Source organism: Gorilla gorilla, chromosome 14, assembly GCF_029281585.2.
Source record: "Gorilla gorilla gorilla isolate KB3781 chromosome 14, NHGRI_mGorGor1-v2.1_pri, whole genome shotgun sequence".
NCBI classification, from domain to species: domain Eukaryota; kingdom Metazoa; phylum Chordata; class Mammalia; order Primates; family Hominidae; genus Gorilla; species Gorilla gorilla.
The window spans coordinates 82969368-83041456 of record NC_073238.2 but is presented as its reverse complement, the minus strand read 5'-3'; the positions used below and the strand labels follow the sequence as shown (position 1 = coordinate 83041456).

The window sequence follows — 72089 nt, the reverse complement described above, 5'->3', positions numbered from 1 at the left end:
TAGGACAAAAATGTAGTTCTGTGGGCTGGGCCCAGGGTCCCTGTGCTATGTGCAGTCTAGGTACTTGGTGCACTGTGTCTCAGCTGCTCCAGCTGTGACTAAAAGGGGCCAAGGTACAGTTTGGGCTGTTGCTTCAGAGGGCAGAAGCCCCAAACCTTGGCAGCTTCCACATGTTGTTGAGCCTGAGGGTGGACAGAAGTAAAGAATTGAGGTTTGGGAACCTCCGCCTAGATTTGAAATGATGTAAGGAAATTCCTGAATGCCCAGGAAGAAGTTTCCTGCAGGGGCAGGGTGCTCATGGAAAACCTCTGCTAGGGAAGTACACATGGGAAATGTGGGGTCGGAGCAGCCACACAGAGTCCCTTCTGGGGCACTGCCTAGTAGAGTTGTGAGAAGAGGACCACCGTTCCCCAGACTCCAGAATGGTAGATCCACTGACAGCTTGCACTGCACACCCAAAAAAGCCACAAACACTCAATGCCAGTCCTTGAAAGCAGCCAGGAGAAAGGCTGTATCCTGCAAAGCCACAGGGGCGGAGCTGCCCAAGACTATGGGAACCTACCTCTTGCATCAGTGTGACTGGATGTGAGGCATGGAGTCAAAGGAGATCATTTTGGAGCTTTAAGATTTGACTGTCGTGCTGGATTTTGGATTTGCATGGGGCCTGTAGATCCTTTGTTTTGGCCAATTTCTCCCTTTTGGAATGGCTGTATTACCCAATACCTGTACCCCCATTATATCTAGAAGTAACTAACCTGTTTTTGATTTTACAGGCTTATAGATGGAGGGGACTTGCCTCCATTCAGATGAGGCTTTGGCCTGTGGACTTTTGAGTTAATGCTGAAATGAGTTAAGATGTTGAGGGACTGCTGGGAAGGCATGATTTGGCTTCGAAAATGTGAGGACATGAGACCTGGGAGGGGATGGGGCAGAATGATATGGTTTGGCTCTGTCCTCACCGAAATCTCACCTTGAATTCTCTCGTGTTGTGGGAGGGACCTTGTGGGAAGTGACTGAATTATGGGGGCAGGTCTTTCCTACATTGTTTTTGTTATTGTGAATGAGTCTCATGAGATCTGATGGTTTTAAAAAAAATGGGAGTTTCCCTGTACAAACTGTCTTTTTGCCTGCCACCAAACATGTAAGATGTGACTCGCTTCTCCTTGCCTTCTGCCATGACTGTGAAGCCTCCTTAGCCATATGGAAGTGTAAGTCAAATTAAACCTCTTTCTTTTGTAAATTGTCCAGTCTCGGGTATGTCTTTATCAGCAGCATGAAAACGGACTAATACACCATCTTTATTACTAACTGGAGACATGCTAATTTAAACGAGACATCATTTAGTTTCTACCAAAAATACAAAATTTAAAGGAAATGGGAAAAGATAAACCATTAAATACTAATATGATTATTTCAGTGGTATCAATTTGAGAGGTAAAGTGATACTATCTACCAAAATAAAGTGTGCCCGTAGTCCAGTAATTACAAAATCCCAGCAAAACCTGGATATATTAAAATTTAGAATAACTTTTATAAGTGAACACAAAGATGTATAAATGAGTTTGTCTATAGCAATATTATCTGGTATAACTTCAATGTACATAAATGTAGAAATAGGTATATGAATGTTTTCTATGTATCTAATGAAAATATATACACAGAATATTTAAAAAGGATGAGTGAGGTTTTCATTTTTTTTATATTAGTGGATGTAGATTTATCTCATTCTTCTTTTTAAATTATTATTATACTTTAAGTTTTAGGGTACATGTGCACAATGTGCAGGTTAGTTACATATGTATACAAGTGCCATTCTGGTGTGCTGCACCCATTAACTTGTCATTTAGCATTAGGTATATCTCCTAATGCTATCCCTCCCCCCTCCCCCCAACCCACAACAGTCCCCAGAGTGTGATGTTCCCCTTCCTGTGTCCATGTGTTCTCATTGTTCAATTCCCACCTATGAGTGACAACATGCGGTGTTTGGTTTTTTGTCCTTGCGATAGTTTACTGAGAATGATGATTTCCAATTTCATCCATGTCCCTACAAAGGACATGAACTCATCATTTTTTATGGCTGCATAGTATTCCATGGTGTATATGTGCCACATTTTCTTAATCCAGTCTATCACTGATGGACATTTGGCTTGGTTCCAAGTCTTTGCTATTGTGAATAGTGCCGCAATAAACATACGTGTGCATGGGTCTTTATAGCAGCGTGATTTATAGTCCTTTGGGTATATACCCAGTAATGGGATGGCTGGGTCAAATGGTATTTCTAGTTCTAGATCCCTGAGGAATTGCCACACTAACTTCCACAATGGTTGAACTAGTTTACAGTCCCACCAACTGTGTAAAAGTGTTCCTATTTCTCCATGTCCTCTCCAGCACCTGTTGTTTCCTGACTTTTTAATGATTGCCATTCCAACTGGTGTGAGATGGTATCTCATTGTGGTTTTGATTTGCATTTCTCTGATGGCCAGTGATGGTGAGCATTTTTTCATGTGTTTTTTGGCTGCATAAATGTCTTCTTTTCAGAAGTGTCTGTTCATGTCCTTCACACACTTTTTTATGGGGTTGTTTGTTTTTTTCTTGTAAATTTGTTTGAGTTCATTGTAGATTCTGGATATTAGTCCTTTGTCAGATGAGTAGGTTGCAAAAATTTTCTCCCATTCTGTAGGTTGCCTGTTCACTCTGATGGTAGTTTCTTTTGCTGTGCAGAAGTTCTTTAGTTTAATTAGATCCCATTTGTCAATTTTGGCTTTTGTTGCCATTGCTTTTGGTGTTTTAGACATGAAGTCCTTGCCCACGCCTATGTCCTGAATGGTATTGCCTAGGTTTTCTTCTAGGGTTTCTATGGTTTTAGGTCTAACGTTTAAGTCTTTAATCCTTCTTGAATTCATTTTTGTATAAGGTGTAAGGAAGGGATCCAGTTTCAGCTTTCTACATATGGCTAGCCAGTTTTCCCACCACCATTTATTAAATAGGGAATCCTTTCCCCATTGCTCGTTTTTCTCAGGTTTGTCAAAGATCAGATAGCTGTAGATATGCAGCATTATTTCTGAGGGCTCTGTTCTGTTCCATTGATCTATATCTCTGTTTTGGTACCAGTACCATGCTGTTTTGGTTACTGTAGCCTTGTAGTATAGTTTGAAGTCAGGTAGCGTGATGCCTCCAGCTTTGTTCTTTTGGCTTAGGATTGACTTGGTGATGCGGGCTCTTTTTTCATTCCATATGAACTTTAAAGTAGTTTTTCCAATTCTGTGAAGAAAGTCACTGGTAGCTTGATGGGGATGGCATTGAATCTATAAATTACCTTGGGCAGTATGGCCATTTTCATGATATTGATTCTTCCTACCCATGAGCATGGAATATTATTCCATTTGTTTGTATCCTCTTTTATTTCATTGAGCAGTGGTTTGTAGTTCTCCCTGCAGAGGTCCTTCACATCCCTTGTAAGTTGGATTCCTAGGTATTTTATTCTCTTTGAAGCAATTGTGAATGGGAGTTCACTCATGATTTGGCTCTCTGTCTGTTATTGGTGTATAAGAATGCTTGTGATTTTTGTACATTGATTTTGTATCCTGAGACTTTGCTGAAGTTGCTTATCAGCTTAAGGAGATTTTGGGCTGAGACAATGGGGTTTTCTAGATATACTATCACATCATCTGCAAACAGGGATAATTTGACTTCCTCTTTTCCTAATTGAATACCGTTTATTTCCTTCTGCTGCCTAATTGCCCTGGCCAGAACTTCCAACACTATGTTGAATACGAGTGGTGAGAGAGGGCATCCCTGTCTTGTGCCAGTTTTCAAAGAGAATGCTTCCAGCTTTTGCCCATTCAGTGTGGTATTGGCTGTGGGTTTGTCATAGATAGCTTTTATTATTTTGAGATACGTCCCATTGATACCTAATTTATTGAGAGTTTTTAGCGTGAAGCATTGTTGAATTTTGTCAAAGGCCTTTTCTGCATCTATTGAGATAATCATGTGGTTTTTGTCTTTGGTTCTGTTTATATGCTAGATTACATTTATTGATATGCATATATTGAACCAGCCTTGCATCCCAGGGATGAAGCCCACTTGATCATGGTGGATAAGCTTTTTGATGTGCTGCTGGATTCGGTTTGCCAGTATTTTATTGAGGATTTTTGCATCAATGTTCATCAAGGATATTGGTCTAAAATTCTCTTTTTTGGTTGTGTCTCTGGCAGGCTTTGGTATCAGGATGAGGTTTTCATATTTATCTCTGGACAGATCACAAAACTTAACGTTGAGTGAAAAAAGTAAGAAGAAAGATACATAACACAAAATTGTTCATGAGCATTTAAAGATACGCAAAGCAATAGTTTATCTTTCCTATGGATATGTATCTCAATAAAGATATAAAACATTAGTTGCACAAACCCAAGTCAAAGTTATCAGAGTATTTCATTGTTGCTCTTGTTGTTTTTTATCCATCCAAGGGATGAATAAAATTACATTTAAAAAATAGTTTTTGGTGGGGCGCGGTGGTTCATGCCTGTAATCCCAGTACTTTGGGAGGCCAAGGCGGGTGGATCATGAAGTCAGATCGAGACCACCCTGGCTAACATGGAGAAACCCTGTCTCTACTAAAAAAAAAAAAAATTACAAAAAAAGAATTAGCTGGGCGTAGTGGCGGGCACCTGTAGTCCCACCTACTCGGGAGGCTGAGGCAGGAGAATGGCGTGAACTCGGGAGGTGGAGCTTGCAGTGAGCTGAGATCGCACCACTGCACTCCAGCCTGGGCAACGGAGCAAGACTCCGTCTCTATTATTATTATACTTTAAGTTTTAGGGTACATGTGCACAACGTGCAGGTTTGTTACATATGTAAACATGTGCCATGTTGGTGTGCTGCACCCATTAACTCGTCATTTAGCATTAGATATATCTCCTAATGCTATCCCTCCCTGCTCCCCCCATCCCACAACAGTCTCTGGTGTGTGATGTTCCCCTTCCTGTGTCCATGTGTTCTCATTGTTCAATTCCCACCTATGAGTGAGAACATGCGGTGTTTCGTTTTTTGTCCTTGCGATAACAGAACCAAAGACAAAAACCACATGATTATCTCATTAGATGCAGAAAAGGCCTTTGACAAAATGCAACAACGCTTCATGCTAAAAACTCTCAATAAATTAGGTATTGATGGGACGTATCTCAAAATAATAAAAGCTATCTATGACAAACCCACAGCCAATATCATACTGAATGGGCAAAAAGTGGAAGCATTCCCTTTGAAAACTGGCATAAGACAGGGATGCCCTCTCTCACCACTCCTATTCAACATAGTGTTGGAAGTTCTGGCCAGGGCAATCAGGCAGGAGAAGGAAATAAAGAGTATTCAATTAGGAAAAGAGGAAGTCAAATTGTCCCTGTTTGCAGACGACATGATTGTTTATCTAGAAAATCCCATCGTCTCAGCCCAAAATCTCCTTAAGCTGATAAGCAACTTCAGCAAAGTCTCAGGATATAAAATCAATATACAAAAATCACAACCATTCTTATACACCAATAACAGACAAACAGAGAGCCAAATCATGAGTGAACTCCCATTCATAATTGCTTCAAAGAGAATAAAATACCTAGGAATCCAACTTACAAGGGATGTGAAGGACCTCTGCAGGGAGAACTACAAACCACTGCTCAATGAAATAAAAGAGGATACAAACAAATGGAAGAACATTCCATGCTCATGGGTAGGAAGAATCAATATCATGAAAATGGCCATACTGCCCAAGGTAATTTATAGATTCAATGCCATCCCCATCAAGCTACCAGTGACTTTCTTCACAGAATTGGAAAAAACTACTTTAAAGTTCATATGGAACGAAAAAAGAGCCCGCATCGCCAAGTCAATCCTAAGCCAAAAGAACAAAGCTGGAGGCATCACGCTACCTGACTTCAAACTATACTACAAGGCTACAGTAACCAAAACAGCATGGTACTGGTACCAAAACAGAGATATAGATCAATGGAACAGAACAGAGCCCTCAGAAATAATGCTGCATATCTACAACTATCTGATCTTTGACAAACCTGAGAAAAACGAGCAATGGGGAAAGAATTCCCTATTTAATAAATGGTGGTGGGAAAACTGGCTAGCCATATGTAGAAAGCTGAAACTGGATCCCTTCCTTACACCTTATACAAAAATGAATTCAAGAAGGATTAAAGACTTAAACGTTAGACCTAAAACCATAGAAACCCTAGAAGAAAACCTAGGCAATACCATTCAGGACATAGGCGTGGGCAAGGACTTCATGTCTAAAACACCAAAAGCAATGGCAACAAAAGCCAAAATTGACAAATGGGATCTAATTAAACTAAAGAACTTCTGCACAGCAAAAGAAATTACCATCAGAGTGAACAGGCAACCTACAGAATGGGAGAAAATTTTTGCAACCTACTCATCTGACAAAGGGCTAATATCCAGAATCTACAATGAACTCAAACAAAAAAAAGTTTTTAAATGTTCAGTTGTGGTAAAATACACATCCATTTGTAAATGTACATTCAGTGGTGTTAAGTACATTCACATTGTTGTGCAACTATCATCATCATCCATCCACGAAATCTTTAACTTGCAAAATTGAAATCCTGTTACCCGTTAAAAATTCTGTACTCAAACCCCTGGCAAACACCACTCTACTTCTGCCTCTATGGATTTGACTTCCCCAGGGACCTTATATAAGTAGAATAATCAATTTTTATCCTTTTGTGACAACTTAGTTCACTTAGCATAATATTCACATGGTTCATATATGTAGCATGTAAAAGAATATCCTTCATTTTTAAGACTGAATATTCCATTGTATGTATATGCCACATTTTGTTCATCTATTCATCTATCAATGGACACCTGGGTTGCTTCCATGTTTTGTCTATTATAAATAGTGCTTCTATTATCATATTTTCTTATTTTTTCCCATCTTTATTTTTTCTCTTATATTTGGGAAATTCAAAACTGTCTTTGGCATCAGTTTTTTTAATGTTCCTTAGTGTCATTTCCATTTTTAATACCATATATCCAAGTAAGTTCTTTATTTCTAATTCACTTTTAATTCTAGCTCTTATCTTTTTTTTGTATCTTAACTGTGAGTCTCTTTATTTCAACTTATTTTTTATTAGCTGGGTCTGTTTTACTGGATCTTATTTCTGATTCATAAATACCATGTTTTATAGACTATGTAAGTCAATAAATATTTAATCTAGAACTGCTAGCAACCATAGTTATCACTATGTTAAGAGAGCCAGTCTAAGTATGAAGCCAAAAGGTGGGAGATAAGAAGAAAAGAAATGCCAGAAAAAGAAAACAAAGATTCCCTTCTGGTTCAGTAGTAAACACTTTTCAAATAATACACTTTTTAAAAAACATTCAAGATATGTTTTGATTCCATGTTAAAATATATATATACAGATATATAATATATATACATATATGTGTATATATACATATATAGCATTAACTGAAATTTATGAAAATCTTTGTTTTAGGAATAAAGCATGCTAATAATTTTCCCTAATCCATATTTGTGCATTGTCCAGCCATTGGTACATATTTTAGCACAATTTATTTTGTAATAGATATTCATCTGGTTTATGCTCTTCTGCTATTAAAAGGAATCTTTTACTTTTACTACCAGGCTCTACGGTAATCTGAGCAGATAGGATATATGAGCAGAAATCCTAAATACACACACACATATCATGACCAGATATTATCTCATCCCCTTCACTAAACACAGAAAATTTTCATTATTCATGGATTTTATATTTGAGGTTCTATTAGCTAAAATTCATTGTAATCCCCAAATTAATAATTATGGTGATTTCACAGTCATTTGTGGATATACGTGGAGTGGCGAAAATTTGAGTCAGCAACCTGAACATTCCCAGCTGTGGTCAAATGACAATACTCTGCCTTCTTGTTTCAGCTCTCTCACTGTAAATAAATGCCATTATTTTCCAATTATTGAGTACATTGTTTTATGATTTTTTTGTTTTGCTTTTTCTTGGTGATTTTACTGTTTAAAGTGGCCCCAAGTATAGTACTCAATGTTGTCTAGTGTTCCTAGGCACAAAAAAACTGTTGTGCCTTATGGATAAAATATATGTATTAGATAAGATTCTTTCAAGCATGAGTTATAGCGCTGTTGGCCATAAGTTCAATGTCAATGAATCAAAAAATATATATTACAAGGTATCTTCTAACAGAAACACACATAAAACAAGGTTATATGTTGATTGGTTGACAGAAATGTTGAACCAGATGCTCGCAGAAATTTAACTCTGTATTTCTCCTGGGGGTAATGATTCGGTCTATACAGGCCCTGAATTATGGTGGTTGTACTTACAATTTTTTGATTTTACAATTGTTTGAAAGCCATAAGCTCTGAATAATAACTATACTTCAAGTACTCATACAATCACTGTTTTTCACTTTCAGTACAGTATGCAATAAATTACATGTCATATTCAATAATTTATTATAAAATAGGCTTTGTTTTAGATATTGCTCACTTCTACACTAATGTGTGTTATGAACACATTTAAGGTAGGTTAGGCTAAGCTACAATGTTTGGTAGATTAGATATTTTAAATGCATTTTCAACATAGGACATTTTCAATTTATGATACGTTTATCAACACGAAACCCCATTATAAGCCAAGGATCATCTACTTTCGAATTCAGTGTTCACAACAATTTTGTAGAACTTACCCACGTCAAATAAATAGATTCACTTGTATTTTGCTTTATTTGTAAATGCTGTATCCCCTGAGATATAACAGAACACCACTTTTGACTAGTTATTATTATTATTATTATTGTTGTTGTTGTTATTTTTATTTATTTTTTTTGAGATGGAGTCTCGCTCTGTCACCCAGGCTGGAGTGCAGTGGCGCAATCTCGGCTCGCTGCAAGCTCCGCCTCCCGGGATCGGGCCATTCTCCTGCCTCAGCCTCCCGAATAGCTGGGACTACAGGCGCCCGCCACCACGCCCGGCTAGTTTTTCATATTTTCTTTTAGTAGAGACGGGGTTTCACCGTGTTAGCCAGGATGGTCTCGATCTCCTGACCTTGTGATCCTCCCGCCTTGGCCTCCCAAAATTCCGGGAATGACTAGTTATTTTTCTTGCATGGAGGGACGTTGAAGGTAAGTTGCTTTCTTCAGCTAAAGATAGAAAGATAGAAATATCTTCAGCTAAAGATAGAATGGTCAGATGACAGAAGTAAAATGATGTTTTCATGCTCTCTTTGAAAAAAAAAAAAAACACCAAAATAAGGGTAAGTATGCAGTCTTCTGGCCATTAAAAATTTTCTGTGAAGCAATGGTAAACAAATAAATTTTTTTGATGTGAGGTGAATAGCCTGGATAAACTTCTGACAGTATTCTAAGAGTGAGCTACCACATGTGTGTTTCAAGTCAATTTAATTGCCTTTGTTCTTAGATGGTGTTACTTATAGATTGTCCACTGCATATTTTATTATTATTGTCACATTTCATTATCTTTTTATGAATATTCATTATATTTACTGAAAATGTGACAACTTATTTCAAAAGTAATATGTTAGAAAGGTAAAATTTTATGCCAAATTCCTATTTTATGCATTAAAAGCTGGTATCTTCTGAAGATCAGAAGCAGTACACATAATTTATTAGAAAAAATAATTTTGTATTTTGAGATGTGGCATACCATATTCTGGCTCTGAAATATAAATTTTAAAAAATCTTAAATAAAAACACATTGCTTCATCACAGCTTAAAGATATAGAGTACAGATACAGATATACTGTATCTGAATGTATTAATATACTATTTTGTGTGTTTTCTTTATGATATTGACTGGGGATATAACAGTCAATATTATAACACTGACTTATAACATAATATTGACGAATAACATAATGTTATAATGTGATGTCTCTGAAGGGCAGTGTGAAAAGATATTTCACTCAACAGGTAAAGGATTACTGGAATACTGGAAGAAAAACTGCTTATTTCAGGTTTTTTTTTTTAATTGGCAAGCAAGCGATTTATGCAAGCTAGAAAAATAAGACATAAAGTAAGTAAAAAAAAAAAGTTACCATTATTAAGTTGGTATTTAAATAACCATCAAAAGGAATGGCCTATTTTAAGCACAGGCAAAATGACTCAAAGCAATTGAAATTGCCAAATCTGTTCGAATAGACCCATAATAGATTTTTCAAGACTTCAAGATTTTGATGTTCAAAAGAAGATGATGTTTCAAATAAAGATTTTCAATAATATAGAAAGATTATGGCATACATATTTTTATCGCTAAAATAAATAAATAAATAAATACCAGATGGCTTTCAAGAGGAACTGTTTAAAACATGAAAAAAAGCAATTCAACTAAGGAAAACAAATGGAGATATTAGTGCAATACTATAAGAGAAAGTCCTACCTTTCACTTTATTTCAATTTTACCTCACAGTTTGCCTCTGAAAATTTTAAATTCTTCCTACCTTATGATGAAAATTATTATTTCTTGGTACACTACCACAGTGTATTTCTTTTGATAAAGAAAAAGAATCTTATAATTTTCACAGACAATTTTGGTAATCAAAACATATTTCTATAAAATAAGCCAATCATCTAGGGAAGAATAAATCCAAAATCCAGAAAACTAGAAGATGCAGTTAGTTTTATTATTACTACTATTATTATTGCAGGAACACTTAACATCAGATCTACCAGCTCTTAAAAAGTTTTAAGTGTACAATACCATATTGTTAACTCTAGGCAAGATGATGTACAAATCTCTAGAAAACTTGAGCTTTGTTCCAGTCGAATGGCAACTTCCTATTTTCCCCTCTCCCAAGCCCTTAGTCACAATCATTCCAGTCTCTGAATTTTGTTTGACTATTTTATATACCACATATAAATGTACTACATATAAATTATTATTTTAAAAGATATATTTTTCATCCTCATTAGTTTTCTTTCACCTGTTTTCCTAAACAAAACTTACTATACTAATATACTCAGGGATATTAAACATATCCTATTTTAGTAAATGACTAAATTACAATGTCCTTGAGCTATTTTGGTGCTACAAGGCAAATGTTTTCTACCCAGTCTTTCAAGAATAACTCAAATTCAGAAGTAAGTCCATTTGGAATATTCTAAATTTCAAATATCACTCTGTGGCTCATTCAGCACATAATTTAAAAAGAAAAATGTATATATATATCATTAAAACATTGTTGTATTAATTATTTTTATCTGAAGATGGCAGTTACAGAAAAATATAACCATTATATAATCCACATAGATGTCCATGCTTGTAACAAAAATATTTTAAAAAGAAAAAAACCTAGTTTTTTGGCCTGGGCTATGAGATGAGATGACAAAGGGAACATCAATATTTAGAATGTGTCGCAAGAAAACAGGCATGTTGTGTTGCCATTATGGTTTTAATGGTTTCCACCTGTTAAAATGAGGTTAACCTGCTAACCACAAACAAAAGTATTAATGTAACTGCAATTTGAAGGCTAAACAACAAAATGCTATAGGTACTGGCTGAATAAAGCACCTAAAATTTGTGTATCGCAGATTCAGGCACAGGTGCTCTGCAGGAACAACATAATGCCAAGAGGCAGCTGTTGCAGCACCCAGTTCATATTAAATATTTCAGAGATTAAGTAAAATTGACAGTTAAAAAATATTTTTTAAATGTGTGTGTGTGTGTGTGTGTATCTTCAAAGTACTCTGAAATGATTTCTACCTTCCACTTATATACGACATATTAACTTAGAGCATCAGACTCATATTGGAATAAAAATACATTAAAATTTGATGTCTAAATCCTGTTAAAATTTATCTGCCATTTTTATTTAAATTCAAAGACCTAAGTGATCATAAACAATTATCATTATCATTAAACAGATTTTTATTTGTTTAGTATTCTTCACGGTCAGAATAATATTGTATATATTTATTCTGAGATGTGAGTACAGTTTTAAAGTTCTCTTTAGAAAATTGTAAATAACACACTATTTTCCCTTAAACTTCTTTAACATATTTAAGATACTGTCAGTTAAATTGCTCAGAGAACATCATCCCATGTTAGTATCAGTTTAAGATAAGACAATTAAACAAGTAAATCTCAACAGATATCAATTAATGCATTCCAAAGCACATATTGATGATTCTATGACCATATTGCTCGAGCACGTTTTCTTTGTTTGTTCATTTCTCAGTTCTATTATAACATCACTTATAATGTTATTTCATAATTTCATTGGTTATGTGTCACCTGATGAAGCTTCATAGTCTTCTTCCTTTGGAGAGGCATACAAGTAATAGAATAAGTGTGGGGCAGCTAGTTATTATATAGATCTTAGAACAAGTGATCCATAAACTGAACAACATGTCAACCACTTATTAGTTTAAAATTCCTCAAGAGTGTCCTATCATCTCATTTTAAACTTTTCTCACTTCCATTTATTAGAGTTCTTTAGGTTGTGATAATGGAAAATTCTTTCATACAAATTTTAGGCATAAAAACTGAAAAAAGAAAAATAATCCACTAGGTTCACCGACTCTTTGGAAGCTCATTAGGAAATGCTTTCATTCTTATTATTTCTTATTATTTTGTTCTCAAGTCAAAATCTACAAAGCATTTAATATAAGTGATACATATTAATATGTCAATATACTGTCTGTGGTATTTGAGACCTACTTAGCATTTTTATTGAACTTCTGTGTTAACATTTTCAGAAACTGTTATTAATTACCAATTTAAATCCATATTTTGATACCATGGTCACTATTAAATGGGTAATTTCAGCGGTAATAGCCATTCCTAAGAGCAATACTTAAATTTCAGCAGATTTCAGTGTTAATAATTAAAGTGTGCATGTACCACAACCTATTTGTCATGGTAACTAGACAGCCTAAGACATTAACATGATTCTGCTCTGATGAAAGACACCCTTCCATTCCATTGCTATTTTCAAAGCAATTCACTTTTCTTAATCTAGTCTAATTAAAGGATACTGGTTATTTACCTGGCATATAAAAGTAATAATTCCATATCTTAACAGTAATCTGGGGAGGTATGATTGCTAAATGTGCTTGTTCACTCTGTAGGAAATATCACATCTAATTTATTGTAGTTGTTTTGTTAGTTCTGCAAAATCTACTATCACTGGCATCATTAAAGGACTAACAGCATTCCTCTGTGCATATTCATCTTCAAGGACTTTGAAACGTAAAATGTGCAAATTTCTTCTCTCCATCTCTTAATTTCTTACAGTTTACATTGTATCTCAAAGAGATAACTAACACACTTGAGCAGCATGTTATGAGTTAGCAGCTTTGAGATCATAGTTCTGTCTTGATTATTCTGGCTATGGGATCTAAAAAAACTTACTTATCCTCCCTGAACGATAATTTTCTCTCAAGTATTATATAAACTGTTCTCCTTCTGGCTTTGAAATTCTGAAAGGCTACTCCTATAATAAAAGATAGAATTAAATAAAAAGTGTCTAACTCTAGAAAATGTACTTTGAAGTCATATGATACACATCATTATATTAATATATTAATAGAATATGTTTTCTTTGTCTGAGATATGTTACTATTGAGGCACTGACATATAAAATAGGCACTATGGCATTATTGAGGGCAGACATTGTGAAATTTTTAATCAGATCCCTGAAAGTAGAAAGCCATATCTCTACTGAAAAGAACATCTTGGATTGTAAAATTGTGCCTGTTACTACTAGTGAGTGAAGGGAATGGCATTGTTGTCTATCTGGCTTCATGACCCTGACCTCCTCCTGACGGAATTAAAATTTTGTTAATGTATAAATTCCTCACTCATCCATATGCTTCATTAGAAGCTGATGTCAACCCTACCATAAGGGGTGGTCTTGAATGGGTTAAGATACAGTTTGAGACATGGTTTGAGACCTTGGCACTATAGATATTTTCCATCTGGGTATTTATTCGTTGTGGGCAGGAGCTGATCCTTTTATAGGATTTTTAGTGCCATCCCTGGCCTCTGTCCACTAGATGCCAGTACTGGTGTCATAATTGTGATAACCAAAAAAAAAAAAAAGTCTCCAGATATCGTCAAATGTCCCTTCCATGGCAAAATCATTCCCAATGGAGAACCAGTTTAAGGATATGGAACCAAAAAAGAGACCGCATTGCCAAGAAAATCCTAAGCCAAAAGAACAAAGCTGGAGGCATCACACTACCTGACTTCAAACTATATTACAAGTCTACAGTAACAAAAACAGCATGGTACTGGTACCAAAACAGAGATATAGACCAATGGAACAGAACAGAACCCTCAGAAATAATACCACACATCTACAACCATCTGATCTTTGACAAACCTGACAAAAACAAGAAATGGGGAAAGAATTCCCTATTTAACAAATGGTGCTGGGAAAACTGGCTAGCCATATGTAGAAAGCTGAAACTGGATCCCTTCCTTACACCTTATGCAAAAATTAATTCAAGATGGATTAAAGACTTACATGTTAGACCTAAAACCATAAAAACCCTAGAAGAAAACCTAGGCAATACCATTCAGGACATAGGCATGGGCAAGGACTTCATGTCTAAAACACCAAAAGCAATGGCAACAAAAGCCAAAATTGACAAATGGGATCTAATTAAACTAAAGAGCTTCTGCACAGCAAAAGAAACTACCATCAGGGTGAAGAGGCAACCTACAAAATGAGAGAAAATTTTCACAACCTACTCATCTGACAAAGGGCTAATATCCAGAATCTACAAAGAACTCAAACAAATTTACAAGAAAAAAACAACCCCATCAAAAAGTGGGCAAAGGATATGAACAGACACTTCTCAAAAGAAGACATTTATGCAGCCAACAGACACATGAAAGAATGTTCATCATCACTGGCCATCAGAGAAATGCAAATCAAAACCTCAATGAGATACCATCTCACACCAGTTAGAATGGTGATCATTAAAAAGTCAGGAAACAGCAGGTGCTGGAGAGGATGTGGAGAAATAGGAACACTTTGACACTGTTGGTGGGACTGTAAACTAGTTCAACCATTGTGGAAGACAGTGTGGCAATTCCTCAAGGATCTAGAACTAGAAATACCATTTGACCCAGCCATCCCATTACTGGGTATATACCCAAAGGACTATAAATCACACTGCTATAAAGACACATGCACATGTATGTTTATTGCGGCACTATTCACAATAGCAAAGACTTGGAACCAAGCCAAATGTCCATCAATGATAGACTGGATTAAGAAAATGTGGCACATATACACCATGGAATACTATGCAGCCATAAAAAAGCATGAGTTGATGTCCTTTGTAGGGACATAGATGAAGCTGGAAAACATCATTCTCAGAAAACTATAGCAGGGACAAAAAACCAAACATCACATGTTCTCACTCATAGGTGGGAGCTGAACAATGAGAACACTTGGACACAGGAAGGGGAACATGGCACACCGGGGCCTGTTGTGGGGTAGGGGGAGGGGGGAGGGATGGCATTGGGAGATATACCTTATGTAAATGATGAGTTGGTGGGTGCAGCACACCAACATGGCACATGTATACATATGTAACAAACCTGCATGTTGTGCACATGTACCCTAGAACTTAAAGTATTAAAAAAAAAAAAAGTGGTGTCAGAGATAGGCTGCTGGGGACACACAACTAAGGAAATCAGAGAATTAGAAACATTAAATCTTGACTGGGCATGATGGCTCACCCCTGTAATCCCAGCACTTTGGGAGGCCGAGGTGGGCAGATCACCTTAGGTCAGGAGTTCAAGACCAGCCTGGCCAACAAGGCGAAACCCTGTCTCTACTAAGAATATAAAGATTAGTTGGGCATGGTGTTGGGCACCTGTAATCCCAGTTACTCGGGAGGCTGAGGCAGGAGAATTGCTTGAACCCTGGAGGCGGAAGTTGCAGTGAGCCAAGATTGCACCACTGCACTCCAGCCTGGGTGACAAGAGCAAGACTCTGTCTCAAAAAAAATAAATAAATAAAATAAGAAAAACATTAAATCTTATTATTGTCACAAATATTTTCTATTTCTTTCTCTCAGTTGGACAAGTCTATGCTAATGATGCTGTGATTGTGGATGAAATCTTCATGTGCACCAGTAGGTTTTCGCATTTTAAGCCAAGGATAAATGCTGTCTATGCAGATCACAGACTGATAGCTGTTGCTAGATCAGCACTAAATAGTCTCTCCTACAATTAAAATAATATCTCAAAGCACATGTCTTATTGATAGTACATGAGTAGTGGTGCCTTCATCTATGAAAGACTGTTTTGCATACTAAGGTTGTTTTCAATTAAAAAAAAAAAAGGATATTCTAACTCTCTTTGTCAATGTTTGACTCCAAATGGTCAAAGAATCATATTAATATAAGAAGTCCTTGGGAAAGATTCTAGGGAGAATTTCAGCACTTCCAAGAAAGGGTAATGGGGAAAAGCTACTTCTCTTCTTCCTCTGACACTTGTAATATCTGGATATGATATCCAGAACTGCTGCAGCCAGTATTCTGTAAATCTTAGGATAAAGCCAATGTGATGGATGCTGAGGTAAAAGCCAGAAAGACTATACCAAAACTACTTATTTTATTTTTATTTAATTTATTTTTTTTGGACTTTGCAAAATAAAAGAAATACTATTTAGTTACCAAAAGTCAAGTGAATTAACATTAACTTGAAAATCCATGACTTGTATATATGACTAATTTTGAAACATATTTTATCTCTATAAAGTCTGAGAACTAGCAAATGCTATAGGTTCGTGCAAAGTAATTGCGGTTTTCACAATTCCTTTTAATGGCAAAAAATAGTTTGAGCTAAGTCTAATTAAGCTTTCAGTATTAACTTATGATGTAGAGATGATTTTTTTCCCACAGCTTTGATAGTTGATTTTTTTCCCTCAGCTGTTTTCAATCTGACTTCACGGTTTGTAACTTACTTTTCTGTATTAGTTCTAACACGTATTGTTGAAATTCAGATATATCACAAGTCAGTCTACCATAACAACATGAATCATAATTTTTCATGGTCTCTAGGCTTAAAAAATGAATTTTAAGGAAGAAGAAATTCCCTTGTCTATTGAGTAAATTGTGACCTTTAACTTAAAAGAAGTACTCCCCAGAAGATGATATTTTTCATCTTTTTTATTCCAAGTGAATGAAGAATATAAAAATTTACTTTTCCTGTTCCTAAAAAGATTATCCTTTTTGTTTTTAAATAATACAATTTATTTCATTGTCTCATAAAATTATCCCTTGTTAAGAAATTTCTGGCTTATCATCTAGTTGATGCAGAAGTCTAACATGAAATCTCAGGAATGTGCAAATTCAGATGCACAATCCCTTCTTCCTCAAACCTTACCTTCATCCAATATGTGTGACAACTCAGACATGTTCATGAATTTGTTGCAGAAGACCTCAAAATTATATTTTTAACTTCATTATTACCATTTTGCTTGAAAACCTCTTACATAGGATAATCATTTTCAAAAACTAGCATGGATGTTCGATTTGAAATTCCAGTCGTATTAAATGTTTACATCTGTTCTGATCCCATCTTATTCTTCCCTTTAGTGCCCCAACACCAACAATTTTTTTGTCACGCAGGACTTCTGTGCAATGATGCTACTTTTCATATCTTTTCCTTCTTTGATAACCTCTCTTCTTTCCTATATACAATAAATATTATGATCACCGATTATAATAACTCCTTACTAAATACTATTAGATTCCTTGCTCCATCTCACTTTGCCATACCTTCTTGACAAAATCAGCGTTTTAGTTAAATCTAAATGTAGGCTACTCTGACTCTGCACTAATGCAGCAAAATGTGAATACCACCCATAAATAATTTCATTTGGTTTCACTTCATTGTATTTCATAAATATTGTTGTTTTATAAGTTGAAAGTTTGTAACACACCTCTGCTAAGCAAATAACTCAGTGACATTTTTCAAATAGCATGTGCTTGCTTTGTATCTCTGTGTCACATTTTGGCAATTTTTACAATATTCAAACTTTTCTTTCTTGTAATATATGTTATGTTGATCTGTAATGGTGATCTTTGATGATACCATTATAATTATATTGGGCCACCATGAACTGTGCACCAATAAGACTGCAAACCTAGTTCATAAATATTGCATGTGTTCTGACTGCTCCACCGACCTGCTTTTCACCTCTCTCCCTCTCCTCAGGCCTCCATATTTCCTGAAACACACAACAGTATTGAGATTAGGCCAATTAATCACACTGCAATGTCATCTAAGTGTTCAAGTGAAAGGAAAAATCACACATCTCTCACTTTAAGTCAAAAGCTAGAAAGGTCACCGACATCTAACCTGGTTATAGGTTATTGGTGAAGAAGGGAGTTAGGGCCCTGCCTGAAGGCAGAAACCCAGTTGAGTGGCAGAGCACCAAGGTCCTACTGCTCGATCTGTTGAGTGATGACCCCATAAAGGTCACTTCTCTGATAGCTTCAGTTTTTTCACAAGTGAATTGTACAGATTAAAAGTTGGTCTTTCAGCTCTGACATCCTATGGCTGATATGGTTTGGCTCTGTGTCTCCACCCAAATCTCACCTTGAATTGTAACAATCCCTACATGTTGTAAGAGGGACCTGGTGGGAGGTAATTGAAGCATGGGTGTGGATTTTTCCCATGCTGTTCTTGTGATGTGAATAAATCTCACTAGATCTAATGGTTTTATAAAGGGGAGTTCCCCTGCACATGCCCTCTTGCCTGCCACCTTGTAAGATGTCTTTTTGCTCCTCCTTTGACTTCTGCCATGATTGTGAGGCCTCCCCAGCCATGTGGAACTGTGAGTCAGTTAAAACCCTTTCCTTTACAAATTACCCAGTCTCAGGTATGTCTTTACTAGCAGCATGAGAACAGACCAATACAGTAAATTGGTACCAGGTAGTGAGGCGCTGATGTAAAGATATCCAAAAACATGGAAACAACTTTGGAACTGGGTAACACGCAGAGGTTGGAACAGTTTGGAGGCCTCAGAAGAAAACAGGAAGATGTGGGAAAGTTTGGAACTTCCTAGAGACTTGTTGAATGGCTTTGACAAAGTGCTGATAGTGATATGAGCAAGAAGTTCCAGGCTCAGGTGGTCTCAGAAAAAGATGAGGAATTTGTTGGGAACCGGAGCAAAGGTGACACTTGTTATACTCTAGTAAAGAGACTGATGACATTTTTTCCCTGTCCTAGAGATGTGTGGAACTTCGAACTTGACAGAGATGATTTAGGGCATCTGGCAGAATAAATTTCTAAGCAGCAAAGTGTTCAAGAGATGACTTGTGTGCTATTAAAAGCATTCAGTTTTATTTATTCACAATGATAAGGTTGAAATTGGAACTTATGTTTAAAATGGAAGGAGAGCGTAAAAGTTCAGAAAATATGCAGCCTGAGGATGCAATAGAAAAGAAAAACCCATTTTATGATTAGAAATAAAAGCTGGCTGCAGAAATTTGCATAAGTAACAAGGAGCCAAATGTTAATCCCCATGACAATAGGGAAAATGTCTTCAGGGCATGTCAGGGACCTTCCCAGCAGCCCCTCCCATCACAGGACTAGAGGCCTAGGAGGAAAACACGGTTTTGTGGGCTGGGCCCAGGCCCCCCTCGTGCAGCCTAGGGACCTGGTGCTGTACATCCCAGTCACTCCAGTTATGGCTAAAAGGGGCCAAGGTACAGCTGGAGCTGTGGCTTCAGAGAGCCCCAAGCCTTGGCAGTTTCCTTGTGATGTTGAGCCTGTGGGTGCACAGATGTCAAGAACTGAGGTTTGGAAACCTCTGCTTAGATTTCAGAGGATATATGGAAACAGCTGGATGTCCAGGAATACGTTTGCTATAGGGATGGGGCCCTCATGGGGAACCTCTGCAAGGGCAGTGTAAAAGGAAACTGTGGGGTCAGAGCCCCCACACAGAGTCTCCACTGGGGCACTGCATAGTGGAACTGTGAGAAGAGGGCCACCGTCCTCCAGACACCAGAATGGTAGATCCACTGACAGCTTGCATTGTGCACCTGTCAGAAAAGCTGTAGATACTCAATGCCAGCCCATGAAGGCAGGCAGAAGAGGGGCTGTACCCTGCAAAGCCACAGAGGCAGAGGTGCCTGAGGTCATGGGAGCCCAAATCTTGCACCAGCATAACCTGGATGTAAGACATGGAGTCAAAGAAGGTCATTTCAGAGTTTTAAGATTTGGCTGCCCCATTGAATTTTGGACTTGCATGGGGCCTGCAACCTCTTTGCTTTGGACAATTTATCTCATTTGGAACAAATGGATTTACCCAATGCCTATACCCTCATTATATCTAGGAAGTAACCAACTTGCTTTTGATTTTACAGGCTTGTAGCCAGAAGGTACTTGTGCTGTCTCAGATGAGGCTTTGGACTTTTTGGTTAATGCTGGAATGAGTTAGTTAAGACTTTGTGGGACTGTTGGAAGGCATGATTGGTTTTGAAATCTAAGGACATGATATCTGGGAGGAGCTACGGGCAGAATGATATAGTTTGGCTCTATGTCCTGACCCAAATCTCACCTTGAATTGTAATAATCCCCATGTAGTGGGAGGGACCCAGGGGGAGGTAATTGGCTCATGGGGGCAGGTTTTTCCCCTGCTGTCCCCATGATGTGAATAAGTCTCATGAGATCTGATGGTTTTATAAACGGGAGTTCCCCTACACATGCCCTCTTGCTTGGCACCTTGTAAGACATGACTTTGCTTTTCCTTTGCATTCCATCATGATTGTGAGGCTTTTCTAGCCATGCAGAACTGTGGTCAATTAAACCGCCTTCCTTTATAAATTACCCCATCTCAGGTATGTCTTTATTAGCAGTGTGAGAACAGACAAATACAGTGGCTGACTATAGACATCAGATTTCAGTTCTTCTCTAAAAAAATGATCAAAGTTACTGGTGAATGGGAAAGTTCTGGGAAAAAAAAAAAAAACTGAAGGAAGACAGCCAGAAACTGTAGGACTGCCCATGGGAAAAAGCTGGGGCAAAGAAGAGAAAACCCAAAACAGTCTGCCAGAGATCAAAACCAGAGAAACTCAGATCCTCATGGAAAGGATAGGTAGGAATGCTTTTCTGCTGCCTTCACCACTGTGAAAATCTGATGACCATTAAACTGGTCGGACCCCCTGTGTCCTTTTGACCCAGGGCATTAACACTGATGGTGCAACTTGAGAAATTCCCGAGAACAAACCAGGTAGCCAGTTGTGTGCCCACACTCCTCTCAGACCCAAACTGAGATAGTTGGTGCTATACTGGTTATGCCCTCATAGTAGGGTACTGCTCTGCCCAGGGTTTATCTGCCTTTGAGTCATCACACCACCAGATCTCCCACAAATATACCCCACAACTCACTCTCACCTTGGAAAGCACAGAGGACCAGTGGGTATCTGAGAAACTCCCTCTGTGTAAGCTGCCCCTAAGGGAGGGGAAAACAAAGCCTGCCAAAGCCCCCTTAGGGACAAAGAAAATGTGTGCATACCACCAATCTACAAAGGAGAAAGCACCAACTCCTAGGAATAAACATGGAGAGAGTAGCCATCTTGCACCTCCTCCCTATACCCTGATACAGATACAACAGTGGTTTTTCTTGCTGGGTACATTTACACTTCGAGAAAGCATTTTTCATACTTTTTGTGGTGGTTTCACCCCTGCTGAAAGTGAGTCCATGCTGCTTGGGCTTATATGAAGGTTGTGGCCCAATTCCCCTTCTCTACACAAAGCAGCAGCATCCCTGCAATGGAGGATGGATACCTCACAGAGTTGCCTGCTCTGGACTGGAGGAAGAGGCTCTGTCCCATGCACATTTTAGTGGTAGCCATAAGAGAAGAATATCTATAACCCTCACCTGCACTGTGGCTGAGAAATAAAGGAATAATTTTTTATAAACTGGTTGTCACAAGCCCTGTGATGGGACACAATAGGGAAGCAGATTTCATTTCTGCTGGCTCAGGAAAAGAAGCCAGCTCCTGGCTTCTTCCCTTGAGAGCTCAGAGCAACCCAAAATTATCTTTTTCTGCCACCCTCCCAATGGTGCTTCCATTTATCATCAGCCTAAGGGTGAGCCAGCTCTTAGTCCAAAGCACCATCAACTGTACTGCAGCCTGAACTGTACCCCCAAATAAAAACCCTACTGCCAGAAAAACTTAGTGCTACTCCATGAATAAGCTTCTTGAGACTTCTATACATTCAGCCCTATAGGAGATTGTATATCCGTGCGTATGTCCAATATGTTGCTGCAATAAGCAACATCTGAGAAAACACTGTACAAAAGCTACCCACAACCCACAGAACATGTACAGATCCTTCACCAACTAAACATATCCAAACATGAAGACAAATAATCATATGCAACATATATCACAGTTACAACCTCAAAGGAAGAAAGAATTTTAAAATATATAAAAGTCACATCCAAATGATAGCAAATTCAAAAATAAGAAGCAACATTTTCCTCAGATGAGAAGGAATAGCATAAGAACTCTGGCAGTACAAAGAGCCAGAGTATGTTGACACCCCCAGATGATCACACTAGTTTTATAGCAATGTATCCTAACTAACCTGAAAAGTCTGAAATGACAGATAGGAAATTCAAAATGTGGATTGTGAAGAAACTCAATGAGATCCAAGATAAAGTTGAAATCTAACACAAAGAAACAAGAAAAGTTATTCAGAATGTGAAGGACAAGATAGCTATATTTGATCAAAAAAATAGAAATTCTGGTATTGAACACTTCCTTAATTTTTTTTTCAAAATAGAGCTGGAAGCTTTAACAATAGGCTGGACCAAAAAGAATGAATTTCAGAGCTTGAAGACCACTCTTACAAATTAACTCCATCAGAAAAATTAAAAAAATAAAAAACAAAAAATGAACAAGACTTGGAGGAATATGGGATTGTATAAAATGACCAAATCTATGGTTTATTGGCATTCCTGAATGAGAAGAAAAAATAGTAAGCAATTTGGAAAACATATTTGAGGAAATAAGTCAGTAAAACATCCCTAACCTTGCTAGACAGGTTAACATCCCAACAGAAGAAATTCAGAGAACATCTGCAAGATACTATACAAAATGACCATCCTCAAGGCATATAATCATCAGACTATCCAAGATGTGTGTGAGACAAACATCTCTTAAAGGCTAGAGAAAAGAGCCAAATTGCCTTTAAAGGAAATACCATCAGACAAACAGCATATTTCTCAGCAGAAACTTTGCAAGCCAAAACAGATTGTGGATCTAGTTTTAGCCCTTTTAAGGAAAAAAACTTGCCAGCAAAAAATGTCATATGCTGCCAAACTAAATTTCAAAAGCAAAGGAGAAATAAAATCTTTCCCAGACAAGCAAATGCTAAAAGAATTTGTCACCATCGGACCAGCCTTACAAGAAGGGCTCAAAGCAGTTCTAAACATGGAAACAATAGAATAATAACACCACATAAGAACATAAGAGCACATAAATACAAAGCTTACAAATCCTATATAGCAATTACACAATTCAGACCAAAAAGCAACTAACAACACTCTGAAAGGTACAAGATCTCACATATAAATATTAATATTGAATGTAAATGGGCTAAATATTCTACTTAAAGCCATAGAGTGGTGAATTAGTTTTTTTTGTTGTTTGTTTTGTTTGTTTGTTTGATTTTAAATGGCCCGACCTTCTGCTGCATTTGAAAGACCCATCTCATGTGTAATGATAGCCACAAGCTCAAAGGAAAGGGATGGATAAAGATCTGTTATACAAATGGAAAACAAAAAAGAGCAGCTGTAGCTATTTGCTGTATTAGATAAAACAGACTTTAAAACAACAACAGTAAAAAGAAAAAACAAAGACAAAGAAGTGCATTTACAATGATAAAGGTTTGAATTGAACAAGATTTAATCAACTTAAAAATATACATGACCAACATTGGAGTACAAAGATTTCTAAAACAAATACTATTAGAACTAAGAAAAGAGATACACATCCATACAATAATAGTGAGGAACTTCAACACTCTGCTGATGTCTCTAGACACATCATCAAGGCAGAAAACTAACAAACTCTGGATTTAATTGGACTCTTGACCAGTTGGATCTAATAGGCATCTACAGAATACTCCACCCAATTACCACAGAACATACCTTTTTCTCATCTGCACAAGAAACACTCTAAAATAGATCACATGCTTGGTCATAGAGCAAGACTCAATAAATTTTTAAAAATCACAAACATAGCAAGCATATTCTTGGACCACAGCAGAATAAAATTAGAAATCAATACCTAGAAGAACTCTCAAAACCTCAACTATATGGAAACTAAATAACTTGCTACTGAATGATTTTTGAGTAAACAACAAAATTAAGATAGAAATAAAAAACGCTTTTGAAACAAATAAAAATAGAAATATCAAAACTACTGAAACACAGCAAAAGCAGTGTTAATGTAGCATTAATGCCTACATTAAAAATATAGAAATATCTCAAATTAACAACCTAACATTGCACCTAAAGGAACTAGGAAAACAAGAACAAACGAAACCCAAAGGTAGCAGAAGAAAAGAAATACAAATTCAGAGCTGAACAAAGTAAAATTGAGACCAAAAATAAAACTTCCAAAAAATCAACAGAATGAAAAGTTTGTTCATTGAAAGAATAAACAAAATTGATATACTGCTAGTTAGATTAACCAAGAAAATACTGAGAAGATTTAAATAAGCAGAATTAGGAATGACAAAGTTAAAATTATAACTGATAGCACAGAAACACACAAAAAATCCTCAAAGACTACTATGAATATTTCTAGGCATAAAAGCTAGAAAACCCAAAGAAATGACGACATTTCAGGGAACATGCCACTCTTAACATTGAACCAAGAAGAAACGGAAATCCTGAGAAGACCAATAATGAGTTACTAAATTGAAACAATAATAACCATTTACCAACCCCCAAAAAAAGCCCTGGACTAGACAAATTCAGAGCAAAATTCTACCAGATGCATAAAGAGCTGGTATCAATCTTGCTGAAACTATTCCAAAAAATCAAGGGATTGCTCCTTAAATCATTCAACAAAACCAGTATCATCCTGATACTAACATCTGCCAAGGAGGAAACAAAAGAGGAATGCTACAGGCTAATATCCCTGATTAACATAGACACAAAAATTCTCAACAAAATACTACCAAGCCAAATCCAGCAGCACATGAAAAAAGATAATTTATCATGAGCAAGTGGGATGCAAGCGTGATTCAAAATACACAAATCAGTAAATGTGATTCACCACATAAACATAATTCAAAACAAAAACCATGTGATGATCAAACTATCCACAACATCCCCTTTACCTAAAGCCTAATATAGAGACAGTACCTAGCTCTCTTCCATTTCATGAAGGCCAAGAGAGGTGAAGAAACTACAGAACACAAGTTTGAAGCTAGAAGAGGTTATTTCATGAGGTTTAAAGAAAGAAGCCATCTCCATAACATAAAATGCAATGTTAAGCAGCAAGTGCTTATGGAAAAACTACAGCAAATTATTCAGAAGAATTAGTTAAGATAATTGATGAAGGTGGCTAAACTAAACAACAAGTTTTCAATACAGACAAAACAGCCTTCTATTGGAAGCAAACAGCATCTAGGACATTCATGGCTAAAAGAAAGTCACTGCCTCATTTCAAATCTCCAAAGACAGGCGAATTATCTTGTTTGGAGCTAATGAAACTGGTGACATTACCAATGCTCCTTTACCATTCTGAAAATCTTCAGGCCCTTAAACATGCTAAATCTACTCTGCCTGTGCTCTGTAAATAGTACAACAAAACATAGATGAAAACATACCTGTTTACAGCATGGTTTACTGAAATTTTAAGCCCAGTGTTGAGCTCTACCACTCAGACAGAAATATTTCTTTCAAAATATTACTGTTCATTGACAATGCACCTGGTTACCAGGAGCTCTGATGCAGATGTACAAGGAGATTAATGTCGTTTTCATGCCTGCCAGCACAACATCCATTCTGTAGGCCATGGGTCAAGAAGTAATTTTGACTTTTGCATCTTAATATTTAAGAAATAGAGTTTGTAAGTCTATACCTTCCATAGACAGTGATTCCTCTGACAGATCTCAGCAAAGTGAATTGAAAAACTTTTGGAAATAGTTCACCATTCTATATAACATTAGGAATATTTGTGATTCATAGAAATGTTAACAGGAGTTTGGAAGAAGTTGATTACAATCCTCATGGATGACTTTAGGGGTTCAAAATTAAAGTGAAGAAAATAACTGCAGAGGTAGTGGAAATAGTGAGAAAACTAGAATTAGAATTGAAACCTGAAGATGTGACTGAATTGCTGTAATCTCATGATCAAACTTGAATGGATAAAAGTTACTTCTAATCAATGAGCAAAGAAAGTAGTTTCTTGAATTGAAATCTACTCCTGGTGAAGATGCTGTGAACATTGTTGAAGTGACAAGAAATAATTCAAAATATTATATACATTTTATTGATAAAGCATTTGCACAGTATGAAATGATTGACTCCAATTTTGAAAAAGTGCTACTGTGCATAATATGTTATCCAACAGCATTGCATCCTACAGAGAAATCTTTCAGGGAAGGAAGAATCAATTCAAGTGACAAACTTCATTATTTTCTTATTTTAGGAAATTGTCACAGGCATTCCAAACTTAAGCAACTATGACCCTAATCAGTCTGCAGCTATTAACACTGAGGCAAGATCTTCCAACAGCAATATTACTACTCACTGAAGGCTCAGATAATTGTTATCACTTTCTAGATACAAAGTATATTTTAATTAAGTTATATACATTGATTTTTTAGACATAATGTTATTGCACTTAACAGATGAGGTTATAGTGTAAACATATTTTTCTATGCACTGGGAAACCAAAATGTTCATGTAAACTTGCTTTATTGTGATATTAACTTCATCACAGTGGTCTGGAACCAAACCCACAATATCTCCAAGGTATGCCTGTGTATAAAACACTCAACCACCTTATCTGTTCTTTCTTTAATTGTATTATTGTGAACGTCAAGTGAACACTGAATGCTGCACACTTGCCACACTGCATTTGTTTATTCCATTCTCTTCTCTACCATATTTGAAAAAGATTTTATATTATTTCCCCAAACATTAATCACCTCCTCCTCTATCCTGCTCTCAGGTGGCAACTTTGTTTCCTACTTTCCCAAGATAATGAAATAGAAGATTTCAAAAAAAATGTCCACTACCACTTTTGTCCACCATCTAACATCATCAATTCTCCATCCCCTTCAAAATTGTTCATTTGGCATTCTTGTACATCTAAAGTAATGGGTGCTATGGCTTTTATTTGTTCCCCAAAGTTCATGTATTGGAAACTTAATCTCCAGTGCAACTGTGTTGAGAGGTGATGCCTAATAAGAGATTACTGGTCATCAAGGCTCTGTTTAATGTCGTTATTATGGCATCACGTAAGTTATAGTGAGGGTGTGTAGTTATAAAGCAAGTCCATCCCCTGGTACCTCTCTGTCTTATGCGATCACTTTCACTTTCTATCCTTTCATCATAAGACAAAACTCGCCAGATGCTTGCACTATGCTCTTGGACTTTCCAGCCTCCAGAATCGTGAGCTGTATAAACTTCTGTTCTTTATATATTACCCGATCTGTAGTACACTGTTATAAAAGCAGAAATGAAATGAATACAATGGCAAATCCATACTGTCTGTTGATTAGTCTCAAAACCCTGAAGTCATTTGACAGTTCCTTTCTTTCTCACACCTTGCATTGCCTTCTTCAGGATATCTTATTTTCCAAACACATACAGATTCTGATCCCTAATTATCATCTCAACGTCCAGCAGCTCATTTTCTCACTGTATTACTGAAATAACATCCAGCATACTTTCATGCTTCTATCCTCCTTCTAGGTATTTTATTTTCAAATCAGCTTCTATAGATGTTCTTATATAAATCTCCCTTGGACTCTATTAACTGCTCGAATTTCTGCCCAATAAATTCTTTTTGCATACTTTATCTTTTCTTTTCATGAATTAAGTTATTTCTTTCAAACAACTGTCTTACTGAGCTCTTTTAGTGTTTACTCAAAAGATTTTTCTATTTTTATTTCTCTAGTTCTAATTCGCCTGCACACATTTCTAGGAAAAATATTTTATTATGTGTTTTACAACATTGCAGGCCTTCAGCTATGTTTTCATAATTAGTAGAAAGTATTTTCTTTTTTAATATTCACCAATATCAAGTAAAATTTGTATACAAATAAAAACTTCATTTAATTTCACTTGGATAAGATTTGTTTTTATTATTTTACTTTTATTTTAGTTTTGGGGGTATGTGTGATTTGTTACATGGGTAAATTGTATGTTGTTGGGTTTTGCTGTATGAATGATCTTGTCACCTAGATAGGGAGCACAGTACCCAACATTTTTTCAACCATTTCCCCCCTTTTCCCCGCTCCAGTAAGTAGTCCCCATTGTTGTTCTCATTGTTGTGCTCATATGTACTCAATGTTTGGCTCCATTTATTTATAAGTGAGAACATACAGTATTTGGTTTTCTGTTCCTGCATTAATTGACTTAGGATGATGTCCTCCAGCTGCTTCCATGTTGCTGCAAAGGACATAATTTTGCTCTTTTTTATGACTCCATAGTATTCCATGTTGTATTTCTACCATATTTTTCTTATTCAGTCCATAAATGATGGGTATCTAGGTTGATTCAATGCATTTGCTATTATGAATAATGAGACCATGAACATATGAGTGCATGCGTCTTTTTGGTAGAATGATTTACTTTCCTGTGGGTATATACCCAATAATGGAGTTGCTGGGTCAAATGGTAGTTATAAGTTCTTTGAGAAATTTTCAAACAGCTTTTCACAGTTGAACTAATTTACATTCCCACTAATAGTGTATAAGCATTCCCTTCTTTGAAACTTTGCCAACATCTATTATTTTTTGACATTTTAATAATGGCTCTTCTAACTAATATGAAATGGTTTTGATTTCCATTTCTCTTATGATTAGTGGTATGGAGCATTTTTTTCATATATTTTTTGGCTGCATGCATGTCTTCTTTTGAGAAGTGTCTGTTTATGTCCTTTGTCCTTTATATAATGAGGTCAATTGGTTTTTGCTACTGTATTCTTTACATTCCTACAGATTCGAGATTTTAGACCTCTGTCGGATGCAGTTTGCAAATATTTTCTCCCATTCTATAGGTTGTCTGTTTACTCTGTTGAAAGGTTCTTTTTCTGTGCAGAAGCTCTTTCATTTATTTAGTTCCCATTGTTTTGGGGGACTTAATCATAAATTCTTTATCAAGGCTAATGTCCAGAAAGGTATTTCCTAGACTTCCTTCTAAGATTTTTAGAGTTTTATGTCTTACAGTTAAGTCTTTAATCCATCTTGAGTTTATTCTTGTATAATGTTAAGTTTCTTTTCAGCATATGGCTAGCCAGTTATCTCAGCACCATTTTCTGAATAGGGTATCCTTTCTTCATTGTTCATTTTTGTCAACTTTGTCAAAAATCAGTTGGTTGTCGATATGTGACTTTATTTATGAGTTCTCTGTCATGTTCCATTGGTTTGTTTGTTTTTGTATCAGTACCATGCCATTTTGCCTACTGTAGCCTTGTAGTATAGTTTGAAGTTGGGTAGTGTGAAGCCTCTGACTTTGTTCTTTGTGCTTAGGATTCTTTGGCCATTTGGGCTATTTTTTGGTTCCATGTGAATTTTAGAATAGTTTCTTTTTTTCTAATTATGTGAAAAATGATGTTGGTAGTCTGACAGAAATAGCATCGAATCTGTAATTTGCTTTCAGTTGTATGACCATTTTAACAATATTGATTCTTCCTATCCATGAGCAGTTTTTCCCATTTGCTTGTGTTGTCCCTGATTTCTTTCAGCAGTGTTTAGTAATTCTCATTGTAGAAATCTTTCACATCCCTGGTTGGCTCTATTCGTAGTTATTTTATTCTTTGTATGGCTAGTGTAAGTGACATTATGTTCTTGATTTGGCTCTCAGCTTGAATGTTATTGATGTGTAGAAATGCTACTGCTTTTTGTATCCTACACTTTACTGAAGTCATTAATCAGTTCTAGGAGACTTTTGGGAAAATCTTTAGGGTTTTATAGGTATTCTACCATATTGTCTGCAAAAAAAAAAAAAGATAATTTAACTTTCTCCCTTCCTATCTGGATGCATTTTATTCTTTCTTTTGTCTGATTACTCTGGCTAGGACTTTCTGTACTACGTTGAAGAGGAGTGGTCAGAGTGGACATCCTTATCTGGTTCTAGTTATCCAGGGTAATGCTTTCAGTTTTTGCCCATTCAGTGTGATATTGGCTGTGGGTTTTTCATAGATGGCTCTTATTATTTTGAGGTATGTGCTTTCAATGCCTAATTTGCTGAATGTTTTTAACACGAAGGGATATTGAATTTTATTAAAAGCATTTTATGTGTCTATCATCACGATTATATGGTTTTTAAATATTCTGTTTATGTGGTGAATCATATTTATTGATTTGTGTATGTTGAACCAACCTTGCATCGTAGAAATAAAGCTTACTTAACCATGGTAAAATAACTTTTTGATGTGCTGCTGGATATGGTTTGCAGTATTTTGTTGAGGATTTTTGTGTCTATGTTCAACAAGAATACTGACCTAAAGTTTTCTTTTTTGTTGTGTCTCTACCAGGTTTTGGCACTAAAATGATGCTGGCTTTGTACAATTAGTTAGACAGGAGTCACTCCTCCTCAAATTTTTGGAATAATTTTAGTAGTATTGGTAATAACTCTCCTTTGTACATCTGGTAGAATTCGAGTGTGAATCTATCTGGCCAAGGGTCTTTTTGCTCATTTGTTTGTTTGCTTGATTTGGTTGGTAGGCTATTTATTACTGATTCAATTTTGAAACTCATTATTGCTTCAGGATTTCAATTTCTTCCTGATTTAATATTGGAAGGTTGTGTGTTTCCAACAATTTATCCATTTCTTCTAGGTTCTCTAGTCTCTGGGCATAGAGTTATTCCAACGTCATAAAACGTGACAAATATTTATCTTTTCCTTACTAAATATTTAGTGAATACTTAGCCTGTGCCAGTACTGTGCTAGATTCTTGGAATATATTGGATATGTTGGTTTCAGTGTTTGATCATGTGATTTTTCTATTTTCATTTCTCTAGTTCTAATTCTAGAGAATGTATTCACTTACAATACAGTGGGACAGTTTTATAAGTAAGACGTTTTACTAATTACAGTAGATTATATAATAAATATTAAGATTCATGTATTTCAGAGAATACTACAGTATCATGAAAGCTAATTTTTTAAAAGATGCCTTTTGAATTCCAGACTAAAAAGTGAATAGGACTTCATTAGCTACCAAGAGGAAGAAGAAGATGAAGGTCATTACGGGCAGGGAACAAATAAATGACACTATATCAGAAAGATGGCAAAGTTTGTAGGGAGATGGCAAGTGATTGAATGTGAGAGGCCAGCTATTCTATCTCATATCTGTTCTCTAGCAGCCATTCAAAGCTAAGTAGCATAATGAAAACTCTTTTTTTTGTTTCCTATCTAATTTCTTTATTGTTTTCAGAGATAATAGCCTGCATTTCTTCTCTGAATATTTTTTGTTATCTATTCCATGTTATATTCATTTATTATTTCAGATTATAGCTTTAACACAACAGTTTTCTGCATTCACAATGAAACACATGGCACTTCCCATAATCTTTACTGTTAATGCTCATAATTAGTCACTTTCTCTTTAATGGATTCACTAAAATTTAGCACTTTAATCACTGCAAAAGGACTGCCTACAAATAGCCCAAAGCAAAATGGAAAAGTTGTAAGGCACAACCATTTTAACTGATGAAGGGGACAAAGGGAAATAAAATTCTCATAAGTTATGAACAAGTTGTTTTTTCATATCTCATTGACTTTATTATCATTAAATTCAAAAAACATTAATGTTTAAGCTGCTATTTTATATCATATTATAATTGCATTGTATATCATTATGTCATATCATCCCAAAATATAGGTAAAACACCTACTTAGCATCTGAGAGAGTAAAACTACCAATTCCCCCAGTAAAATAAATCTGTAAAAAGAAAAACTGTACCATATAGTTTGTCTGTTCTGCATCTTCTGAAATGTGAGTTTCAGATTATTGTAGTCCTCCTGATAAATGTATAAAATATACACTAAGATAAGAAACAAGAGGCAGAACTATACAATGTTAATTAGAAAGTAACCAAAAATATTGGGCTCAATCTCTGGCTCTAGATCTTACTATAATATAATCTTTGGTAATCACTTAATATTTCTACGTGTTTTGAATGTGTAAAAAGAATGATAAACTTCCTCCTCATCATAATCATCACTATAATTATATCATAGAATTTTATACAGTAAACATTTTACATTGTGGCACCCATTATTTTTCTCCTTTATGCATATGGTCCTTTTCTACTCTTTCACCCATACTTCTTTTCACCAAAATAAATAGATGAAGTTAAATCAAGTAACACAAATATATCAGTAATCAATTAGTATTTTTTAAAGATAGAATATATTCTGTTCATATTCAAAGATATAACATCCATTATTGTATCTCTTATAAAGGAAATTAAATACTTCTATATTTTTCTTTCCAGTGCACATTTCAACATGTCATAATATATGTTTTATTATTCAACATGTCTATTACTTGGTGGGAAAAAATATCTGTGAAACAACTAGATTCTGGTTAAAAAATAACCTAGTTTCTGGTTAAAAAAATATATATATATTGATAACATTTACATAGATATGTACATCTAGTTATATAGAAAAAAGACATAAAAGATTAGCAAAGGCAAAATGCATTTGCTTCTTTAATATGAGTCAATTCAAAATGATGCGTTATTTTTCAAATATTCAATACTATTTAAGTCCTAAATTTCTAATGAAGTGGTTTGAACATGATAGTCAAGAAGCATTTATTTTTAAACCTTTTGTAAAACATACTTTTGTTCATCATATTGCAAATCTCAGAAGTTTTTAACCAATTGGTATATCAAAAATTATTGGGGTATTTCTAGGTATAGTCTTTAATTTTGTTACCCTTTCCAGATTAATGTGGATTCTTTTTTTTTCTGTTATATTTCTTTAATGTACTCTATTTGTGAATTACATTAAAAACTTGGTGTACCACTGGAGTAATAAAAAATAATACTGAGAAATGAGATACATTTTACTGTGGAGTCTCTTAAATATCATCCTTAAAGTCCCTATAGCATTAGCACTTTAATCATTAACATATTTTTTTAAAAATTACACAAGAAGTCCGGGCATGGTGGCTCATGTCTGTAATCCCAACACTTTGGGAGGCCAAGGTGGTCAGATTTCTTGAGCCCAGGAGTTCAAGGCAAGCCTGGGCAACATGGCAAAAACTCATCTCTACAAAAATTAACAAATTATCTGGGTGAGGTGGCATGTGCCAGTAGTTCCAGCTACTCAGGAGGCTGAGGTAGGAGGATGGCTTATGTGTGGGAGGTTAAGGCAGCAGTGGGCCGCGATTGTGCAGCTACACTCCAGCCTGGGTGACAGTGTAAGATCCTGTTTAAAAACAAACAAACAAAGCTACCAGAAAATGAATTTAAAAAATTAGAAAATGTATTGTATTAATACATAAATTTTAGGTAGTACAAAGTCCAATTCTTGTTATAAGGTGTAACCAAAGTAGAAAAATTTAAGACATGATAAGTTTGAGGGCCTATCTAGCTGTATGAATAACATGTTTGCTGCTTTAATTATCAATTAACTGAAGTAAAACTGCTAGTGTTTGAAGGTATGCTTGTTTAAAGTAATGTTGTCTTGAAAAGTAGAGCAAAAACAAAAATAAACAACTAAAAACAACAATAAAAACTCTTTTGTGTATTATACATTGTGACATATATGCAGTGCTTTACTCTTTTTTTGTCAAATATATTATAGAGACATAGTGAAATGACACTTCAGTATTTTCCTTTTTTCTATGACTGTTCTTCCACCTTTATTCCTTTATAAGTCTTCCATGAATCTGTTAGAGATCAAGGTGTTAATCAAACTTAACTGATAGGCACTATTAGCATCTCAAAACTCCATCCCTCCTTAGAGGACACTAAGTGTTCTATGATTAGGTCATGCCAATCATGTCTGTCTTCATAATTATCCCAAGAGACATCTTAGCACTTATACAGTGAACAGTAATGCACCTCATAATGTTTTTTTGTTTGTTTGTTTGGCATAAAAACATCAGACTGTAAATTAGTTATCAGGTGAAACTACTAAAATAATCAGATCAATGGTGCTGAAATAAATCTATATATTTCTGTTTTCTTCTTGCATCATGCATATTCACTCATAAACTTTTGTGTTCTTGAGCGTATACACAAAGATACAAACTGCATACTCCTTAAAACCAAATGTACCTAAAAAAAGAGTTATATTGAAAATAATGCATACATTTTATACATTTTCCAGCTCACTAATATAACTCAGTGATAGGTTATATCTTTATCTAAGTGAAATATTTGTATATTTTTCAGAGCTTTATAAAATTAATAACTTTTCACATGACTGAAAATAATCAGATATAATTCATATTGCCTATTTCTAAAGAGGTACTTAAGTTGCTTATAACATTGGTTTGTACCATAGTGTAACTGGATTCTGTCTAAAAAATTTAGAAAATTATAATTTAAACATAATTATTATGTCATATAATGATTCCTGCTATTTGCAATAAAGATTTTTATTACATGCATGGTTAATCTTTATTTTTAACATAAGCTTAGAGTCCACAATGTAAAACAATTAATAACTAATACATTCTGGGACCTTTATCTCATATTTAGACTTCCCAAATGTGTTGACTTTTCTCCAAGGCTGATTAGAAATAATTATGTGGCTTGTAATAATTAATTGAGAATCAAATTTTTCTTTCAGAAAACATTTCCTCTGGAATTAGCTATCTTCAAATTACCTATGACTTTTTATATTTGCATAAAAATACTTTTACTTTTCATTAGATTTAAGAAAACAATTCAGTAACTTGCGGATATCTGAATGATATAAAAGCCCATGAATTAAAATGATAGTGCCTGTATTTTATACATTAAAAAACATGCATTTCTTTAAGTATAATTAAGTGTGCAAATTTGGAACTTATGTTTCCTTATGAGTGCACAGATAATTTAATATACAACACTATATGTTTATTTTTGCTACTATCCTATAACAATATTTTAGTATAGTTTTACTATAAAGTGATTATCTACAATATTAATATGGAATATGAAGCATAACAGAATTAAAAGTGAAAAGAAAATAATTTCTCAAAACAACTAAAATATTATCAATTTAATCATAACTACTGATTATGAAATATTAGTAATAAAACAAGCATAGTATATTCACTATGCCTGTATACATTCAAGAATTTTGTTCATAAGTAAAATGTGCAATTCTGTAGCATTTAATTTGTGAAGAAAAGCAACTAAAATATTTTTGTTTGTTGTATCCCCTTATGTGTTTACATATCCCATTTGTTCCGCAAACGTCTATTGGCAGCCACTTAGTGCCAGAAATTGCAAATTGATACAGTATTATCTGATGAGAAAAATATCAATAAAATTTCAAGTGAATTATCGTTTTTAAAAATCTGTTCTACATTCTTTTATTCTAGCCAGTCTCTCCCACTAACTATGAGTCCCTACATGATCCTCTGCCTTTCGTCTCCTGATATTGGGACTTGGATCACTTCTTTAAATATTTAAAAAGGAAAGATTGCCAAGGGATTATGTAATTCATTGGGCCAATAATTGATATGTATACTCTCAAGCTCGTGGCTCTCTCAAAGTGATTTTCTATGTGTGCCAACTTTATCAACTATTTTTATTTTGAAGGCTAATGACTCTACACACATATTAAGAATACCTAATGAGACTCCTTTTGTGAAAATAAGTCTTTACGTCATAAAGATGAAATATAGGGACAAGCTTCTACATTTGCTGAACTGTTGATGACCTTTAATAATTGTGGTTACTCTCCTCATTTTATTCTAGGTTCATTAAGCTCAGTATGCTTTTAATGCATCATTCTCTCTAGTGTTTAGCAATTCATTTGTTCAACAAGGATATGAGTGCTACTGCAAGCTCTAGTTGAGTGACTAACCAGCATAAGCTATTTTCTTTAGTTGAGGCCAGGAATTGAAATGTGTACTGACTTACAAAATAGACTAATATCGTTAAAGAATAAGTAGAGTATAAAAGAAAAGAAAAACCCATGTTTCAAAACTAAATGAAAGTATCAGGTAGTATGCTTAAAAGTCTTTTTGAATAAAATTAATGTTGTTATAAACTTCCATACACTGTATCTAGTTTTAAAAATAAAAACAATTTTAAAATTCAATAAATCTGAAAAAGCAATCAAAACAGTGCAGAGATCACTAGATAATGTCTACACATTTATCTCTGTAGATTTTACAAATGTATTGACTTTTCTCCTGAGCTGATTAGAAATAATTTCAATTACATTGCTTCACAATAAATAATTGAGAATCAAATTTTTCTTAGAGAAAACATTTCCTCTAGAATGACTTATTTTTCAATTACCCATGTTTCTTTACATTTACATAAAAATACTTTTAATTTTCATGAGATTTAAGAAAACGAATTCAATGTGCCAGGCACCCTTCCTAGAACTACAGATATATTAGTGAACAAAACAGCAAAACTCTTGCTTCTTGATGCTTACATTTCAGTTATAGTAGTCAGTGGATAATAAATACAATAATTAAGTTATATTCTATTAAGGAGTTGATGAATACCATAGGAAAAAAATAAAGAAGAGAGTTGTAGACAAGAAAATAAAGCTGTGCCTGGAATCCCAGCACTTTGGCAGGCCGAGGCAGGCAGATCACCTGAAGTCTGGAGTTTGAGACCAGCCTGGTCAACACGGCAAAACCCCGTCTCTACTAAAAATACCAAAATTAGCCTGGCGGGGTGGCAGGCACCTGTAATCCCAGCTACTCGGGAGGCTGAGGCAGGAGAATGGCTTGAACCTGGGAGGTGGAGGTTGCAGTGAGGTGAGATCGCGCCACTGCCCTCAAGCCTGGGCAACAGAGCAAGACGCCATCTCAAAATAAACAAATAATTAATTAATTAATTAATAAACAAATGAATAAATAAGGCTGCTATGGAAAGAGGGTTTCAACAGCATACGATGGACAATATCAACTAAGACAAATATATCTATAGATACCCTAAACATCAGTGTGAACTGACTTGTTTTTATTTTCTTCCCTGAATTCATTTTCCACCTCATTCTTCCTGGATTCTCCAGAAATTCATTTTCCTTCATGTATACGCCTACATACTCCTTATTAAAGTACCTGGTTTGGAACTACATACCCCAGGAAGTGTATCTGTGCATCCTTTTCCACCTGATAACCCCCACCAGCATTAGCTCAGACTCATTTGAATTTTTAATAAAATTAAATAATAATAATTTGTATCTTGACTCTAAGCGAATGCTTCCCCTTCACTTCCTTTCCCTATTTTGGGGGGGTTTTCTTTCTCCATCACTCAGTATGTTTACATTATCAATTGACTATTAAAATTTTACCCATGCTGGCCGGGCGCGGTGGCTCACGCCTGTAATCCCAGCACTTTGGGAGGCCGAGGCAAGCGGATCACCTGAAGTCGGGAGTTCGAGACCAGCCTGACCAACATGAAGAAACCCCATCTCTACTAAAAATACAAAAATTATCCAGGCATGGTGGTGCATGCCTGTAATCCCAGCTACTCGGTAGGTTGACGCAGGAGAATCGCTTGAACCCGGGAAGCGGAGGTTGCCATGAGCCGAGATCGCGCCATTGCACTCCAGCCTGGGCAACTACAGTAAAACTCCAACTCAAAAAAAAAAAAAAAATTTACCCATGCCAATATAGCACTCTTTGAGGCCTTTTCTCCTCTAGAAAAAAACAGAAGAATCTCTGAATACCAAAGACTAATAGATAAATCACATCTTTTTTCTCTACCAGTTATTCATTGACTAATAAATGAAATTATAATTTCAAGTTTTGTGTTGTAGAAATGCTAATGTATGTGGTGTGTGGGAAATAAGGATGCTTATTCATGTAATGCATATAATTGTTATGTATACAATATGTCACAGTATTATCTAAGCTATTTTATGTTAATGAGGAGTAATAAAACATTTCATAATTCCAGATCCATGCTTTCAGCTATTGAATTTTTTTAAATGGTGAATTTCTTAGACCTCACTGAAAAAAAGCCATTTTTTATGACTGAAACAATTTGAAATTTTCCCTGATGTATAAAGGGTTAGTGGGAATTCATACTCCACAGTCACACTGCCACCTAATGGAGGAGGATAAAATGGAAATCAGACACTTGTTTCCCTTCCTTCAGTTATAAGTTTTTGGTTTTTCATTTCTGTTTATGGATTTTGGTTTTGAGGATTTTTGTTTGTTTGTTCTCTGTTTTGATAAAAGAAGGACTGTCCTGCTTCCAAGTTAATGATTATCAGTTAAAGGGTCCAATTACAACAGCTCAGCAGTTTATTGACCTACACTTTAGATATCTTAAGGCCTAAATGGAGAGTTAAAATCTTCCAGTTGGTAAAGTTCCAATTATCTGAGATTTCTGGTCATAGATTTGCAAATTGGAGATGAAAGTTGCTCTGGGCAACTTTCTATATTATCCTTCTATCCTTGCATTTTCAGCAAACTGAATTTAGAAATGCTATATTTGGTTGCACTAAAATAATAGTAATTACATTTAGTTACATGAATGATTCAAGATTTATGAGATTATTTTTAAAGTAATAATACTAATAGTACATTGTCATTAAAAACGCTTCACTAAAATCCTACTACACATTTTACATTAATTATATCATCTAATTGTCAAAACACTCTGATTTTGTAATACTACTATCCCGTTTTTTTAGATTAAGCACTAAGGCTTAAAAGAATCAAGGAAAGCTATCAAACTCATACAACGAGTAAATATTTGTTTCCCAACTACGGATCATAATATTTCCCATAGTTCAACTTGATAGCAATTATGATATTACTAAATATGTTAATTTCAGTTTTTAAAGTAGAGTCTTACATTTATATTCTAACTTCCAATTCAACCTTTGTAACTAGCTTCCCAATCTGTCTATCCAATCTATAAGAAGACAAATAGACCATAAACATTCAATTTAACATAAATGTTTAAAAGCCTCTCGACAATTTTTAATTAATAAAGATAATAGCATCTAAAAGAAAATATATGTCAGAGGAATATCCTGTAACTGTGGTATTATGAGATAGAATTTTTTAAATCAAAAATAATAAATTATTGCTAATATGTGGTTCACCTTAAAAAAATAGTAACCTGTCTAGTTGGAAAATATGATAGGAACTGATCCCCTTAGTATATAAAACCAAGATCCAAAAGGTATGACCAAAAAGTCAAACCTTTTGTAACATCCTTTCTGCCTGTGGACACCACCAGGAAAGCATTGTTGTCTCTTTTCCATTGCTGTCATGTCTAAGTCAGAGTTTCCTAAAGAGCCTGGACAGCTATGGAAGCTCTACATGGGATAGTCTGAGGAGCCATTTTGAGCAAGGCAGAATGCTCACAGACTAGTATAAGAGTCAAACACCAAGAATTCCAGGGGCTTTGGGTTTGTCACATATGCCACTGTGGAAGAGGCAGATGCAGCCATGAATGCAAGGACACACAAAGTGGATAGAAGAGTTGTGCAGCCAAAGACAGCTGCTGCCCTAAGACAAAATTCTCAAAGACCAGGTGTCCACTTAACCGTGAAAAAAGATCTTTGTGATCTTGAAGCAGAAATACCATTCAACCCAGCAATTCCATTACTGGGTATGTACCCAAACGAATATGTCATTCTATTATAATGATACATGCATCCGTATGTTCACTGCAGCACTATTCACAATAGCAAAGACATGGAATCAACCCAAATGCTCATCAATGATAGAATGGATGAGGAAAATGTGGTACATATACAACATGGAATACTATGCAGCCATAAAAACGAAAGAGATCATGTCCTTTGTGGGGACATGGATGGAGCTGGAAGCCATTATTCTCAAGCAAACTAACACAGGAACAGAAAACCAAATACCGAATGTTCTCACTCATATGTGGGAGCTGAAGAATGAGAACACAATGGACACATGGAGGGGAACAACACACACTGGGGCCTGTTGGGGGTGAGGAGAACATCAGCAAGAATAGCTAATGGATGCTGCGGTTAATACGTAGGTGATGGGTTGATCTGTGCAGCAAACCACCATGGCAAATGTTTACCTGTGAAACAAACTTGCACATCCTCTACATGTACCCCAGAACTTAAAATAAAAGTTGAAGCAAAAAAGATTCAATATGCAAAAACAAAACAAACAAACAAACAAAAAACACCTAGAAATATTAGACCTTTATGAAAACATAAGTAGACTGAAAGACAATAAATGAGACAATAATTAGAAAAATCTATTGTGCTTATAAATGGGAAGATTCACTATCATAAATATTTCATTTCTCTTCATTTTGATAAATTTTGTTTAAAAAGAAGATCTTTGTTGGTGGACATTGAAGAACATCACCTAAGAGATTACTTTGAACAGGATGGGAAAAATTGAAGTGACTGAAATCATAACTGACTGAGGTAGTGGCAAGAAAAGGGGTTTGTGTTTGTTCATTTTGATGATCATAACTCCTTGGATAAGACTGTTATTCAGAAATACCATCCTGTGAATGGTCACAACTGTGAAGCAAGAAAAGCCCTGTGGAACCAAGAGGTGGCTGGTGTTTTACCAGCCAAAGAGGTCGAAGTGGCTCTTAAAACTTTTCTTGAAGTGGCCATGGAGGTGGTTTTGGTGGGTATGACAACTTTGGTTATCGAGAAAACTTTAGTGGTCCAGGTGGTTTTGGTGGCAGCCATGGTGATGGTGGATACAGTGACAGCGGGCTTGGCTATAACAGATTTAGTAATGGTGAGAGTAGTTTTGGAGGTGGTGGATGCTATAATGACTTTGGCAATTATAATAACCGATCTTCAAATTTTGGACACATGAAGGGCAGAAACTTTAGAGGCAGAAGCTCTGACCTCTATGATGGTGGAGGGTAATATTATACTTTGCCAAACTATGAGCCTAGGGTGGCTATGATGGTTTCAGTAGCATCAGTAGCTATGGCAGTGACAGAAGATTTTAATTACTGTCAGGAAACAAAGTTTAGCAGGAGAGGAGGGCCAGAGAAGTGACGGGGAAGCTACAAGTTACAAGATTTGTGGAGTCAGCCAAGCCTAGTGGTGGCAGGACCTCACTGCTACAAAGAAGACATGTTTTAGACAATACTCATGTGTATGGGGGAAAAAAACTCAAGGAACTGTATTTGTGACTAATTGTATAACAAGTTATTTTAGTTTCTGTTCTACGGAAAGTGTAAAGCATTCCAACAAAGGGTTCTCATGTATAATTTTTTTTCTCCCGTGTTGTTGATTGCTAAACACAAAAGTCTGATCATGATGCCGAATATATGTGTCTTGTTTTATAAAAAAGGTAAGACTTTCTTTTCTACTTTCAAACATCAACTATTTTTTAGTATCAATTCAGAACATACAACTTCCAGAACTTAGGAAGAACAAAGAAAAATATAATGTGATACACTGAACCTGGTAGAATAGAAAACAGGTTAAACATCTCGCATTAGTAATCAAGCTGAAGTTACATTGGTGAAATCTAGACATTTCAAGAAAGAAAACAGTTTCAATAACCATTATAAATAAAAATGCAAATTATTTTAAAAAGCAGAAAACTCAAGGCTTGCTCCTTTCCACAAAAATAAGTGCCAGACATTAAGGATGCAATCTGAGACCTGAGAATTGTAATTATTAATAAATTGTAACTGAAGCAACAGAAAGCTATTTTTAAATATCTGAGGTCTCATAAATTAATGATACATGAAATATTGGGTGATGGGGACCTCCTCTGCTTTGCCTGTGTTCTAAAGGAAGTAGCATGTTTTAGGAAGAGCCGATTTTTGAAGCTAAGTTGGTAGAAGATATAAGAAAAGTAATGTTCTATACAACAATGGTTCCAAGAAACAGTGAAAATATTATGAAATGACATATAATATGGTTATTCCATTAAGTATGATGTTAGTTGTAATTTTCTTTGATGTACCTTATGAGGTTGAGGAACCTCCCTTCTATTCTATATTGGCCAGGAGTTTGTTTTTTTTTTTTTTTTTTTAATCAGTAGTGGGCATTAAATTTTGTCAACAGTTTTCTCAACATCTATTGAGATGCTTTTCTGATTTTTGAAAGTCAGTTTGTTATTGTTTAGACAGTCCTTATTATATCCAAAAAATCTGATATTCTAGGTGAAGAATATGGGATAAAAGCTTCATTAATCAGGCCAATGGCACTGTCTAGCACATTTTCAGATTAGCTTTGTGAAAATATTATTTAAGTTTTTCCCCTTACATCTCAAATCCATTGGTGCCTACCAAATACATATGAATGCACATACTTTTAGTATTTTTTTTTTCCTTCCTGTTAGAGAGTGGCAATTTCTCAAATATGCCAGAGTGGTTCTTAACTCCAACTGTGATCAGGGTTTAATTTCTGAATTACACACCTCGATTCAAGGATTCATGTTGCCAGTTGTATAATAGTTAAAAATTTAGCAATTATTGATTAAATATTTTTTAGGACATTTAGGGCTATAGGAAACTCTGTTTAAAGAAAGAGTATTGCTTTAATAGAACTATTTTCCCATTTTAAATCAAAACTTCTCTCAACCTATTATATACATAAGTTTCTCTTGGAGAATATATCTATAATGTACATAGAAGCAAAGACTCTGTGGGGACAAAATATGTATGCTGCTGATCTGTAAGGATAGTTAGAAGAGGCAGGGGGAATTCATTTCCTATGCAATCCATTTCAGGTTTGGGAAGGAAAAATTTAAACACACATGCAAGAAAACTGCACTTGAAATATTCAGTTGTGTCTATTATACTAATGATACCAAGTTTTATATATATATGTCTATATATACACACACATTTCTAAAACATTTTTGCCTTTTTCTTAATAATGTTGATATTTTTCTGTGTGTGAATTTCTATTTTTCCAAAATTTTTAAAACATAATTTCAAATATTCAAGGGAAATTTTTAAAACATACTGAATTCTTATCTGTCTGAAAGTGTCCCTTACTGACAGTGATTTATAGTCATCATAATTCTAGAATAATTTCATTTTAACACAAGTTTTTCACCAAAAGAAGTTAAGTGAATGATGTCATTTAAAAATTGAGTTTCAGAATATTTTATTGAGAATTCCACATGAAAAATTAGTTATTTCTGCATCCACTAAATAACTCAGCAATATATAATAAGCATTTCTGCTTAGCATTTTTGTTGTTGCTACTAAAAGCTAAGGTATTAAAATTTATGTCATGTAAGAATGTATAATCATTTAAATGGGAAGAACTGTTGTCTTTAGATAGATTATATTTTATTTTTAAACTATAAGGTACTTTGAAATCTACCATCATATTTAAGGTCTGTTACAGCATGTGGACAACAAGACCAGAATCTTTTCATATATATTATCCAATTAAAGTAATCACAGAATATTAGTCAGATATAACAAGTTCCCAGTATTCACAGCTATTGATGCAAATGTGACATTAGTAAGTGTGGAAAAAACTGATGAAGCAATCTGTGAAGATGCAAGAAATATTGTGGTAACAAGTTTTTTTCTTTGACTAAGGCTGTACTTTTTTTTAGTGCACAGAAACATTAAACTATTAATTGTTTCTTAAACATTTAAAACTTTAAGATATATACTTTTAAAAATCGAAACAAAAATTGGAAAATTATTGTCTAAGCATACGTACTCTGCTTTGTTAAGGGTTACAGATAGAGTCTTCTGGAAGGGATGATTTTATGTTTTCTTTACATGGCTTGTGGCCAGAGACTTCAGTATAAAATCAAAACATCCTATTCTAGAAAAATAAAATATCTGCAATCACTAAACCATGTCCATGTTTATATAGATTTTATTTTATGGCTTGAAAATATCCCTAGGAGGCAGTGCAATTTTTATCATTTACTTTTCTAGCACCTCACCTTCTATTAAAAAAAAAAACAACAACAACAGAAAAGAAAGTAATGATGAAATTGAGGACCAAGAATTTAAGATGTTGCTGATAAAATTTAGGTATCTCTACCATTCCTCAAATGTAATTATTCTCTACTATCTTTTAAGCAGTATTTTTCAATCTTTAATGCATGCTCCTCAGGTTTTCCACAAATGTTGCATTAATATTTTATATAATGATATAAAATATACAAGTCATTTTTAAGCTTTTATTAAAGGATGTTTACTTCATAAACTGCTAATACTCTACTCTCCAAAGGTCAATTACTAGTACCTGACAGGTTAGTAAGTTTTGTTAAGTGTTCATACTCAAATTGTAAATCTGTGTGCCTCTGAACTTTACTGTAGATCCAAATTTGTTTGTTTGTTTGCTATGATGTCTGGCTGCTACACAATGTTTGGCAATATTGCAAGCCCACACATGTCCATACAATCAGGATGAAATTCCTTTAAATTTGGTATAGGATCCTAAGTTGTCTTGGGTTAGACATAGTTTTATAATCTTGCTTTAATTAGAAAATAAATTTATTAGAAAGTTATTGAGCTCATGAAATCATCAGGCAACACGGAGAACCAGGCATAAAAAAGGACAGAGCCAAATTATCTCTTATAAAAGACAGGAAATATTGTCAGTTTAAGCAAAGTATTGCCACTGAAATGACCATCTTCAATTATTGTCCCTCTAATTTCATACTCAATAGCTCTTCTTTTATTCTTAGTAATAGGCTCTTATTTTTTGTGTTGAGATTCTTCACCTAAAAAAATTAAACATTTCCCATTCTTCTTTGTTTTTATTGTAATCACTAAACCATGTGCTGTAACTATGTTCTAGCTAATTCCACAACAATGGAAATGCTATAAAGAAAATCTTGGAAAACTTAAAGGGTACTGTCTCAGCTATCTAGCACGTATCTGTTGTCCTCCTCGCCTTTTTCTGTGCTACTACCTGAAAGGCAAATGGGATGCCTGGAGCTCTATCCCTGATCCTGAAACATTATTGGGAATGGAAGCCATGTGCTGGAGAGAGCATAGGAGAAGGAGAAAGAATCTGATTCCTGGGGTTTATAGAACCACCATGCCAGGCCCATTGTCTACCCCCAAACTGTTTTGATTTGAAATATATATCATTATGTCTTTAAGCCTTCTTTCCTTCGAGTTTCCTTTTCTAATTTTTTTTTCTTTAAGATACGTGTGCAGGTTTGTTACATGGATATATAGGGCAGGTTTTCTGATACATATTTAAATCTATATCGTGGTCAGGACTCCAGATTTCAAGAGACAAAGTCCAATTGTTACAGATTTTGTTAATTGTCATTTCTTTATCTTGCTTATAATAAAAACTCCTTTCTTTACAGTCCCACTTAAAGCAAACATAATTGGGGAGAGATAACATGTCAAATGAAGTTGATGAAGTTGTCAGGCTCTTAACATAAGATGGGAATGGATGCTTCATAGGCCAAATAATAATCAACATCCACTACAAACACACACACACACACACACGCACACACACACGCACACGTCTTTTTCAGGGAAACTAAAACTTACACACTGTCATTTGAATGTTACCTCTAAGTTATTTTTAAATGAAAGACAGGGAATTGATCAAATGAGACAGCCTTAGCATAATTTGATTGCCTAAGTGGTTGTTAGTCAAATACTTTGAAAGGAAACACATAAGAATGTCTTGATGATGAGCAATGGTCTAGAATCAAATGGAGCTGGTTTCACATCACAGTTCAACTATTCACTCAGTATTTACATAATTGGTAAGCTATGTAAGTATCTTTGATATTATAATTTCTACAAATAAGCTCCTATTTGTTAGAGTTGTTATGAGGATTAAATAAGATGATGATATATTATTGTCAGTTAGGTAACTATTTGCAAGTAAGAGAACCCACTTGAGTTATATTATGAAATATATAACAAAAAGTATTTTACTGTATATTAGAAAATTCACAAAAATTTGGAGGACAAAAGATTTAGGACCACAGACTACAGATTGTAAGGACAAATAAAGACTTAAAATAAGAGGCTTACTTCTCTCTTTTGAAAATAACAAAAGACACTTTTTTCCCTCCATTTTTCTGAGAGCATTTACCTTAGAAAACTTTTAATTATTAAGTACATTTTCCTCTCTCTGAAACACGCATAATTCCATTTGAAAATTACAAGGACTCAGAAACAGAAATGTAAATATCAGGGAAGATAGCAAACTTATCTCCCAGTCTCTGTGGCAGGATAGGAGCCTAACTTTAAGGGAAGCCTTGCTCTAAGTTGCAAAATTACTTCGTTTTATCAAGATATAACAAGTTAGTTTTTCCTCTGTATAAAGCCAATTAGCTAACACAGATGAACACCCAAATTACCAGGTGAATCTAGGATAAATGACATAGGACCAATGGCGTGTTCAAGTCCTCCTCCTTAAAGACTAGTAATAGTTTATCTTGACAACAAGTATGTGATGGGTGTTATCTGCTTATTTATGTAAAAGGATGAGATTTCTTTCTGTTTTTGCAATCTCTTAGCGATTATCTGTTATGGGCAACACATTCTGGTTGAAGGATTATTTAATAATAAAACTGCTTTCTTTCTTTACTACCTTTATCAAGAGGTTTTCTGGTTAGTAGAACATTTTGTTTTAATTATATTTCCCCAACGATTTACAGAAATAAAAATATACATGATGAGATTCAGCTGACAGTGCTAGTGAGCCAAGAGTCTCAGTTTGCACCATTGGTACTGGGTGTGAGCTAATTCTGCTACCACCTCGGGCATCACTGCCTCAAGAGAATACTTCTATCATACTTTGCTACACTCACAAGAGGGAAATGATTGCGTATCTGCTGTTGTAACTATTCTATACATGCATCTTGAACAAATACATCTAATTAGAGAAGTATAATTTGCATTGCTGAGCTGTAGATGCAAGGAAAACTGGAAAAATGAGTTTTAGCTTCTTAACTTGAGGAAGCCATAGAAAATGTAGCAGATAAAGGTGCTGTCTTTCCGAAAAATATAAACAGTGTCTTCTAATGCTCACTCCTTGATTGTAAAATAAAAATGTCTGCCATTCTTTACGCTTTCAGGCAACAATAATGACAAAAATAACTACAAAAATTAAACCAGCCTAAAAATTGAGCTAATACATATCTACAAATTATATTGACAATTCAGTGCCACCTTTAGGCCACTTCTTCCTTTATTTGTACTGGCAGGGAAATGTCAACAAGTGAAACAACCTTGGGAATTAGGTACTGGGAGTAGAATGACCACCCCATTAGGCCTGGACTACTAACTCTAGACTGTTACATGTAAAAGAAACTTTAACTTTCTGTAAGGCCATTATAGATTAAGTTATTTTTATTACAACAGCATAACACATATTCCAACCAATAGTTTGCTGTTGCTGTAATGAAAATCGTAAAATGTGTAACATTTAGTTAGCGTTTAAGCACTAGTGTTGTGATGTAGCAGATATCATAGCCTGAAAACGCAGCAAACAAAATTGGAAATTTTGCAGGTTAGAATTATGTCCAGAAAGGATCTTTGTGTATTGATTCTTTCACATGATTTATTAAAACAAATAATTCAAGAGTTATTTATTTATTTATTTTTAGGAAAGCACGTTGTTAAAGAAACAACAGTATAGAAAACAGAAGCCTACAATTATTTAATTCTTAAAGTATGCCTCAGTCATCCAAACCTACAGCAGCAGGAAGTGTGTTATGAATATTATGAAGTTCCAGGAAAAGCACACTTTTTAACACCCACTTTAAATATGATCATGAAGGACAATAGGTAAGAAAGACCCAAACAGTGGAAAAAAATCCAGGTACCGTAAATGATAAAATGCACAGAGGAGTTATTATAAAGCATTACTCTGGGCTGCCTATGGGGCCACCAAGAAGCAACTCCACTACTTGTGAATTGCACTCTTAGATCCAATCATGGAGGGCACTGCCCTGGATCCCTGGGCTTCAGAAGCCCCATGTATTGATCTCTCTCTCTCTCTCTCCTCAACACAAGATGTAAAAAAATATAATGAAACACTCACATAAAAAGGAAACTTTAGCCAATGACAAATATCAAAGTTGATTTTGAATATTCAAGTTATGTCTTTGAACTCTTGCTTATTGTGAATATTACTAGCAAAAGATTACAAAATAGATTTATGTTTCGCTATTCTACTTTTAAATACTATTTAATAATTTAGAAAAAATAGTTTAGCTAAATCAAAAGAAAGCATATGTAAAGTATTCAACAAGCATGATGGCTCAATATAATATCTCTAAGAGAGCTTCAAACAAGGAAATAAAAATATGAAAGTGAAAAGATTCATATGCAAATAAACCTTTAAAAGTTATATAAAGATTATTTGTAGGACCACAATAATTCAAGATGTAGTCTTCATTGAAGAGGGCATAAAAGTAATTAAGCAACATATTATTATTTTCATTTTTCTTTAAAATATCCTAGCAGTGAACATTTTGAATGAAAAATAATATAAGAAATATAGCATGGCTCTCAATGTTCATTTAAGAATCATTATATAAGAAAAAGTAATTTATATAATAGATTCAAATATTTTTGAAATTTTTCTGCAATGTTGAGACATAATTTAAACACATGGAAAAGTCATGTTACAGTTCTGTATATAAATATGGTTCTATAAATGTTATTAATAATTTCAGTTGCTACTGACTCAGCAAAGGGACATTTTTTCCCAACTTGATTTTAATCCAAAACTGCAATCTGAAGTGTTTCAACAAGAGTTGTCTAACAAAGCACACTGCCAACAGAAAACATTTATGATATTAGATTGTCATCCAAACATCAGTGATCCATTAACAGAACACCCAAACTTATACACTAATACTGTACTTACACTTTGTAGTTCTAATAAGTAACTGACCTTCAACATTACAAAGGTTATTGATTTGCGTTTTTAAACATTTTGTTGTGTATTTTTCAAGTTAGGGCCATGGGACATATTTTATTTAACAATTAGCACTATATATAACTTTTAAATAATTGCACAGCAAAACTATATATAACAGCACAGCATATATAAAATAATTATATATGATTAGATATGTGGTCTTCCTTTTGTACTCATGTCCTAGACCCAACAAATTTTCAGGTTCTGTTTAACCATTTCAGGCAATATTCAAAATCCCTGACAAGCAATATTTTATAACTGGCTGTGTGTTTCCATTTTCTAGTTTATAATGAGAGCATTCATTGCAGTTATCCTGTTCCTACTTCTTTTTAAATATTGAGTTAGAAAAGAAGCAAGATAACTTAGTAAGTTACAGTAGCTGGATTTCAAAAAGCCACATCCACGTGCAAGAGAGACAACTTAGCCTTGTGCAGATATCCCAGACTTCCAACCAGATGCATTAGCTGAATGAGATTTCGGACCGTCTCCCTTAGAGAAAGAATAAGTGTGCTCAAGGTGAGGGAGATGTGGAATGAAGTAAAAGCTGATTAACAGCCTCCCAGTATCCATCCTCCAATTCATTCTTTTAGTTATAGAATCCTGGATCTTTCCTCACACCTTTGGGTACCCAGTTAGAATTTCATTCCTTTGGACCACTGGCTAAATATGCACCGGGGGAAGTGAGTGAAGAACATTGCCGTCTTGTCTTTATAGATTATAACCCTAGATGCTCTCTTTCTCCCTTCCCTGCTGCAGATAATACTTGAGTGATTTGCTGGTATTGGTGATGTCTGGAGAAATCACAACAGCCTTGTGTTGAGAATGACAGAGCTGGCCTGTCGGCCCTGGACTGCTTCCTTCTACATCAAGTCGGCAAACTACAGCCTGCAAGCATAATCTTGCCTGCTGCCTGTTTTTGTAAATAAAGTGTTATTGGAATACAGCCATGTTCATTTATTTACTTATTGTCTACTGCTATTTTCATGCTACAACAGCAGAGCTGAATATCTGTAGCAGAAACCATACGTCCTTTAGAGAAAAACTTTGCTGGCCTCTGCTCTATATTATTAAATAAAAAGAAATACATTTTGTACACATCATTATATCCTGAGTATCTTTGTCTAATGATTATTTAGCATTTATCCAAATTAATGCAGTCACTACAAATGAAAAAAATTACGTCATAACTGAAGAGTATCTAATAAACTAGTTTTCCCAAAAAAAGCACAGAATTGGAATATAATTTAATGGAAGTTTTAAAATACTGTGGGAAGGCTAGAAGGTTAGAAGCCATGAAGGCTACTGTGTGATAGGTGCTATTTGTTGCAAGAAATATGCCACTGTTTAATAGCTGTTATAATTCTGGATACTAGCACTGCGAGAAAATTTTCTCATAGAATTTGTTTATGCAACTAAAAAAATGAAAGTGTATTAAGCTTAATATCTGAAATACTCCAGAAATGGAATATTGCCTAATATCACTGCTAAACCAAATCAGAAAAATTAAAGACAATGGTATCAACAATGTATGCCTGTCTAGCAAAGTTTATCAGAGTTCTTAGGAATTTGCTACAATTATTCAAAAAATGATTTAAGATAAATAATTTAAAGAAAAGGAACTTATTATAGAGTAACACTTAAGTGAATTTCTGCTTGATAGTTCAGGTAGAGTGTATGACATGAATATTTCTCAATAACCGTTCTTGTTATGTACAAATTTATATTTTCTAATATGACTTAGGTTGTTCAAAAGATTTATGGATTATAGTCCTCCAGCTATCAACTAGAATTATATTTATTTTATTTTGGAGACAAGGTCTTGCTCTGTCACCCAGGCTGGCCTGCAGTAGTGAGATCTTGGCTCGCTGCCACCTCCACCTCCTGGACTCAAGTGATCCTCCCACCTCAGCTTCCCGAGTAGCTGGGACTACTGGCATGTGCCACCATATCCCGCTAAGTTGTATATTTGTTGTAGAGATGGGATTTTGCCATGTTGCCCAGGCTGGTCTTGAACTCCTGGACACAAATGATCCACCTGTCTTGGCCTCCCAAAGAGCTGGGATTACAGGTGTGAGCCAGCACACCCAGCCTAGAATTGTTTCTTTAAATATATTCAGGTTCATTGACTCACAAAGAAAACATCTATTGATTAAGAAAGATTTAGATTATTTCTAGAAAGAATTGTTAAAACAATTGCCATGTATAAATATTTGTGCCTTTTTAAATATCTGTGTACTCTAGAAGGAAACTATCTTGAAGTTGTTGAGGTTTGTTTGCTTGTTTTCTTTCTCAAAATTAACCAAACCAGCAGCACACCAGCTGTAGCTGTGGCAGTAGCTGGAAAAGCCACTATGGAGCTGGAGCAGGTAGGGCTGGAGAATGTAGATGATGACAATGAGGTGAGGTGGGGAGCCTGTGGGAGGAGTAGTGCCACAGGTGACAGCCATGACATCTCCACTCTGCATGTGAAGCTCATCCACATGGTGACCCCAGCATAGGAAGCTCATCAGAGCCACAAGAATTTAATTCCAAGCAGGAAGACTTTAATTCATAAGAACTGACTTGAGATTCAGTTAGAAGAAGGAAAAGTGGTTGAAAAATGGGTGAAATTTTGGAGAACCTATTCTAAATACAGTGCCTAAAGGTAAAATATTTTCATCCATGAACCCTGCAAATACAATTCAGAACACATGTGAACAGCAGTCCTTCTCAGCAGCTATCCAGAAGGGGATGCACATACACACTGCAGGCCAGCAAGACATCTGAGCTCCTTGCTCCATTGCAGAGAATAGCACCATTCCAAAAGACAAGATCCTCTTCAAAACAATTCTATAACAAATAGCCAGCTGGAATTCTAAGGATCTTTCATGTACTTTAAGATGTTATGTTTGTTTTTAAAGCGATTCAAAGAGACTAGCCTGGATACAATAACAAAGACAGTCATAGGAGTTTCTGATCTCTAGAAAACTAAATGTGTCTCAGGGTGATGCAGGCAGCAGCCATTCAGAAGCCCTTACATGTTCTAGTAGAGATGCTGTATATATATATATATATATATACATATATATATATATATATATGTTCCTCAGAAATGGCTTTTGGATTCAGATTTAATTCATTCTTTAAGAAATGAAAAAGTTTAGTTACTTCACCTCACATTGAGAATACAATTAATATTAAATGGTCATTTAAATCTTACTAGTGAAAACTTTGCTGCAGGTCTCTCTGCTCCTCGCAGCTGCTGACGTTCCCATGCCTCCATCTGTATCTTCAACCCACCTGTCCATCTCAAAGCTTCCTCTGATTGTAAATTGTAACTCCAATTCTCTCACCACTATAAAAGGCCAGAGGACACAAAGCCTACCTGCTAACAGTTTTAATCAAAATGATATCATCTCTGAGGACCAGCAAGACATACTTCTAGAACTTCACTGAAAATTTACTTTCTGATTCAATTCTACTAAAGCATCCAAAGCCTCTATGAGAAAACCATTTAACGTCTCACATAAATTCTAAAACAAAATCTAAAAAGATTTTTAAAAAAACCTAAGGAAAGAAATCAAATAAAAAAGGCTGATCTTGAAACTACTGAGGAAAAGAAGGAGGTCTTTAAAAGGGAAGAAAAAGTTGCAAATGAAATATTTGCAGTCTGAATTCCAATGAAGAAACCTTTGCTTCCATGGAGACTTCGTTAAAAATTGAAATCCCAGATTATTTGATAAAATATATTGCCATGGTCTCCCATGAGCAACATCAGAATTACAAGGATGACTTCAGTGCTGAGTTTGATAAGTGTGAGTCCTTGCATACCAGGATGGAGACTACAGCTGGAAGATTTATTATTCTTGCCGCACAAGGAAAGCATCTTCCTGCAGTTCAAAAGCGTGTCAGATTGTTCATGAAGTCTTACAAGAATATGAAAAGATCAAGCAGCCTAGTCACAATTATGATGAAGAAAAATACATGTATCTTCATAACAAAGTGGCTCAGACTACAAGACAAATACATTGATTTGAACAAACAACAAGCAGGTCATAGCCATGGCAATCTTTGGCTTTTCCTAGAAGATGTGAATACATTCAAGCTTATTTATTTCATATTTAAAAAACTTGAAATGCTAAGCAAAATTACATAAACCAAATTCAAGTGTTTCAAAATATTATTTTATAAATCTGTTGACACAAGTGGATTTTATGTTTAAATAAATTTTACAAACAAAATATCAACTGGCTCTACTTTTATGGCTGAATAGCTGAGATGCAAAACATCTCAGACATCATCTATGTAAAATAATCAAAATAAGCTCGAGATAAACACTTTGGAGATTATTCAAAGATACATGGCAAAAAAGGATTCTACCAGGAAAATAGTTCATTGAGAATAGCATATGTCTTATTTATAAAAGAATTCATATGAATTCTTCACTAACAAGATAGTATAATAACATTGCATCAGATATAAATGTATCAATAGAAACACATAGATATACAACTTATTTTTAGTTTTAGGCTGAATCACAAAAAGATTGAGAATATCCTGGCAGAGATACAATAATAGCAGGATTATTTTAGATAATTTGAATTAGCTGTTAATGCCTAGTGTGACAATAATCTAATAATCTTATTTCTCCTATCAGAAGTTTTCAAATATATATATATATACACATATATATATATATTTTAATCTGCATTATTTTGGCAGTATTTATTTCTTACTCCATTACTTTAAAATTTTATGAGAAGCATTAAAACATTCTTTTAGTAAAGGGAGTTATGGAATCCAGAGATGTTTTCATAGGACAGTGATCTCTCTTACACTTAAAACACTTTTACCAATGTTTAGAGCAGCACGGAAATCCTTTTCCGAAGCATGAAAAAAAGTATTATTAATGAAACAAGTTCATACAGGAGGTTATTTCTGCACAATGATCCATACTAGCATAAGGCCGTTGGCATAGCTAAGTAACCCCTAAAAGATTACCAAATGGCACATACTTTATAAAAATAGTTTAAAATGTAGAAAAATTTTAAGATGGAATATTATAAATAGATTAGAACACGATGTTTTTATACATGATACAGCTGCATTATATGCATAGCAGGATAGTCATGAGTGAGAATAAAAGAGTTTTTCAGAAACAGTTTATGATAAAAGAAATGAGAAGTGACACACAATTTTTGATTTTCAAAATTCTAAAAATTAGACTATAAATGGCCTTTATCTTTGGTTTGGAAAAAATAACTGGTTGGCCTTCATGAATATAAAAAATAAAACTAAAAATACCATTATTAATGAAAAGTTTGCCTCAAATAGTTAAATGTTTCTGCATGACATATAAAATTATAATAACTATAGGCAGAGTTTCATCTCAACAAATTGTATTCCAAAATATTTTAAAATAAAAATTAAAATAATGTTGTAACTTTTTTTTATAATTTAAGCAAATTTTCACAAACCAAAAGCACAGACCCCTAATGATTGAAGTAATATATGAAGCTCCTTCACTTTCTGCTGAACAAGATATTGAAAATGAACTCAAATGAGCTGGAGGCAGATGAAGGGAGAAATGATTTATATGCCCCACAGGTTGTGCGATCTCAAATGAAGTAATCCAGCCCCTGGATCACACTGAAAGTGCTTCAAGATGTTCTTTTGTTTTTAAGGGGTTAAAGGAAAACCACACTCTTCAATAATGAGGGAAATGTCTCTGCCATGCTGGGTATAGGTCATAAGATGGAAGAGGGTTCTTATCTCTGGAAAAGTGAGACTAGGCTGAGACACCGGCAAAGGCTAACTTTGAGTAGCTCATGAAGATTATCAACAGCAGAGGCAGAAGCAGGGTATCAGGATGAGAATGTTTAACTTTTAAGCTACTATTCTGACCAAGCATAACCTAAAACATACAGTAGTTTTCTTAAAAGCCTGACAAATACATAGAGTGATTATTTTCCAGCAATTAAGGGATGCATCTCTGCACATCGAGTATTTGAAAATTATATTGCAATGTGACCTTCATTTATTCAGAAGGCTAGTGACCAAGGCACTGATTGTCCTGTCTCACAAATTTCATCTCAGCATTATCCCTTTCCAATCTAGGGGCTCACCTGTTTTTCTGTTTGTGTTCCAGGAAAGTTTTAAAAATGGATGTCACTATTGTTGACAGAAAAAACAATGACTATGAGTATCATAGTGGCATAAGAAAGATTTATTATAATTAGGGGTGGCAGATATGATACAAGATGCCCAGCAAGAACAAGTAATTTTGCTTGTATTAATATGTCCCACCTGTTGCATGAGACATGCTACACTTATACAAAAAAAATTTGGTCTTTTTCTAAATTTTAATTTGATATTTTGTATTTTTACTTGATACATCTGGAAATCCTAATAAACATGCCTCAGAAATACTTTCCCATAAGTATAACATAGTGTCTTCCAAATATTTTCACAGTGTGACATACAGAATATGGTATACATCCAGCACACTTTGGAAATGGGAGAAGATGCCTGTCTATAGAGATAGCAAGCTTGGAGTTCTAGCTATTCCAGCACTGAAGCACACCTATAAGACATCACAGTCCATTGTATACAGGTAAGACTCTGCTCTCATGGATACAGAATACATTACTGGCGTAAAGAAATATGACTTGTTTTACATACCTAATAACTTATTTTCAATTCATGGAATGTCAACTCTGAGAGCTTACATATTTAGACTACATTTGTAGACTCACATATTTTCAGATATTTTTCTCTCATCACCTCATGAAAACCTTAGTGATATGGTTTGGCTGTGTCCCACCCAAATCTCATCTTGAACTGTAATCCTCATAATCTCCACAAGGCGAGGGAGGGACCTGGTGGTAGGTGATTGGATCATGGGGGTGGTTCCCCCATGCTGTTCTCATGATAGTGAATGAGTTCTTACAAGATCTAATGGTTTTATAAGCATTTGGCAAGTTCCTGCTTCGCTCACTCTTCTCTCTCCTGCCACCATGTGAGACAGTCCAAGCTTGTTTCTCCTTCGCCTTCTGCCATGATTTTAAGTTTCCTGAGACCTCCCCAGCCATGCAGAACTTTGAGTTAGTTAAACCTCTTACCTTGATAAATTACCTAGTCTTGGGAAATTCTTTATACCAGTGTGGAAACAGACTAATATACTTAGGAAGGTATTTTAATAAAGGGAATGTAATTTTTGTAATCAAACACATTGAAGCTGGAATTTTAATTCTTTTACCTACCAACTGTGTCACCTGGGAGAAATACATGTAACCTATTTTGGACTGTTCCTTTATCTTCAGCAGTACATAATAATAACCTAATATGGAATTATTCAAAATATATGTAAAATCACACATGTAATGGCTAATGCAGGCACTCAAAATTGAATGATATTTTCACTACATTCTGTGGCATGGCTTTATAAGTAGAGGTAGCTTTGTTTGAAAGGTTTTATGCCACGATAGAATGACTCCTTTCCTGATGTTGGGCACGGAATATAAATTCAAACTCTTAGATTAAAAATATTCATATGAATTTCCTGATGAAGATGGGTCCTGTAAAGTCTTCACTGGATTAAAACAATTTCTCAGATTTCCCTCTTTGGGCATATTATACTACTATCTCCCTAGAGTTACTTTTACTGAAAGTACTTGTGATAATGCCATTGGCTTTCAATGAGGGCTAGTATCAGAAGCAGATTGTTAAATGCATGAAAGCTTTTGCAAATCCTATTTATTATATAAACTCCACTCTATAAGGACCCTTGAGGGATATCTATCTACTTATCAAATATATAGATATATGTATGCATATATATAGATATATGCTGTAGATACATGGCATATGTAGTATACATGTATACATTGTTTGCACATATTTAGTTTTTATGTGTGTATGTGTATATATATGTGGGGTAATTATGTTCAATGAAAACACTTGTTCAGTGGGGTGTAGTGGCTCATGCCTGTAATCCCGGCACTTTGGAAGGCTAAGGTGGGCAGAGTGTCTGAGCTCAGGAATTCGAGGCCAGCCTGGGCAACATGGCAAAACCCCATCTCTAATAAAAATATAAAAAATTAGCCGAGCAGTGGTGGCACATGCCTGTAATCCCAGCTACTAGAGAAGCTGAGGCATGAGAATCGCTTGAACCCAGGCGGCGGAGATTGCAGTGAGCAGAGATCATGCCATTTCACTACTTCAACCTGGGCAACAGAGCAAGTTCTGTGTCCTAAAAACAAAACAAAACAAAAAAAAAAGAAAGAAAAAGAAAACACTTGTTTTACCTTAGTCTACATTTCCTTTATAGATAGTGTAAATCACATAACTAATTATGTCCTCATGTTTGTGTCGGCACTTAGAAAGCATGGGGCATATACATGAAGATTGTGAGAGTAATTTAGAGTTGTGTTCCAATATATGTCATCTTTCATCTGTAATGATGGGATATTTTTCTGGACACATAGGCTACCAGAATAAATATTACATTATTTTTCCCAGCCTCACTGAAAGTTAGATGTGGCCATGTAACTGGAGCTAATGTCATCATGTAGTTTATGTGGACATTTTTGGAAGGGAAGAACCCTGAGGACTCTTGCTGCCTCTATCACTGCTCAGAAAATGGATGCTGCTACCTTGGCTTATGAAAATGAGGTATGTAACCTGAAGATTATGGAATAATAAAGGAAAATGAGCCTGAGCCTAGGTCCCTGACTACTTTGTAGCATAGAGTTGTGGTATAAGCTCTGGACTGCATCCATCCCAATGACTATGTGAGTAAGAACAAAACTTTCATCTTCTTTAAGCTACTGTTATTGCATAGTTTTCTCCTGATAAAAAAATCAACTTATAATTATGATCCTAAATAACTCTATAGAGATCTGGCTCTGTCTCTTTTCCAACGAACACATTGAAACATTTGCCTTTAAAGAATTCTAGTTCAGATAAGATTGCAATACTTTTTAAAAAATCTTTTAATTTTAAAACTTAGGAGTTATCTAAAATATGCTAAATGAATTAGTATTATAATAGTATTTGTGCACACGTAAATGACAAAACCTAGACAGGCAGTTAAAAAAGCTCTTCAAAGAGGAGCATTTTTTTTTTGACCCAACCATACCATGCCAACCTGCTTTTTTTTAATTATTATTTTTTATTATACTTCAAGTACTGAGGTACATGTGCACAACGTGCGGGCTTGTTATATGTGCACACATGTGCCATGTTGGTGTCCTGCATGCATCAACTCGTTCACATTAGGCATATCTCCCAATGCTATCCCTCCCCCCTCCCCCACCCCACGACAAGCCCCGGTGTGCGATGTCCCCCACAACGCGTCCGAGCACTCTCACCATTCAACCCCCACCCATGAGTGAGAACATGAGATGCTTGGTTCTCTGTACTTGTGATCGTTTGCTCAGAATGATGGTTTCCAGATCCATGTCCCCACAAAGGACATGAACTCATCCTTTTCTATGGCTGCATAGCACTCCATGGTGTATATACGCCACACTCTCCTAATGCAGTCCATCACTGATGGACATCTGGTTTGGCTCCAAGTCCCCGCCACTGTGAACAGTGCTGCAACAAACATACGTGTGCATGGGTCTCCATAGCAGCAGGATTTACAATCCTTTGGGTATATACCCAGCAATGGGATGGCTGGGTCAAATGGTACCTCTAGTTCTAGATCCTGCAGAAAATCTGACAAAAGAGGAACATTTAAAGCCAGCATGTCTGATTTCAAGTTCTGCCTCCCCGTCTAATTGGAATGTGATGTCAACCAAGTGGTTAACATCTCTATACCTCAATATTCTTCACCTATAAAGTGAGAAAAATGATAAATGTTACTCAAAAGTTTGCTGTGAAGATGAAAAGAGCTAATATCTGTAAAGTTTTTATGATAGCAGCTGACATTCATATTAAACACTCTTTAAGTATTAGTGATATGATTAGTTTTCTTTTCCAATCAATAAAATAATTACATGATTTGGTACAAATGATTGCTAAGGAATTTTAAATATTATACCATTCAAGTCTCTTAAGATTCTATGAGATCAGTTATTACTTACACTAAGACTGTGAAAGAATAATTCATTCACCCAATGTTATTCAGTGACAGAGACAAATTTTGATTCTCATAGTTATATAAGTTTAATTCATATACCTCAAGGTTTGTGCTATTTGCTACAATGTTTGAATACCTGCAAATACGCATTCACCTTACATTTTCATCATGAGAGGCAGGTGCTTTTTCACTAAATTACACAGAAGACAGAGACTTGAAATAGTCAAAATTTCTAGAACATCTGGAATCATCTAGATCACAGTGTCTTAGGATTGCTTGGTAATGATGTATTAATGACAGTTATTAATTGTAAAATATAGATTGGTCAAGCCCTTATTTTATAACTCTTACTGATATTATTTTGAATGTTGTAGTTTTGAACCATTCAATAGGTTATTCATTTGACAAATTTGGCTTTTTAAAGTAATTAAAATATACTCAAAAAAATACAACTCCTCATCCATACTAGAAACATTTGATAAACTTGATATATTATTCTTAGCTAAAATCCATAGTTTACATTAGGGTACATTCTTTGTGTTGTATATTTCTATAGGTTTCGGTGATTCCATAATGACATTCATCCATTATGTGATCATACAGAATAGTTCTATTGCCCTAAAAATACCCTGTGCTCCATCTATTCACCCATCTGTTTCACATTTCCCATTTCCCCTGGCAATCATTGATCTTTTTCCTGTCTCTATAGTTTTACCTTTTTAATAACACCTTACAGTTGAAATTACAGTATATGGCCTTTAGAGATGGACTCCTTTCATTTAGTAGTGAACCACTCGAAAGCTAGATGTTTATAATAGAAGAAATGTGGAGGGGGGGGTATATGGGATCTAGGTACTTTTTGCACAAATTTTCTATAAACCTAAAACTGTTCTAAAAATAGTATACACACACACACACACACACACACACACATATATACTATATAATGTTTTTTGAAATGGAATCTCTCACTGTCACCCAGACTGCAGTAATCATGGCTCACTACAGCCTCGAACTCCTGGGCTCAAGCTATCCTCCCAGATCAGCCTCCCAAATAGCTGAACTATAGATGCATGCCACCACACCTGCCTAATTTTTTTATTTTTATTTTTTGTAGAGAAGAATTCTCCCTTTTTTGCCCAGGCTAGTCCTGAAATACTGGGCTCAAGAGATCCTGCCACCTCAGCCTCCCAAAGGGCTGGGATTTACAGGCATGAGCTACCATGGCTGGACCTATAAAGTTTTTTTAAAGTGCAATTTATTGATATTAGAGTTTTTTATTATTTAATGCAGCATATGGTCATTCTTGGTGACCATACCATGTACTGGACAAAATTGTGTGATGCATTTGTCTTCTGTAATAAGATTTGATAGTATTTATAATAGTCAGTGTTCTCTAGAGAAACAGAATCAAAATGATGTGCATGTACATCGAGATTTATTGTAAGGAACTGGATCACATGATTACGGCAGCTAGCAAGTCCAAACTGCACTGTGGGCTGTCTGCTTGGAGAACAGGAAAGATCGGATGTCTCAGTTCAAGTATAGCTGCTGGCAGAATTCTTTCTTGCTCAGTGGAGCAATCCTTCCTTGCTTTTGTTCTATGGGTCTTAAACTGGTTGGATAGAGGTATTCAAAGAGCAGAGATTTAAATGTTAATCTCTTCCAAAAACACTGTCACAGAAAAATCCTGAAAAATGATTCACCAAATATCTGCACACCATGGCCCAGCCAAATTAACATGTAAAATTAACTATCACAGTGTTGCTCAAATTTTCTATGGTTTTAGTCCTTTTGAGAGGTGAAGCCAGCTGGGTTTCTGGATCAGGTTGGGACTTGGAGAACTTTTCCAACTAAAGGATTGTAAATGCACCAATCAGCACTCTGTGTCTAGCTAAAGGTTTGTAAATGCACCCATCAGCACTCTGTCAAAACAGACCAATCAGCACTCTGTAAAACGGACCAATCAGCACTCTGTAAAATGGACCAATCAGCTCTCTGTAAAATGAACCAATCAGCAGGATATGGGTGGGGCCAAATAAGCGAATAAAAGCTGGCTCCCTGAGCCACCAGCGGGCAACTCACTTGGGATCCCCTTTCATGCTGTGGAAGCTTTGTTCACTGTTCGCAATAAATCTTGCTGCTGTTCACTCTTTGGGTCGGCGCCACCTTTAAAACCTGTAACACTCACTGAGAATGTCTGTGGCTTCACTCCTGAAGTCAGCAAGACCACGAACCCACTGTGAGGAACAAACAACTCTGGATATGCCACCTTCAATAGCTGTAACACTCACTGTGAAGGTCTGTGGCTTCACTCCTAAAGTCAAGTGAGACCACGAACCCACCAGAAGGAAAAAACTCTGAACGTCTGAAGGAACAAACTCTGGACACACCATCTTTAAGAACTGTAACACTCACGGGGAGGGTCTGCAGCTTCATTCTTGAAATCAGCGAGACTAAGAACCCAACGGAAGGAACCAATTCCAGACACACTCTTATCCAGGTGTATATCAATTGCTGGGAGTGTAGTGTTAAAATTCTCACACATATTTGTGAAATTGTCCATTTTGGTCTTTTATTCTATCAGATTTGTCCCATGCATTTTGTGGCAGATTATTAGGTACATAGACGTTTATGATTGTTATGTATTCCTGATGAATTGATTCTTTGTTATTATTGAAACATTTATTATTTTTATAATACTCTTTGCTTTGCTGTCAATTTTTTCTCATTTTATTATAAGTACTCCAAACATTTTCTGGCTATTGTTTAGATTGCATTATCTTTTTCCATTAATTTACTTTCAGCCTTTCTATTTTTGTAGTGTCTGTTTGTTAGATAGCACATATTTGAGTACTATATTATAACCATTCTAATCATCTCTGACTTAAAATTAGAGATATATGTCCCTTTTCATTTAATAAAATTAGTGATGATTAAATGTCTCCCACAGTTTTTTTGTTCTATTTCTCCTTCCACTGTTTTCCTATATTCTTGTCCTTTCCTTTATACCTTGTATTATTTAAATTTTGTTTTAGAATTCTATTTTATCTGTTTTTTAGGTATACCTCTTTGCATTATTTCGGTAGCTGAACAATTTTAATAGGTATATACTTTACGGTTTATTTTGTTTAAAGTTATACATTTTCTTTTAAACTTCATATATGTTACAATCATGTATGCCCACGTATGCCCCACTTACCATTTTGTCTGTTTCAGTTAACATATATAACACAACTACCTACAAAAGCACCATAAAACAATGTTATGTATTTTTGCTTTGAAGAGTCATATGCATTTCAAACAAATTAAGATGTGATATAATGTTTCATATTTATGAAGACAAACATCATTCTCTTTTAAAATTAAGTTTAGGATGAATAGAAGAAAAAAAATAATGGTTTGAAAGAAAAGAAGTTTTCCTTATTTAAATGACTTGTCAGTAGGTGTTCCCTATCTTCAAGAGAGTTTACAAATTATGAGTATTACCAAGAGAGTTTGGTACGGCTGTTGGATCATAAAATCAATGTATAAAAATTATATTCATGCTTATATAGCCCCACAAGAAATAGCAAATGTAATTATTTAAAAATATACTATTTACAGAAGTATGAAAAATATGAAGCATTTGAAAATAAATAGAAAACAAGTGTCAAGATTATTGTGAATATAAGATTATTGAAAGGCATTTAAAAATCTAACAAAATGAAAGGATATATACAATGTTGTTTAGGAAGACTTAATAGAATAGAGATATCAATACTTATAAAATTATCAATACAGTTTAGTTCCATTAAAAATACTACCAGCACTTTTTATTGTTGTGAAAATTTGTCAAATAAATATTAAAACTACCAAGATATTTTTGATGAAGATGATATCGGTATTTCAACAAGGCTAGAACTGACAATTGAGCACAATAGAGGACTCAAATAGACCCAAATCTATATGAAAGTTTGCATATGACAAAGATGACATTACCAATAAAAAAGTAATATGAGAACCAGGGAAATATCATTGGTGTTACTAATTCTATACTTATTGGTCTCCTTTTAAAAAATTAATTGAAAAGAAGGAAACTATATTGCAAATAGTTGAGAGTTGGAAATGAGGGAACAGAGAGAGGCAAGAGATTTCATTTTTCTTACTATGCCAAGTATTGTTCCAAAGGCTTTCTAAAACATGATGCTGTGTGATACGGTTTGGCTGTGCCCACCCAAATTTCACCTTGAATTTTAGGGACCAGGTGGAGATATTGAATCATGTGGGTGGTTTCCACCGTGCTGTTCTCATTATAGTGAGTGAATCCTCATGAGATCTGAAGATTTTACAAGGAGCTTCTTCCTTCTCTCGGCACTCACATCTCTGACACCATGTGTAGAAGGACGTGTTTGCTTCCCCTTCTGGCATGATTGTAAGTTTCCTGCGGCCTCCCAAGCCATGCTGTAGTGTCAGTCAATTAAACCTCTTTCCTTTATAAATTACCCCATCTCAGGTACATCTTTATTAGCAGCACAAGAATGGACTAATACATTGTGTTTCAACATACGGTACCCTACAGGGTATTATTTTATAATTCATAACTATTTCCTACACAGCAACTGATCCCAACACCCTGATCAAAATGAACTTTCTATATTGTAGATATTTTTCTCATCACTGAACGGAGATCTGCCACCTAAAACCTAAACAATCCCAGCAAATTTGTAAGTAAATGTATCTTAGGGATTTTAAATGTATGTCTCTTAGCAGATGGTTTCATCAGGTGGATTCTAATCTCTTTATCCACATCGCTTTATTTCTGCCAAATTCCTCAGAATAAAACTAATAGGAGTAAAGCTAATACTTTTCAATGATGACAGAAATTCAAACAGAAAAAAACTGCCTAAGCCAATGAATTTTTCTGAACGTTGTTTTTTCTTCTCCACAAATATTTCAAAATTGTTAGCCACAAGAGAAAACAGTGTCCTTCAAATGGCTCTGCAGTATTAAAATTCTTACAACCTAATGTGGCAACTCTTCCAGAGCTGTTATTTCCCACATGTAAATAGGAAAACAGCAATAAAAGAGCAGTTCAACCAAAAAATACAACAAAGAAAGAAAAGATTTTTTATGAACAAAAGTAACAAAACATTGCACACTCATGTTACACATAACAATGGTCAATTAAACAAACCATTTCTCTATATTTAATAATGTTATAATTTGCAACTAACCAGCTCTCATTAATACAACAAATCCTTTTACATCTCAAGCATTCTGTAAGTGCAATAATTTACCTGCCTACATGGAAATCATTGCCTAGTGAGTGAAAGCGACTAAACTGGGCAAAGAAATTACATATAACTAATGCCTCCTTAAAAATATAAGGCTTTCTGTGGTTGAAGATAAAAAGATTGGAGCCTTGTGGTAAGAATAGAAGAATGTCAGGCATCTATTATACACCCACATATGCACACACACACACACACACACACACATACACAAAAGTAAAAACAAGTGTAAATGAGTTAGTTATATTTAGAGAATGGTAGAAATTTAGTTTAACATTGTTTTGAATATGCATATAGAAAGAATGATGAGGAAGTTAATAAGTAAAGATAGCATTACACTTTTCTAGGTAAAACTTACATAGTATTAGATGTAAGGCATTATTTAAAAGTTTACATATATTAACTCATTTAATTCTCACAATAATTCTCTAAAGTATGTAATATAAAAAGTGTCCCAAACAAATAAGCAGGCAGTGAAGACTATTCGAGACTATTGCAATAGAGGAAATAGATTTAACTCGACTCTACTGGAACAAAAGACAGGAGAGATTTTAGGGGCTTGGGTGATCTAGTGGAAAACTATAGGAAGTAGTGGGGTTGGGGGATTGGTCAATATGAATAGGTCATCTGTATTTATTAATTGGCATTAATGGAAGTCAGGTTTCTATCTTCCCACAAAGACAAGGATATAGGGGCACTATTTTTTATGATGATTACATTTCAAAGAGATTTTACTAGGGGCCCTGAGAAGAAGCATTTCCAAGTTGTAAAACTGGCAGGAGGCTGGGTGATTTTTATCTCAAATGAGCAAAGAAAGAAAATTCTGTGGAAAAGAGAGATAAGGGAACTGTAGTCAGGAAGAAACCTGTCTAAAGTTTAGTCAAGCCGTGGAAAATATTAAGGTCATATTGATCAGATCAGTGCTACTGTTGTTCCCATTTTATCAATGAGAAAACTAATGCACAAAGAAAAACAGATTGCCAAACATTGTTGATTAATTATTCAGAATTAAAACTCAGAGTGTCTGGTGCTAGAATTCAAGGTCATATTTTGAGACACCACAATAACTAATGTATGCTATTGGGTGCGTTATTAATTGTTTCATTAACCATTTTAGTTTATGTTTTAGGAAGATATCTCTGGAGTTTTGGATGCAAGTGGAAAACAGAGAAATTCATAATTTTATCATAAGAAATTGTGAATCATTTTTATAAATGTAGGCCAAGTATGGGGATAAAAGCTCTAAAAAATATGAATTAAGATGCTGGAAACAATCCTTCATGATATGTAAGCATTTAGCTTGAAAGTACAAGTAAAAGATGAGCATGTCTTTAAAAAGAAATAATCAAAATCCATCATAATTCATTCACTGTGTTTGAAATTCACATGGAAGGAAGAGAAATAACGACAGGGAGAAAGGAAAAAAAGAGCAAAATGAGGTGATGTTCTTGAACACTCCTACATGGTCAGAAACAATGAAGCTGCTTCTGCTTTACAGCATTACTACCTCACTCATAATTGGTTTTGAAACCCGATTGGGGCTGAATCTGTGGTGGAGAATAATCTTAACCCACTCTAATCTCCTTCCTTACTGATAGAATAGGAATTGTGCTCCTTGTCCAATTTAAAGCCAGTTCCTCTACCTATTATTTAACTTTCATTCTCTCTACCTCTTTGGATTCTTACACCCTAGATTTTCCTCTTTTTCCCTCTTTCGTTTTACCTAATTCTTATACTTGAATTTTTGCTATTGGAAAATGAATATGTTTAAGGATGTCCTTCCTCCCTGCCCCTAAAAATACGTAAAGAAAAAAAAACAGCAAAACCAACAAGAAATTATATTAGGACCAATTTATTTGCAAAATATTTTAGTCTTAATATACTTGGCCTATTCATTTGCATGAAGTGCAGCAAGAACAATTATTGGCCATTTAGGCTATTTTAAAATTGGCTCTGCTAGAACTTTTTCATAAGGAATCTCAGAATAAACTTTTAAAAGCCTTTATATCCCAGCCAAGGAATTATCTGTGCCTGCACATACCTGTATGAATTGGTGACTTCTACTCTTCTCAATGTCTCAAAGTAACTTGAGGTTCCTGGGCCTATCAGAAAAGAGACATTCTTTACTTACCACATGTCTGGAACCTGTAAAGGAACTGCATAGACAAGGTATGAAGCCAGTCTTTCCAAGGGGCCTTTATTGGCTCTATAAAGTTAACCTCTATTTCTCAAAGCAGTCTGCTCATATCTAACAATATCCTATTCCAGTCAAAAAGCCTTGATAAGGTAACCAGTGCCTCCAATTGTGTCCTGATACAAAGGAAAATAGGCTCTTATTGAACTTATGTGAATAACTACATTGCAATAAATTAAGCATACTGACAAACTGTTCCCAAATTCTGGAGAAATCAAGTTGAGAGAAGAAATGTGGTTCAAATTTTCTTCAAAATTGTATACTTTACTCAATGGTTAAAAGCTATAAATAGATCAATAATAATAATAAAAACAACCTTTTGTTAACTCTAAAAAATAAAACCAAAAAAACACCAAGACTGCAAACAAAAAAGTTAAAAGAAATTATTTCAGTGCTCTATCTGTTTAGTCCATGCAATTAATTCCTGTTTGGGGCCAACAAACCTCATGAGCACATTAGCTGTCCAAGTAGCTTCCTGAAAGTTTTTTATCTATTCCAATAACATAATCTCCAAGGTTTTCAGAAAGCTGCATTCAACAGCACCTGTCAGAGTTCTTTCCATGAACTTCCCTAAAAAATCAAGTGTTAGACTTCAGCTGATAGCAAACTGCTTTTTGAGAAGGATCACAGTAAAGCAATAATTGTCTAAGGATTGCAAAAGTCTTAGGACAGCCATAGATAAACACACAATTGACAAGGAAATTCAGTTATTTCTGTGGCATACAACAATTCAGCATAATGGTCATTATTACCGATAACATATGCTAAGACAAAGGAGAATTATAGGCATCTCATACAATTTTGAAACACATATAATATGGTTTGGCTTTATGTCCCACCCAGCTTGCATGTTAAATTGTAATTCCCATGTTTTGAAAAATGAGCCTGATGGGAGGTGATTGAATCATGCTCATTTTCAGATATGAGCAAACTGCTTTGATAAATAGAGGTTAACTTTATAAGACCAATAAAACTCTTTGGCAAGACTGGATTCATACTCTCTCTATGCAGTTCCTTTACAGGTTCCTGACCTGTGGTAAGTAAGAAATGTCACTTTTCTGAAAGTATCAAACTTTCTTTTTGCTGTTCTCATGATAAAGAGTTCTTATAAGATCTGGTTACTTGAAAGTGTGTAGCACTTGCCCCTTCATGCATGCTCTGTGTGTGTGTGTGTGTCTCTCTCTCTCTCTCTGTCTCTCTCTCCATCTCCCCTGTTCCACCAGGGTAAGATGTGTGTGCGCGCCTATGACTTCTGCCATTAATAAGTTTTCTGAGGCCTCTCAGTCATGCTTCCTCTACAGCCTGTGGAACTGTGAGTCAATAAATCCTCTTTTCTTCATAACTTACTCAGTCTCAGGTAGTCCTTTATAGCAGAGTGAGAATGGATTAATATAACATATTTATAACACATTTAAATACAACCCAAAGAAAGTTAAACATCCTTTCATATTTGACAATGTTTCCTGTATGATTATAACATATCAAATAAGCAGAATAGGTCTCTCTTGGACTACAGGTGCCCTAATATCCAAAAAGTTAGTTTGAGATCAAAATATTTTATTTTTAACTTGAAATTTGGATTTTGGAAAGTTTGTCAAATATCAAATGTTTAAAACACTTGACATCATGAAACAGAATTACAGGTCACTGTAACATAAGTCATTCACTTAGTCAAACTGCTAATTCAATGATTTAAATAAGCAGAATTTTAACTTTTTGATAGAGAGGAAATTCAATTCTCCAAAAAATAAGATTGAATAAAGACAGCATGAGGTCAACTGAATCTGTCTCTCTTCCCTCTTTTTATGTTGTAATTTACTCAAAAGGTAAACAAAAATCTTATATTAACTTTTTATTAGTATTACATGTGAATCTTATTCAAAAGCAAAAACAAAATTTTACCTTTGTATCAGTGTACTATTAATGTTAAAGCTAATTTCTGTAAGCAAAACTTTTTAATTTTTAATCAGTTTTGCCATAAGTTATTATTTCCATAAGCCTTTTATAAACTTTCATAATTTTTTAAATTCTCTTTTCCAACTTTCTGTATCCATTCAGTTTTATCTATCATTCTTTTCACTTTCAATTAAAAACAAAACAAACAAAACTCTACACTATGCAAAATTATTTTCCCTTTAACAAAAACCACATTCTCATGCATTTTTATAACATTTTTACTAAACTAATTCTATTTTTCTTATGCATTTTGCATATAGAATTGTTTCTCTTATATCTGGTAGTTTTAATCATATACATTAGTTCCAGAGTCAGTTCTTAGTAACCCTTATCTTTACTGAAAAACTTACAAAATAAACCATTTTAATTATGTGTTCAGATGCAGAGCCCAGGACAAAGCACAGAGCTGTGGAAATAATGCCGATCCTTCCCAGGAAAGGCAAGAGGCAGAGGTGGGCCAAGGCTATTTGTTTAGAGCCTAGGATCTAATGGCTATAAGACAGACAAGCCAAAGTGTTGGTGTAGGTATTTAGGCAGACATAAGCAGGGCAGGAAAGAACTTCCTCAACCCCCACCATCAGGTGATGATCAGGTGGTTGTTAAACTGTCTCTCTAAAATAATCATTAGTCACAGCTGCTGCCATGAAAGGCCGTCTCCCAGTAGGCAGAAAACATTTGAAGCTGACAATGAGTAATTTCCCGATAAGATCTCAGGAGTTGGGTGATGTACTCAAGCATGAGCACTAAAAGACAAAATGACAAAGTTTAACTGGTATATGACATTCTTCTGGGAACTCCTGACTGGTAAGATTAAAATGCCTTAAATGAGCACGTGCACAACTTCAGTGAACACACTGCACATGCCGCCCCTCCTAAGAGCTGACAGGCCATTGCCCATGGGGGCAGCCTGCCCCAACAAAACGTCAAGGGAGAAGAAATGCAAAACCCTGGCCGCATGCCAGCAAATAAAACCCCCAGTCAAAGGTCAAACCGGGCACTTGAATCTCTCAAGAGGCCCACTTGACCCCCTTCTGTGTGTAGTTTACGTCATTTCATCCCTGCTCCAAAACTTTTTAGTAAACTTTCACTCCTACTCTAAATCTTACCTTGGTCTCTCTCACTCTGCCTCATGCCCCTTGGATGAATTATTTCCTCTGAGGAGGCAAGAATCGAGTTGCTGCAGATCCATACAGATTTGCCACTACTAACAAACAATTATCAAAAATATCATAGAAGCAGTTTATGCCTTTAAAATATCCAGCTGCAAGCCTTGCACAGAGCCCGCTCCTGTGCCAGTGCTTGGAAGGGCCGGTGGATCCCGCACTTCTTGCTCACACACCGGCTCCTGCCAGGGGCTGAGTGCATAGTCACAACGGCCACAGGATCCGCACTGGAGTGCCGGTCAGGCACAGCCCCGTGGGCCGAGTGGACTGGGCATCTCCTGCAGTGAACCTAGGCCCAATTAAGGCCTGGGCAGAGGAGTCGCTGGCCAAAGGTACCCGGCTGGCAAACTGGCCTAGAAATATCCCATGTCACAACCTACATTTCTGTTCACCCGTGTTCTCCAAGGCTTCAGCTTCTCAGCTGACCACTATATACAAAGACCAAAGCCCCGTATGCCCCACAGACAGAAGACAGGAACTCAAAAGCTGTGCATGGTAGGGAAAGGAATCAATAAATGGCAAAGTCACACAAATATCTACCAAAAAGGATTTGCTCCCTGACTGGGAATGAATGCCAGGTTGCTGTGGTAAAACAGTAGAACCTTAGCTACTGGAGAAGACTCCATTGCTCTTCCCAGAAGGAATCTGAATAGGCATTTTGAGTTTGCAAAGGATTTTAACATTTTTTTTAGGGCAGATTTTTGCTCGTTAATTTAGTCAAGAGAATTCGCAAAGATAGCCACGATACTATTATGTATCCTTCTTTTAATTGGAAGTGTCCATCATTTTTTTAGAATAAGAGCTCTCTAAAATCTTTTTAAATTAGAAGTATCTATCTTTTGGCCATTGACAGATAGAATTTTCAATGGTCTACTAAATTCCAGTAGTGACTCAATCCAAACGCCTCTTCACATTAAGCCCAGGTGGTAATTGTCCAGGTTTTTAGCTTATAAGGAAGAGGTATTCTTGGAGAGGACATAGTGGAGGCAGTTCCTACCACCCTGAAAAATTCATTCCCAGAAATAAACTTAAGATAGCAAAAGATCACAAAAATCCCTGTAAGTATGAGACTTTTTAACATAAAACTCTAAGAGCTTGACACGTTTGGAATGAAAAGTGTGCTGCTTAAAAACTTACATGTCTCGCCAGGCGTGGTAGCTCACGTCTGTAATCTCTGCACTTTGGGAGGCCGACGCGGGTGGATCACCTGAGGTCAGAGTTCGAGACCAGCCTGGCCAACATGGTGAAATCCCATCTCTACTGAAAAAAAAAATAAAGTACAAAAAAAAAAAAAAAAATAGCCAGGTGTAGTGGCTGGAACCTGTAATCCCAGTTACTCAGGAGGCTGAGGCAGGAGAATCGCTTGAACCCGGGAAGTGGAGGTTGCAGTGAGCTGAGATCATGCCATTATACTCCAGCCTGGGTGACAAGAGCAAGACTCTTTCTCAAGAAAACAAACAAACAAAAAAACCACCTGTCTCACACTCCCAATCTTTTCAGACTGGCCACCTGACATGACCCAAAATATCGCACCCTCCAGATGGTGGAAACAAAAAGCGAGTTACCTCCACACAGCCACAAGTCAAGGTCCCCAGGGCATAAAACAAGATGAGAGGGAAAACTCATTTGGTTTGTATTGCAAGTACCCACAGCAAAGTTTATCTTAACTGATGCTCAGCTAGTCAGAGGTGGGAAACTGATTAGTCAGCTGGGCTGCCCCTAACAGCAGTCTTATAAGGGTTCTAGGCCCATGTTCTACTCTACAGTACCCCTCTTTATGACAGAACAACACAGAAAGACAAAGACAAAAACAACAACAACAAGCTATTTCTGCAAGGAAAGGGGTCAAACAATATGAATATTCACATCACAAAGTACCAGAAGCATATTAGGTTCTCTATACTCTAAGACTAGTCACATAAATCCTTTTTTCCCATTATTTATAACCTTGAAGCAAAACAGTGATTTTTATTATATAATCAACATTATTGCACAGAGATTTGAGCCTGGCAGCCTAACTGGTAAGAAGTTCTTATGCCTTTTCTTGGTTGTCAGTTTCCTGGTTGCTCTTCACTGTGGTTTAGAGAAAAGCAGAGTGGCTTTGGGGATCCCGCTCACTTTGCCAAAACTGTGGGTCAGGGCTCTTGGCTCTCTAAGTGT

The 72089-nt window shown here is 35.3% G+C and overlaps 1 pseudogene; it reads left to right on the top strand.

Moving 5' to 3' along the window:
- Positions 1-39675: 39675 nt before the first annotated feature.
- Positions 39676-41374, top strand: LOC101124547 (heterogeneous nuclear ribonucleoprotein A1-like; annotated as a pseudogene).
- The last annotated feature ends 30715 nt before the right edge of the window (positions 41375-72089 follow it).